We start from the raw sequence: 57897 nt of genomic DNA, 5'->3' as shown, positions 1-57897 counted from the left end.
CTACTAGATTTAAGAATAACTTGAATCTCTCACTTGGATTGCAAGCCACTTGAACGTTCAAAATGTTGCAGGTAGATGGTATGGCAAAATTTATTTGTATTAATAGTAATTGCCAAATATTAAGATAAATTGCCGAAGCAGTGAAATAAAGTAAATTGATGAGCATCGTGTTACAGATGGTCAGAGGAGCGGAGTGACAACTTGCGCCGGTGTCCCATTAATTTACTTGGCAAATTTAACTCTCCTGGCTTGGTGCTGCCACGGGCTCGGCATGTTCCTCTTCTTATGAAAACTCCTTCACTGCGGAAGAGGAATAAAGGATAAATTTAGCCAGGAAATCAACTCTTTCAAGGACTGCATATTTCAAGGACTGCATATATGTAATTAAAATGAGGAAGCGTGTTATATACATCTTTTCGACGTATTTTTATCGCATTTTAGAACTTGTGAGTTGTTTGGATTGACCTGAAATCAATTTTTATGTCACCAGTTCCAATTTAGTTGCAAACGAGTTACCCAGAGAGATAAGTTCGCCTATGTATACAGTCGTATTTTTTACCCCTAATTTTTTAATATAGAAATGTACTTTCAAAATCTTTCGAATGACCAATTTTGTACAATGTGGAGATAATTCTTTTACATGAAGTATAGGTATAAAATTTTTTATATCGGGATAGTAAATCCCAGAAATTTGAAGATGAATTCAAATCATGCGCCATTAATGAACTCGCGCGTTCAAATCCTGGGTCCAAATTTTTCATAAACAGTTATCCAATTTAAATATTTCAGAAGAACAGATTTATTTTAGTTTATGCACAGAAAAGTCAAGCGAGAATTTGAAACTGATCGTACATATAAGTTCTTCGATTTGGCCATAATGGGAGCCTGTCGTGAGTATCGAAATAAGTTTCAAGGCTCAAAAACGTAGTTTAATCATTCAGACTCTCTTATGCTTTCGCTTTCTTCGCTAATTAGAACTTCACGTTTATCTAGTGACCGTCATTATATCACGTCTTGCTTATCACTTGTCCCGCCAGCGGGCCAGAAGAAATCTACTAATGAGCTTTGTTTATGTGTTATAGACAGCAAAATTTACAACTCTCATAGCTTCATTTACAGAATTTAAAAAAAATTCTTTTTGTAATACGAAATAATAATGATCTTTTGAAGTTTTAATGCGATGAAAAGAGTTAAAAGAATATAAATTTTGAAATTCGATAAGGAAAATATGTGCCTATGAATCTACTCAGTGATCACGATTTATATGAACCATGTGATTTTACAACTTTGGTAAGAGGACCGAGTGCTACCAGCGACTGAAACTTTTCCATGGGATTTGTGAACCCTTTCTCCCACATCCCGAAACCCCAATATATCTTCGATAATTTTCAAACAAAAGCAGTGCTAATTGCAGAGAGAGCTAATCCAGCTAACATTTGAATACAATTTACACCTACGGGTGGAAAAATCACATTTATAATTTTCACACATCTTTTTCTTCACATTTATCAAATGTTCAAGAATTCACGGTCAACAATGTAATTCACTCCAAAGAAATATTTTTATCTGACATGTCTTTGAGATACTCGAACGGCGTCTATACATTTACAGCATTACACAATCATATAATACGATATATAATAGATTTTATAAATACATTTATTCTGATTTTAGTAGTGATATAATTCTCATGAAATAATAATGACGGAAAATAGAAAATTCTCTAGAGATTTTGACAAGGATCAATTAAAATGGATTTGAAACAACGATTGTAAAGCATTGGCTTTCAGAAAATATTCCAAACAATATATTCTCACGAATGCATTCAAAAAGGCAATAATGATAAGAAGTTTTTTCTTAATAATTAATATGATATAATATGTGGGATTTTATCCAAGATTGAATGAAGTTATATGGCCCAAACTTAGTTAATCCCTCAGCACATGCAGAGCTGCAAAAATGTTTCGTTTTCTCAGTCACGCTTAATGAATGGTTCTAAGAACGAACTTCACGCACACCTTTGCTTCACTTCTGCCTTAAGCTAAATCAGTCCTGTTTATTCATTAAATTGGATATATTGTTTCCAGGGAACGAAATTTTATTGCTCTCTCAATACCATAGGAACAAGTGAATAATATTGTTGACGATGCTGTATATTCGTCCAGGCATTGAAGACGACTTAAATTTTCAGCTGCCTGTATTCAGTTTAGCTCCTGACAAAACTGCAGATTGATATTAGAGTGGCCTAATGAAGGTTAAGATGGTGTGAGCACATCGGGCTTTTCATTAGAGAAAACTCTGGGGTAACTCAGCCAATTATAACCGGCAGCAAATATCAGTTTAGGAAGCTGCGTCTGCTGCACATGAAATGTCAGGCAGGACAAAAGCCAAGAGCGATCATTTGCATTTCGGTCTTCTTCACTGCAGCCAAGGTAGAAAACTGACAGAAATAAAAATTCATTAAATCATTTTATTTAATTTTCGAATATTAATAACGATATTTATCATTAAAATTGAGCTCCAAGAACAGAGAACGAGAGGTTTAGATTGAACCCAGAGAGTTTGAAGAATATCGTAGAAAGTTTCAAACGAATATTTTGATTTTCCAATTTAAATTTTATCGAAAATTCAGGCTCTACCATAATTTGTGTTGTAATATTCATTTAATAATGAATAATAATAATAAATTTATTATTCATACCGCTTTTCGATGCAAATGATATAAAATAAAATCCAGGTTAAAGTGAAACAATCTTAGTAAGTTCGAAAATGAATCATAAGCATTTTTTATCTTGTGATTCTTGCTATTTGTACTTTAAAGTTAAAGCTGAAATTATTCTGAGAAAAGTAAGAATTATACGTCATGTGGAGGTCCGATGCACTTGGAATAAATATAAGTAATTTCCTAGCTACCGGAGTGAGAAACGTTAGAGTTTAAAGTAAAATAGAGCAAAAGAGTTCTATAATAAATTAAGGGAATGCAGTGCATTCAGTCATTTTTTTCCTAACGTCGTGTAGCGCTTTAGTGATTTTATTAAGCGCTAGTGTTTTAGTTTAGTGATTTTTTAGTAAGGTTTAGTGTAAATTCATTTGTTTACCAAGTTATACCGGTATAACTGTTTTCTTGGACCTGTTTTGGGGGGCTTTAATAAGTCTATCAAATTAGAAAATATGTTTTCCTAACCGGAGAAAATTAAAAAAATATGTTAAGTTGAGAAATGCGAAAAATTCACTTTCCTTTGTTGGGACAGACCAGTTGAATCGAACAAGTTCATGAGGACCATCGTAGAATCACCGGCACAGCGATGAATGTAAGTCTTCAACGTTTGCGGATTTTCTGACATCAGCTGTAATTGCTGTATTTTATGTTCGATAATTTTTGCCATGCAGCACATTTTTGGTTGATAATTGTGAGAGAAATGATTTTTGAAATTTGAAAGAAATTAAATTTTTGAGTAATTTAATCTTCTTGTCGTTTACCTGCACCACCAGTGTAAAATATAACTAAGTGATTCAGTCCACTAGCATGGTCTCGATTGTTCCTTTTAACTAACTTTGTGGATCATCTATAATCACTGGAAAATCGTTCCCCGTACATATTCGCGGCTTAAAAATTAAGACACTTCCTAATAACAATTTTTAATTTTCGTTAAATATTATTCATATTTGTCTAAAAAAAATCCGTGGTTTATTTTTTTCCATTTCAGCTAAAGTTTTGTCGTTTCGACGGGTGGCCGCAGCTTCTGATGGCGGTTCTGCTCTGCACGGTCGCAAGTGCAAATCCTACCGATAGCACCGGTGAGATTTTTATGTAATTGCACTTATTTAGCACGAAATCTATCTCAGATCTCACAAAATTCGTCGAATTTAGGCAAACGGAGCTCGTGTTTTCCTTCATTTACTTACTAGGTACACGGGATGCCACACGAAACCGTGTACACGAAGAAGGTTTTACTGCGATTTTTATTGCCGGTAGTCGGTCCGTTTCCTCGAATGTTCTTACATACATATACGAGAAGTTTTTTAAGCTCTCCATTATAATCTCAGCACTGGAAGACAATTTTAGCAGAGTTTTTTATTAAATGATTCAAATGAATCAAATGATAGCTTCGGCATTTTCGGTCGAAGTCGTTTAAGTATCAAATAATTCCAGTATCAATATATTGTCAAAATCCCTGCCAGTATATTTTCAAGGAGTCTATGGCGTTGTATTTTCTCATTTTTATACAGAAAATGCCGAATCGCACCTGATGATAGGGATGAAAATTTAATGATTTTAATTAAATGGATTCTTTACATATATTCTAATTTGTATAAGAAGGACGGTCAGTGAAATGAAGAGCCTAATTTATCACCGAGTTTCCATGCGCAGAGCCGTGCGACGAAAGCCAGTTCGTGTGCGCTAACGGCCATTGCATTAATGGTCACTTCAGGTGTGACAACGACGACGACTGTCAAGATGGCAGCGATGAACTCGAGTGTATTCTACGTAAGTTTACAACAAAGATTTATTGCCTCTCTGTCTTTATTCATTATGAATTTATTCTACAACGTATCGAAAAACACAAAAAGTACTTATTAACGTTGAACTTTACATAACTTAGCCAGCGATCAAATTAAATGTGAAGAAATGGCGGAATTGCTTCTTCACTTAAATTCATCATTCTGTTCCGAAACGATTTTATCAAACACGCGAGAATAATTATTTTCAATCCGTTTCAGCGTTATAATATCATCAAATTTTAGTACTAGACTCAGTCTTATAATACTTTATTATACATTTTCCTCGAGTTCTGACGGAGAACTCAACATTTTCAGCGAGGAACTATCGACATTGATTAATTTCAAGAGGATGATTTTGAAACGAACTTATCCGAGGTAGCTTAGTTAGCTTATGCACACTTCTGATATACTGCTGATTAGCAAACGTGCACACGATGTTTTTATACCGCGAATCAGCAAGCGTGTACACGATGTTTTTATACCACTGAGTAACAAGCATATACGTGATACTTTTATCCTGCTGAGCAACTAGCGTATACACGATGCTTTTATACTGCTGATCAACAAGCGTATACACGATGCTTTTATACTGCTAATCAACAAGCGTATACACGATGCTTTTATATACTGCTGATCAGCAAGCGTATATACACGATGCTTTTACACTGCTGATCAACAAGAAATACCAAGCACGGTTGTAGAAGAAGTGTGTTAACAGTTTGAAGGTTGTGCAGGTAACATGTTGAAGCTGTTTGAGAAGCAGGTTGATCCGTCGATTATCGGAATAGTTATTTCAAGTCCCAGAAACCTGATAATCCCGTGTATTCAAACAGTCTTGTCAGTTATCTATTTAATTATACTATTTATAATAATATATATTTATATATTTATACGGTTTATACAATTTTTAACTTTGAACGAAGTTAAAATTTTCTAACTTTTATTGTAACTAAGTTTAAAAAACGTTTGAACTTTAAATGTTAATTCAATATTCAATCCAACCGTTCTCTCCTTCTTACCATATTACTAACTCTTCGACCAAGTTAGGGAATTTTAAAATAAAACAAATGATTATTAGGAATATTGAAGCTTGTAAATCATTGAAAAACTCATTATCCGATAGCTGGCCAGACCTGCACAATAAGTGAGTTTGAGTGCGAAAACAGAAAGTGCATCAGGAAATGGTACGTCTGTGACTTTGACAATGACTGTGGAGACGGCAGTGATGAGAGCAACTGCAACTACCCCGATGGTTAGTGGCATTTTATCAATAGGTTTTGATAGGGAATTTGTCTTGAGATAGAGTGCGGTGGCTTAACTGCTACTCTTCGCAGTCACGACACTATATATTTATAGGTACGCTAGTGCGAAAGCGGACAGTTATGTTGCACGGAAGTGCAAAGACCTTCACTCCCTCTTCCTGAAAAATAGGTTTTGTGCAAAATAAAATGGTTACATTTCCAATTTGTTCAGTTGTGTTAAATATCAATGAACTCTGCAAGACAAAATTTAATCCAAATAACCCTTAAGAACAATTTAAAAACCATTTCTATGTTAAATTTTCGTGATGATTGTCAGTCAATTTAAATATCAGTCCCGTGCGGGGAGGACGAGTTCCGATGCTCCAACAGACGTTGTATCCCGACGCTCTTCCGGTGCGACTACGTCGACGACTGCCGTGATCGCAGCGATGAACTTGACTGCATTCGTGGCAAGTCTCACTTTACTGGTTTTATCTTGTGCAGTAATTATTGCTGTATATTGATTCGAAACTAGAGGAAGAAAAAAAAAGATTTAAAGGAAGTGTATATAATCTATCCGATGCGTATAATCACCAAGATAACGGTTGTAAACGAATATTTCGATTTTACCAAAGTTATTCCCTTGGTGTGGCAGTTAAAGTTAGCGTTTATAATTTATAACCGACAATTTTAAATGTTTCCTAACGCCATTAAATTGAAAAAATCTGAGAGTTAAATTAGATTCAACGATTTAAACGCTTTAACGATTTAAACTCTCTTACGAGTTGCGAAAATTCAAGTTCACAATGATCACTTCTTCTAAAGGTTAAGATGTTTTTATGCTTTCAATTTATAATAAACTATGACTAATCTACATGCACCCTTGCAGGTTGAGGTGTCTAGTCCAGGTTCTCCAGCTCTCATCCGGTGATACTGTTTTGCTGACGTGCATTTGACAACGACCAACATGCAATGCAAATAAAATGTAACTCCTACATACCTGATACCACTACACATGCTTCTATACAGTGATATCATAAAACTTTCATCACTGTAAAATTATCTTCAATTTACTTATTTATACTTTCACTTAAATTGTACAACTATAATCAAGAAGTTGAAGGTTTTTGAGTTCCAAATAAGCTCATTTAGCTGCCGATGCAGCTAATGGCGGTCATTGATTCTTATTGCTCCCAGCATCTTGAAAGGATCTCAGAGTAAAACCGATTGAATTCAGATCTATGTTTCATCGGCAGTTACTGTAATGGAATAAATCATTCCAAGCATTCAGCATTGTCCGTTAAATTATCAACTGAATTCTTCAATTTTTTCAATGAAATTTCAGGAGCCAAATTAATTAGGTACTCGCATAATAAATATCCGCTAACTATCATAATCTGCAGAAGACGGCATCAAAACATTTTTTTATGCAGAGTATTATTCATTTCATTGAATTTCTTTTTGGCATATATCAATACATCTTTATTTTTAGCAAGTAAGCATACACGTTCAATAAGTTACTTCTATACAGACAAATTTGCTTGAATTGCGTACTTTTTAACCTATCTTCAATAATGCATATAAATATCATTGTGTATAAAAAGACGCATGGTGTGTAAAGAGCCTCAGATTCATCGAAAGAAAATGAAACAGCCAAAAGAAAAAACACAATTGAGCGATCATAAGAGAGGAGATCACAAAAATTAAAACAAATACAGCGTCTTTTATAAAACTCTATACAAATTATTTCGTGGGGCAAAATGTTTTATGAAACCAGGAAAATGGACCAGATGCGCGGGAATATGACTCGGAAGTCAGAGTCAGAAATGAGCTCAATAAACAAGTTTGTCAAATAAGCTTTTTAAATGCAAGATAAATGCAAGAAGAATCCGTGCATTTGTTTGTATCGTAATGAATGCGTAGCTAAGTAGAAGTTTATTTGATCTAAAAGCTTTAAAGGACTTTGAGATAATTAAAGCAAATAACTCTAAGAAAAATAAGTTCCTTTGGAAAGAACATAAAGTTACTTAAAACTAATGTAGGAGTTTGTGATGGTAGGAAATCTTTCTGACATATAGTTTGGGAATAAGGTAGAAATTTGAAGGATATCATCAACAAGGCGAGTCCTCTTCCTCTCTTCTCAGTTAAAATCACACAATTTAATAAAGTTGAAGAGCTTCTTTGTTCAGCAAAAAATAGATTTGTTCATCACGCGAAATCTAAAGTTTACCGCTCTAGACCAAATTTTCACTGTAAGTAAATTCATGGCTAGTGAACGTAAGATTTTGAAGTATGACAACTTAGCTAGCAGTCATTGTATCATTGATGAATTAGGAAAGTCGACATTTTTTGTCAAAAATTTATGATGCAATAATATTGAAATATTGTCTCTGGAATAGTGAAGGATTAACCGCAACAATGGTGAAAACTAGTAGATTTATCTGTAAATTTTGTGGATATGTTCAAAAACTTCAAATTTTCCGACTTTTATTATTTATTGTTTAAATGTTTATTATAACTGAATTATCTTCATCACATTCATCACTTCAGTTGTGCATAGAACAGTAGATATAAAAACGAATACTTACATACTTTACGAGACCAGATTAGCTGAACGTCCACATTTTAGCCCAAAAATCATATTAGTTTGTCACCTGAATTATTATTATCTAATTATATCAAAAATATATTCAAAGAAACGGGAAAAAACGAGAATTTGAATAAACGCATTGTTGTCATGATAAAACTATAGGAAAGAAAGCTTTGTAACATACACGGGACATCAGTTATTTTTTCAATAATGTTCCAAATATAAACATTTGTACTCAGTTTGAGTTGGTCACTATCATTGCTTGTCACTCGTCTCCAACGGGTCAAGTTAAAGCTGCTAATGAGCATTGCTGGTATGATATAGAACTGTAAACACTGACTTATATTTGGTTTAATTGTAACTAAGGACATTTTGGCTAACTTATATTTACAATACTTGACAGGCTGCATAGCATATTCGATTGATCTCGAAAAATTAGTCGACGGAATATTTGAGTATCAAAATGAAAATGGTTCTGAATAGGCGATTCCGAAATAATAAAGGCCAATATTGAGTTCTGTACGAAAATGAATATGAATCTGGCCCTTTAGAAGTTAATTTTTTGGGGGCAACCGCGCATGAGCATCCATGCAGCAGTTATCAGTTTGTGCAGCAGCGAATGCAGCAGCTGCCATATCAGGCAGGCGCGAACATTTGCGCTCTAAGCTTTCTTAACAGCAGCCAAAGTAAATTCTTAACTTAGTAAATAATAAAAATATTTACGCTATTATATATAAAAATATTTACACACAATATATTTTTTGATGTTGTAAAGGCATTTCTAACATATATTCACAATTTTTATTATTACAAGACTTCTCTTTAACTTCACTTCTTGTTTGTTTATTTGTTTATTTGTCTGCTACAAATCTTATAATCGATATTTAACACAACTCTACTTCTCCAATCGATCTGAAATTTTATGCACTTGCGTAAAGTTGGAGACAATGCATGAATCAATTGACAGAATAAATAATCTTAAAAATGTAAAAAATTTATATTAAAAATTGAAAAAATAATTTTTTCTGCTGCAAATCTTATAACCGATCTTTTACACACTTCTACCTGTCGAATCAATTCTAAATTTTGCGCACTCACGTAAAGACGGAGACAATGCATACATAATTTAATAAATGCAACAACATAACCGTCCCGGTTATGTTGTACTGTAACTCACTGTATTGAAATATAGGCTGTTTATCTATTCCTGATTCTACATTTTACTGAACCAAACTAGAACGAGCGATCCGACTACAACACGTTATTTAAATATCCCTATAAATGTAGGTATAGAATTAATAGAATTCAGAATTGGAAATAATTATATGTTATCATTCGAATTGTTATTCTAATTATTTATTATTAGAGAAATTATTTTTATCAATCATTAATTAATGATAATAAGAAGTTTCTTCTTTAATTAACGATGTTCACATGTGATAACTTCAATATCTTATATCTTTCACCATTCTAATTGGTTAATACATTAGTATTTGAGTAGTTCTTGGAATTTGCATTTGTTATTTTCGTGTTTTAAGCAGAATAAAATTTCGGATGTTGTTTGCGGTCATGTGGAAAGGTTTTAATACATATGCAAAGTTACTTTCAAGATTGTGGTATGCAGTTTCATGTTTAAATTTTTAATTAAATGATCCCCATTTCCTCTGCTATTCATCAAAAACTACAGAAAACTTTAAATGCATAAAATAGTTTTAAGATTTTAAAATTTAGTTTCATGCATTCAAATATTAGATAGTTTTCACTCCTGCGCAGAGCTTAATTATGTTCACTCTTTGTTGTTTATTATCACTGTCAGCTAATCACTTGCCGCTCCACATCTCGACTTGCGGGGGGCGCCTGAAGCTCCTAATGAGCTTCGCTGGGTTGACTAAGAAGGGCAAAGGTTAGATTTATAATGCAATTATATAAGGTTCATTTATGGATTTAAACACATTTATTCTAACTTTCAATTCTCTGTAAGTGCATGAAAAAGACTTAGTTAACTTCACAACGTAAATCAACTTCACAACACGGAAAAGTTAGCATCGTAATTGAAATTTTGATCGCCGCGAGAAATTAATATTTTCTCGCGGTCATTAACTTGAACCTCCCGTGTCATTAATTAGCTTGAACCTCCATGTGCCTTTAAATGACTATTAACAGTTAAATAATAACATTAACGGTGGATTAAATAAAGTAAGATCAAGGCTTGCTTTAGTTGTGTCCGCAAACAGTACGAATTTCAAAATATCAAAAACTCTGCAACCAAGCTGCTGTTGTAATATTCATGTCATTTTTCAATACTCCATTTTATTTTGTTGTTTGTTTTATTGCCATTTTCATGACATGCCATTATTTTTTTCTTTGTTAAGTTTATACAGCTGTACAGGAAGTTGAGCCTAATTCTAGACAAAATTTCTTCCCGACTATCTCAATTGTCATAATTCGAATTACAAAAATTGAAATCCTGCCAAACCCAGGAATTGCAACTCATCGAATACGTATTATTCGCCAATAAAATATCGCGTTTTTTCCTATAAAAGACAGAATCCATAATAAATTAGCAAGGACAATTCATTATATAATTATGTCTTTCTTTCTCTGCTATTTCAGGTCTCTTACACTGTAAAAGGGGAATTGACGTATTTCTAAAACAAAGACAAATACTTTTGAACTGCTGTTAAATGTCAATAAAACAATAGCTATTATATTTTTCATAATTTCTCCCTGTTATTTCCTACCCACAAACTAACTGGCTCTTTCGAATCGTGTTGCATCCACAGGGGATGTCAAAATCTCCGCCTTGCCATATATAGGCCGTTACGTGCACCAATTAAGGCCGCTACGCATACTAAGGTCGCCAAGTGTGCTTAGGCCGTTACGTTCACCTAAGCCGCTACGTATACTAATTGTACCCACTCGGAAATATCAAAGAATATGTACCATTTTTGAAGATTTCACTCATATGGATAGTCTGTTATTAATGTCACCAATTTATAATATTAATTTACTTTGTCTTCCCGCGACATCTGGTTAACTTGAACCTCCCGTGTCATGGCTGCGTACCCCAACTTAAAAAATTATTTTGGTCGACCGAACATATCAAACCTGCTCACGGGGATGAACCATAGAAAACCTGAATATTTTTGAGCAGTAGCTGAAAAAAATTATAGAAAATCCGAATTGTCTTCAAGCCATTTTACGTTTTATGTAAATAAAATTGTATAATGTCAATAGTTACAATTTTCGATTAGAAAGGATTTAGCATTTAATGTTACAATTGCACTCCTGTGATGTAAATATTTTACAATTCTACCCTTTATGCTAATGACATGGGTTGACATTTAGTTAAGCGCCTCGCCAGATAACTGGAGCCTAATGAAGCTTGAGATGGTTATTGCCAGCGCAAGTCCTTATCATAGAAAAAATTTCGGGGTAACTCAGGCAATTATCGCCAGCAGCAATTATCAGTCACGGCAGCAGCGGTTGCAGCAGTTGCAATATCAGGCAGGTGGCTCACAGAGAGCCATCATTGCATTTCGGTCTCCCTAACTGTGGCCAAGGTATTGTAAACATTTTGTTGGTAATGTTTTTTTTAATTGGCAAAGTTACCTCATGTATATTCGGTTAATTAAGGATGTCTTAACACCTTAACTTAGAGCGTTAACTGAATTGCATCAGGAATTGTAGGCATGTTGCAAATTTGAAAATATTTCGATTCACATTCAGGATTTTTTTGCTAGTTTCTAGTACATTGTTAGTTTGTTAACCTAGTCTGGTTTAGTTTCGAGTTGCAAAACTAGCCATATAAACTATATTTTCGAGTATATGGTTTTAGCTAGTTTCCAGTTTCCGGAATGTAATAAAAACAAATTAAAATATTTATGTATAATGTATTTATGTAAAATTAAACGTGCAATCTCTTCATAGTAGATTTTGTTGAATATTTACCTCGCTTTTTATAAATTCTGATACAAATCTGCCATTGTCTTTAAAACTATTCTTAACGAGGTGAAAATTTATGTTATTAATTTCTCTGTTTGCTTTATTTTCGATTTTAGAATGCAAATATTGCAACTAAGAAGCCAGGTTCTACGTAACAAAAATTATCAATTTCCCACAGTGTGCATAAAATTTTATTTCGTCTTAGATTATTATCTTTCACTTTAAGTTATATTTTTCGAATGTCTTTAATAGAATCTGAATTGCATACATTATACTCAAGATTTTTTAATAGAATTAAACATACACTTTTTGCGACTGATTGACTGTCACTGTGGAATTCGTTCATTTAGCAAATTTTGAAGACATAATCGATATTTTCTGAAGTCAATTAATCAGACTGTGTTGGAATGTTTTGTAGAGAATAAATCAACGATCAGAGCTTTGAGGAAGGTAATAGCGAAGAATACTGGCGAGGTTCGATTGACGAATGTTGAAAAATGGCATTCGCAGCAATCTTTATAAAGCTAAGTTCGATACTTTCGTCTATAGAGCGCGCGCACCGCATCATATACCTGTGGAGTGCGCATCGTATATCTATAGCGTATATAACCAATGCCAATTTATAGATATATTGAAAATATTAAATATATTCATGACCACGCAAATTATATGCCAAAAAAAATATTAAAATCTACTTCGAGCATTTAGGTAAGACCGCTGGAGAAAGAGGGTTCAGTTGATTTCGCCTCTTCGTATGAATATTTTAATGATTAAATTGTAAAAATCTAATTGCTGAACAAAATTTTCTTACCATAAATGTTCGAATTGGATTACTTTTAATGCCCGCTGTGCAGCAAAATCAACTCTTTTCTAACATCTGAAATCTGTTCTCCATCTCAGTCAAAACACAATATTTTTCTTCAAGGATTTCCATCCCATCTCAGAGGCACTTAACTGGCAGAAGATGGGCACGAAAATAAGCAATGTGTTATTTTTTCGTCGAGATAACTATTTGATTATGTTTATATTGCACTTCATCACTTTTTTCGATATATAATAATCTTTCTAGTCACCCAACAGTTTCCATAAACAAATGTGACATTTTTCATCTAAAATTTCAAGCCACCATTGATTTTGCTCATTTTCTGGTTCCAGGTTTCGGAAAAGAATATTTTTTTCTCAACTAAAAAATACGTGTCGAAGCCGGGGGACATCTTCTCCAGCTGAGGACCAGCTGCACAACTATGACGGTCAGTGCACAGTGGGCCAAATTTTTTTTCAACACCAAATTTTTTTTACTGTACTGATTTTGTTGCAATATCGATTTTTGCAGAGCACTGATCAAAAATCATTTTTGTCGTAAACATTGGAAGACGTTTGGCTTACTATAAACTTTAATTTCAATCTAAATGTACCTTGCACCGGGACAATAGGTTGTACTGACTAGGATTAGTATAAAATTCTAATTAAATTTTAGCTTATGGCCCTATGCGCATGAATGACGCTGGTTGACGCAAATCAACTGAAATTCTTCGTTGCATGACTAAATTCCTTTTGATGCGTAGCAGATCACGAGATTTTAATGCGTTGCACACCATTTTCGGAATAAAGTATATTGGGGGCGCACATTTTCGTTGAATCCGAAATTTTGTATTAGTGTTCTCTTATAAATATGTGATGCTTCAAACATTAGGATTTCTTAGGTTATATTCTTGTCTTTTTCTAATCAAATTTGAAAAAATTGTGATCGATTGCAACAAATCAGTCCAGCTACCTCACTGTTCTCAAAATAATTGTCAAATAAAAATGTAATACTTATTAGATTATTCGTTTTGTAAAGTAGATTTTATAGCCTCCCTTGAATGCAGCAGAAGCGCATTCGTTTGAACTGGTGGCCGCAGCTGCTGTTGCTGGCTTGGCTCTGCGCAGCCGTCGCAAGCTCTGAGCCTTCCGCAACTTCCGGTGAGAGTTGGGGAGTAATGAAATTTTCATTCATAGTACAAATATATGAAATTTTCCTCTTAAATTCGAAAATCAGTCAAATTCGGGACCCCCATGCTGATCATTACATATCCCTCCTGTTCCCCTGATCATAATGATAGAGCTAACGAGAGTCGACTTTGCCTCTTAACACGAGACAAACGATAAGCGTATAAACGTTAACAAATTAAATAGACAATAAATTTTAACAAACTCTTAACTTATTAATATCTGTTTTTCATTTGTATAACAATTAATATACTATAATAATAACTTCTTAAAAATTCCTCCGTAACTTCGAACACCCACAACAACACTAATTTTTTTGCAACAGTAAAACGAAAATTAGTCATTTATTTTTAGAGATCCTGATTCCACAGATTAATTCAAATTTCTTGTAAGTGAATTGAAACTGCCGCTTATTTTAAACAATTTGTATTACCTTAGTTTTATACGTAAAAATTGTTTGTTAGGTTCGTGCGGCGCAGATTTCACGTGCGGGAGCGGCCTCTGCGTGCCACAGGAGCAGCGGTGCGACGGCGACAACGACTGTGGCGACGGCAGCGACGAGCGCGACTGTCCTGAGGTCAAACTATGTAAATGTTTCACTGATTGTCTGGTACCAAAAAATGAACTGAAACTCCTAAATTTTTAACATTTTTTCATTTGTATAACAAATAATTTTATTTGTATTGTATAACACTTATTTCTTCTTAAAAACTCCTTCGTACTTCGAAAACCTACATCAAAACTAAATTTTCTTCGACAGTAAAACGAAAATCAAGACATTTCAATTTTAGAGATCCTGATTACATGGATTAATTCAAATTTCTTATAAGTGAATAGAAACTGCCGCTCATTTAAAACAATTCTTAATACCTTTAGTATTAGTAAGTATGCCTTTAGTATTCAAAACAATAATTTTTAAAAATTCTTTGTTTAGGTTCGTGCGGCGTAGATTTCACGTGCGGGAGCGGCCTCTGCGTGCCACAGGAGCAGCGGTGCGACGGCGACAACGATTGTGGCGACGACAGCGACGAGCGCGACTGTCCTGAGGGTGAGATGCAGCTGTTGCGTGGTACTACACCTGCTGTGCAGCTGCTGAGTGGTACTGCACCTGCTGTGCAGCTGCTGAGTGGAACTGCACCTGCTGTGCAGCTGCTGAGTGTTACTGCACCTGTTGTGCAGCTGCTGAGTGATACTGCACCTGCTGTGCAGCTGCTGAGTTAGGGAGTGCCTGCACCTGCTGTGTGCAGGCGCTGAGTTATTCAGGGAGGGACTTCAATAGATGTGTCACGTTAAAAATTCCAGAAGTCAGTTTTTTATTCGATAGAGCAAGATTAGTTCCAGGTAGGATATGGATAATTGACACTTTGAAACACATTTTTTTATATGTAACATTAAAATTGGTACATTGGTATTAGTTTTCTCCGTTGTTCTCATTCAATGGTCTAACCAAACGAATTCAATTAATGCTTAAATTTTGAATAAAATAGGTTTTGCATTTGTATATTTCCCACGACAGCGTGCTGATACCGAATTGTAATGACCCGGATCCAAGTTTTAATCAAATATGAAGATTAGTTCTAATTTCATTCTCGGAACCCTGCAGGCACTTGCACCGCTGGTTTCCTGTGCGGCGGCCGCCGCTGCGTGCCCGTGAACTTCCGCTGCGACGGCGACAGCGACTGCGACGACGGAGAAGACGAGCTCGAGTGCGAGAACTACAGTGAGGAAACCAGCATTTATATTGACCATCAAANAACCGACATGAATCTCACTAGTCTTAATAATACCAATACATGCAGAGTCTATTGGTGTCTGCTATAAACAGACATGAATCTCACTAGTCTTAATAATACCAATACATGCAGAGTTTATTGGTGTCTGCTATAAACCGACATGAATCTCACTAGTCTTAATAATACCAATACATGCAGAGTCTATTGGTGTCTGCTATAAACAGACATGAATCTCACTAGTCTTAATAAAAGTAATTCTTAGTGCAAGAAAAAAACTGGAAATATCATTGCATGTTTTCTGAGACGTGAAACTTCCAAGTGTTTTAAATACCACGTCTTTTTCTAGCAAATATTATGCATAGTCTTTATGTTTTAGCCTTTAAATGATTGCCATTTTTACTTTAAACTTATGTTTTGCATGGCATTGCTTCCTTTTTAGCGCATTTTCTCATTTATGGAAAAAATGCACTATTGTGCTCGCCATGTCCGTCTGTCTGTCCGTCCGTCCGTCTGTCCGTCTGTCCGTCCGTCCGTGACCTCAAGTTTTCGTCGACGAGCAAATACGCTCTCTGTCACTCATGCTGCTGTGAGTACTGAGTTATATTTTTTCTATATTATGAATGACATTTCTTTTTGTTTGGCTCATGCAATGCTTGCTCGTTCTCTTTGTTGCATATAGTATGCTTGGTATTTCATATTTTCGTATATATTCTGCCACTTTATTTCTCTTTACTGCTTATATCATCAAATCATTTCAACTTTAGGCTTAGGTTTCCCATGATATTCCACATTTTTGGTGTCCAATTCTTTTTTTTTTCACTGGGAATTCTTCAATCACAAACGGAAGTAATTAAACAATACGGGAATCGCCATTCAACTTTCAATAATATCTCGGATCATAGTAAATGAATGCGTCCCAAATGAATAATGTAATTGATAAATTATTTTAAATGAAGAGTCTTTTGAGTTGTTCGTCGATGCTGATGTCATTGTTTTTAAATTAATTAGAAACTAAATATATGCAATTTCTTGCACAATTTAAAATCGAGTTCGTCTGATGGATAAATTTTCGTGTTATCCCAACTGGAAACCTTTACTAAGGACTTGACGCTGCACGTCAGCGCAAGTTATCATTTGCACTTTTATCATTTAATTTGAATTGAAAATTTCTCCTCATGTGAAAGGGAATATCCTTGTGTAAAAATAATTATTGAGCTTCAATTTATTCTTATTAAGAGTAAATCTATATATGAAGAAATTCAGGAAACATAAAAAGTGAAGCAAATACGTACTCAGTATTTGATTCAGTTCATTTATGAAGTAAATTTTTAATGTGACGAAATTTCACCTTTGAGAAATACCTAATGATAAACTTGTCTAGTAGATATTACCTAATGATAAACCTGTCTTAGATGTATTTTATAGAATAACTTAAGATAGCATTTTAAATTGGAAACAATATGAATATAAATTCCTCCAAACTGCTAGAGTGAAATCGCTCTTTACAAGTCAGCTGACCAGGTTGTCATAATCTGCAGGCGAGTGTGCCGAGGATGAGTTCGACTGTGGCGGCGTTGGCTGCGTTCCTCTGGACCATCGCTGTGACGGCCTGGCTGAGTGCCGAAATAAAGCTGATGAAACCANATCATGCCACTTGAAACATGTCACTATAGGAAGATCATGCCACTTGAAACATGTCACTATAGGAAGATCATGCCACTTGAAACATGTCACTATAGGTAGATCATGCCACTTGAAACATGTCACTAAGATGTCACTGGAACTGCAGGACAGTGCCCCGACTCTCAGTTCGCGTGCCTCAACGGCAGGGAATGTCTGCCTGCCATCCTCCGGTGTGATGGAGGCCCTGACTGCTATGACGCCAGTGATGAGCGAGATTGTACCCAAGGTATTTATTGTTAAGAATTATCATGATCATAGTGATGACGTACGTACACTGTGGTGAAGAAAGCTGGTACTCGAGATTTCGGTAACAACTGTAATCAACGCTCAAACAAGGCCTGTATTTATTGTGACCGAAAATATTGAATTAAGATTTTGAGCAATTAAGCAATTTAATTGAATTAAGCAATTTAAAATAAATCTTCTTCAAAACATCGAGTCATATCTAATTGTGAAAATGTTGTCTATTTTTGTGTTTCATCAGAGCTTTGCCAGGGCTTCTTGTGCCGGAACGATTCCACCTGCATCACCACACTGCAAGTCTGTGATGAGACTGTTGACTGTCGTGATGGATCTGATGAAAGTGAATGTAAGTTTTGGCATTAGAACCATTGAATAATTAAGACCTTCTCCTGTAAATAGGACTTTTCAAGATAACTAAGGCTTTTACTCACTGAATAATTTGCAATAAATTGCACAATTGCCTCAATTAAATCGATCTAATTTTATAACTTTCTCTGTTCTAGCGATGCACAATTCCACATATCATTATTCACTTCCAATCCTGCTGGTAGATCCTACATTTTTGTACTCTTTGTTCGTGTATGACACAGTTTATACAATCGCATTTCATAATTATAGAAAAATAATTGATAAATATGAAAAGATTGTCGGATAACTCTGAATTTTGAATATCTTGCGTCATCTGATCAAATACACTAACGTTTCAAAATTCACTCTGTAACTGAATAATCAGTATCTTTTGTGGTAATAAAATTGCAAGAAGACGGAAGACAATTTCACAGAGGGAGTGAAGCACAGAAACGAAATAAATAACCCTAAATTATCAAGGCCTAACCCGTTACGTTTCTATGTCCTCACGTATGTTGTGTCGTGAATTATATCCTCTGTTGAATTATATCATCTGAGACATTTATCAAACTTTATATGAACCTAACGAAACTTTATCAAATGTACCATTTTTGGAGCGTATTGGACCCCTGTTCATCGAAATTTTGCAGGTCTGAATGAATGAATTGCTAACGAAGGAGAATATTATGCACACAGGTTCATGCAAAGATAACTACATGAAATGCGACAACGCGAGATGTGTGCCTGAACGTTTCCGATGCGATGGCGACAACGACTGCGGTGACATGAGTGATGAGCGCAACTGCAGTGGATCTCCTGAAGGAAGTGAGACCAACTTTCCTGGTCAGCAGTCGTTGGGCTGCATTCGATATGATGGGAGAATCACATATATAGGCTTTAACAAATTAGAAAGAGTTAAGATGCAAATGATGACCTAATGATTAACTCAGCTTCTGCAGGTGATTCTTAGGTATTGGTCTAACTAAGCAGCATTACTTGGTTTAAATGCGATTTTTATTCGCAAAAACGAGAGCCACGAATAGGAGAATAATGGTAAATTTTGCTTCTTGAAATGTTCCTAACACGGATCGGAAAGAAAGAAGATATCAGTGCTGGCTGATATCTCTCCTTCATGTTAAACTGAATTTGATATGTTCCTATTTGGGTCTGGTATGGCTTACCTGTCGCAAATTGGTTCATGTTAGAGGAGTAACTAGAACCGTTATAAGACATTTTAACAGTTTGATTTAGACTTGCACTCTGGTTGCGGGTCTTCTCTTCCAACATATATTCAGTTTTCAAAAAATATAACCGATAATTGAAAACGTATTGAACATTTTTTAGATGCTTTCATAACGTATCAATCACACTTTAACAACTTCTACGGCTTGCTGCCTGTCCTCTTCTAACGATTGTTATATCATTCACTCGGTCGCAACCGTCCGTGAGAGCTCCTCACTTACTGACTGTCCCCTTTCTCTTTTCGATGATCAAGTTTTTAAATCAAATTAAAACCATAATATCAGCTACCATACTATTTTTATTCACTGTTTTTTAGAAATTTTCATCGTTTTATAAATCTATTTTTTTAAATGACATGTTGATATTTTTTTTATCAAATTTCAAGATAACTAATATAAAGATAATTCAATGAATTGTTAACTCCTCCGTTTAATAATTCAGACTGCAGCAACGACCAATATTCCTGTGCAAACGGGAGATGCATCAGAGGAAGCTACGAATGCGACGGCGACAACGATTGTAATGACTGGAGCGATGAACGGCACTGTGAGTGTTGGGAATGTGCAATATTTACACCACATATTATGGTAATATTTTATTCTAAACAATAAATAGCGTTGCACGAATAAATAGTTTTTCAATAGCGTGGTCTTGAAGAAGGTATGAAACAGTTCCGATGTCAGCAAATGCAGAAGTTGGAAAATGTCCGTAACATTTTTTTTGTAACCTTAATTCAATAATAAAACAAAATCCTTCAAGTGTAATATGCTAAACATTGTTCTGTTTTTTAATTAGTAACTCTTTTAGACTCGTTATTTTAATGATAAGTTGTGTGTTAGGCGCGTGTTCCTCGGAACAGTTCAAGTGCGAGAACACCGGCCGTTGCATCAGAGGGGCGTGGCGATGTGACGGCGATAACGACTGCGGCGACAGCAGCGACGAGCGCGACTGTTCTGTCTCATCGTCATCCAACTCGAGTACGTTCTATGAACATCAAATGAAACAGCGAACGAGAAAATGAAATTCGATCTGAAATACTTGAAAGGGAAATATGTCCTTTTGAATTCCATGTCTACGGCTTTTATTCAGTGTATATCGATCAATGATTTCTGAATTAACTGAATGAATTCTTTGCCCTATCTAGGTGCATCGATCCATGCTTTCTGTTTGCAATCATAAGGAAGTCTCTTCAATTTTTTACCTTCGAAGCACTTTACCGCTTATATCTTGCGCTATAAATTTCATGTTGCGTTTTTCACGTTGTAATTGGCTTCTCTTTTTTACTCTTAAGGATTATTATATGAGTGCGAATCTTAGACCAACAGTGCCAATTCAACCAGTCTTGAATTTTTATCATTTCGTTAAATGTGATGTAGGCTGCAGCAGCGGCCAATATTCCTGCGCAAATGGCAACTGCATCACAGGACGCTACGAATGCGACGGCGACAACGATTGCTCCGACTGGAGCGACGAGCGTCATTGTGAGTGCCATGAAAGTATAAGATTAAAACCTCAGAGTAGAGCAGCATTACATCGGAAATTAATGAATAACGGCACACTTAATTGACCAAATGGTACGATGCATGGCCAGCATGGGTCATGAAACATAAAAAAAATTTGGGAAGTAAGAATATGCTGGAGGAAGGCTGAAAAAGGTTGATGACACTTGTTTTGTGTTCCCAAATCAGCATCCAGTCACGACACCCTATTCATTTGATAGAATTACTGCTACTGTTTCGAAATTAAGAACACTCTTGTTTCCGTCACGTTTTTAATATTTATCGTGACAGGCGAGTGTTCTTCGGAACAGTTCAAGTGCGAGAACACCGGCCGTTGCATCAGAGGGACTTGGCGATGCGACGGCGATAACGACTGCGGCGACAGCAGCGACGAGCGCGACTGTTCTGGCTCATCGTTATCCAACTCGAGTACGTTAGAGTTCTCATTGAAATTAGTAGGCTAGAGGCCTTCAGGGCTAGGTATGATAATTATGTCAAATTATGTGACAACGCTAAAACTGCGTGAGAATAATAGTAATCAAGTGCGAACAATATTATTGAATTAATACATTATAAAATGCAATTTATTCAGCTTTGGGTTAATCATCTTTTTACTGTGAGAGATTTTGGAGCATACTGTTCGCAGTTTATTTGGCATCGTTCCCCAACTCGTCAAAAATTTGCATTAGCATAAGTATTAATGTAACTGAACATGTTTCCTTAATCCCTCTTATTAGCGGTAGGGTGCAGCAGCGACCAATATTCCTGTGCAAACGGGAAATGTATCACAGGACGCTTCGAATGCGACGGCGACAACGACTGTAGCGACTGGAGCGATGAACGGCACTGTGAGTAACACGATTGTTCTAGATTACAAACCTATGTTATAGCACCATTAAATTCGGTAAAAATGAATAAATGTGCACTTAATTGACCTGACCGCATAATATAGTAAAAAACATTTCACTATGATAATATGCAGGAGTTGGTTTGGAAACTGCCTATAAAATTAGTTGCTATTTTATTTTGGAATCCTGTCACGAAATAAAATATTCAAGAGATATTCACGGCAGCTTTTGAAACTAAGAATCCCATTGACCTTATCAAGAATTCACATTTTTGTGGCAGGTTTGTGTTCCTCGGAACAGTTTAAGTGCGAGAGCACCGGTCGTTGCATCTCTAATGAGTCTCGGTGCAACAGCCTAAACGATTGCATCGACTGGAGCGATGAAAGTAACTGTAAGTGTTGTACACGATTACTTACACATGTTACGGTAGCATGAATTATCGGAATGGTTAGCGATAAACTAGGTAAAGATTTTGCAACACATTTCTCGCTTGCAAATGATTTCGAGTGGCTGCAACCTCAATCGACAACCGCAGGTTGTCGACAACTTGAGGTTGCTGTCGAATGACAGAAATCTCAGCAATCGATTTACAGCGCGTTGTAGATGATTGAAAAAATGCCAGGACTCCCGTCCCTTTCGTGCTATTTTATTCAAGCTTTACGGAAACATTTTCATATATACCCTATCGAAATTCGAAGACCTGTCAGCCGCTGGCACACGGACGCCCCAAGTTCTTATGACAGGGTAAATTATAGAAGCTCTATGTCCGCTTTAGGTTCCGGTTGCCGTAGCGAAATAAGCACCGAAATGGAATCTTGTGAAACTGCTCTTCGAGCTTGGGGCGATCGTGGGGCGCGCGTATTTGGTACCTGATACGTTCGGGACAGACACGGCCGAATATGAAATATGCTTTAAAAAAATGCCCCCTCCCTTCCCCCCCCTTATGGGGGGAAGGGATGGGGCATTTCAATCTCTGTAAGTTATATATATATGCAGTCTATATTGCACTACTCGCTCAGTTTTAAGATCAGAGCAGTCTACCAGAGGCTCAATTTCATGCAAAGACGTTTACAGCTAGTAACTATTATGACATGGCTTGGTTAGAAATGAGGGCAATAATCGCAAATAAAAAAATTCAATCGATACATCGAAAGGTATCCCTGATTCGAGGTAATGCAAGTCAAGCCAATTTCTCCTATTAAATCCATATATCCTACTGAATGAACAACGTTGTGTTTAAAATAATCGAATTATTTTCCGTTTCATTTCATGTAACTTTCGTCACATTAAATTTCTATAGAGCAAACAGTTCTGCAATGGCCTCGAATTTCTGCGTTTATTGACAAAAGATCACACAATAGAACAGAGTAGCACATGTTAATCTTAACAAAATCTAGATACGGCACTAACTTGATTGCAGCTTTCAGTTGTTCACAGTTCATAGCAAGCGAGGATCTTTCTGCATCCATCGTCGGCTGCTGCAATGACAGTTGGTATTGACTTTCACATGTAGTTCTTTACAAGCATCTATGTTATCAACTGCACTCTAAATTCCTGGAGAGACAATCAAATAAATAGCGGAATAAACGATAGTTATGGAAATCCTCAAATCAAATATGTTGCTCACAGAGAGGCTCCTTGTAAAGTAAATAGTAAATTTATGACTGTTTTTTGGAACTAAGAATCCCCTTGATCTTGTCACGAATTCACATTTTTGTGGCAGGTGTGTGTTCCTCGGAACAGTTTAAGTGCGAGAGCACCGGTCGTTGCATCTCTAATGAGTATCGGTGCAACAGCCTAAACGATTGCATCGACTGGAGCGATGAAAGGAACTGTAAGTGTTGTACACGATTACTTACGCAAGTTATGGTAACATGAATTCCCGGAATGGTAAGCGATAAACTAGGTAAAGATTTTGCAACACATTTTTCGCTTGCAAATTATTTCGAGTGGCAGCAACCTCAATCGACAACCTCAGGTTGTCGACAACTTGAGTTTGCTGACGAATGAACGCAACCTCAGCAATCGATATACAACGCGTTGTAGATGATTGAAAAAGTGACTGGACTCCCGTCTCTTTCATGCTATTTTATTCAAGATTTGCGGTAACGTTTTCATAGATGCATACTTTAGTTTCATTACTTCCGTTAATTTTTATTATATGTACTCGACCATTTTGCTTATTGGGTAAGCGTCCAACATCTTATAAAACATTTTTTCATATATATTGCGATGAGAACCTTATGTAGTAGACCGTGCAAATTGTTTTCAGAATAGACTGTTTGATATTTGAGAGTCGCTTTGCATTTGAGAACTTGAAGCAACCACTGAACCCGCGAGAAATATGCTGCACAAAACCTGTTGGTGTTGTAATTGCCCATCCTTGTAGTAGCGACTAGGTAAGGGAGGGGATGATAGGTCAGTTTTTCCGGGCACAAATGCCACTGGTAGTTCCACGACCATCACTGGCTCGCTGACCCTCCATAACTATTTTCTGCTCAAAACCTCGTGCTCCTTGCCAGAGTTTTGGTTTTTGTTGTGGTTCCCCGGTCTCACTTTTTAGAAGAGACCTCCCTCGCGCAAGTACGATACCAACGACAAGAGGCCGCTCCAGAGCTGTAGGGCCGAGTTTATGTGGTGGTGTTGTCTGAGATCCTGCCAGAGCGGACATTCCAGGAGAAAATGCGTAATTGAGTGGGGAGCTCTCTGGCAGGGTGGAAAGGTGTCTGAGTCTGTTTGACCAATTCTGTTTGCGTATGTTTGTAGTGAAGGGTGGTGGCCGCAGCGCAGCCTGGCCAGGTCTAGAGAGCTGGGCTTCTGTGCTGCTTATGTCAGGTGGTGGGTGTCTAAGGGCTTACTTGTTGCCGGCCAGCTCCAGCGTCATAATTGTGTGTGTTTTTTTTTTTGTGCTGGTGTTGTCTTGGGGTGGGGGTACTGTGTTTGGTATGCTGGTGTAGTATCTATTTGGGGTTTGCACTATTTGTCTGTGTGTAGGTGGGTTGTCGCGCAGGTAGTGGCATTTGTGATCTGTGTTATTTCTGGCTGCAGCTATGAACTGTGTTCCTCTCATGTCGAAGTGTGCTTTTATGGGAAATATTTTTGTTTCAGCGTAAAGGTGTTCGATTTGAGTGCTTTGTGTGCAACCTGTGATTATTTTGAGTGCTTTGTTTTGTAATGTTTTGAGTTTCTGTAAGTTGGTGCTGGAAAGTGCGGGCGCCCAGGTGGTTCTGGCATATGCTAGCATTGTTCTGATGAATTGCTTGTATGTGGGTGCCAGTGTTTTTTTGTCTTTAACAAATTTGGTACCACCTAGGGACCGAAGTGAGTCGAGTCTGATGTTTGCGTTGTTCACTATGTTGTTGATGTAGGGGCTAAAGTCGTGGAGGTGTTGTAAGTGACCTCTAATTTCTTTGTTTCGTGTGCGTGCGGGATCGGGGTGTTGTTTAATGTGATGTTTGGTCTGTATTGGTGCTCCTTTGTGTAGCTGGTCATTAATTTGCTTGAAGAGCAACCTTGGGTCTGTTCAGTGTAAGCCATTGTGATAAAGTGTTGAGATATGATTGTGCCTGTAGATACATATGTTTTCGGATGTGTGAGTGGATGTTATTGTAACGTCGTCTGCGTAGGAGGCAATGTGGATATTTTGAGGTGGTTCGGGTATGTCGTGCATGTATAGATTGAAGAGTGAGGGTGATAGGACGGAGCCCTGTGGGATTACGTTAGGTATGAGTGATGTGCATGATGACTTGCCAGAGTAGTGTAAGTATGCTTGTCTTCCTGATAGGTAATTGGCAAGCCAGCGTTTGTTGTTGTTGTGTAGTGGGGTGTTGTAAATTTTGTTGAGAAAGGGAGGCGAGGGATGACATCAAAGGCTTTACTGATGTCTATTGTATGGAGTAGTGTTCTGTGTGCGGGTTTGCGGGAGTTGATGCCATCGTTTTATGCTTTGTGTGAGGTTTGTGAGTAGTGTTGTGGTTGAGTGGTGAGGTCTGAATCCGTGTTGTGTTGGGATCAAGTGTAATGTGCGGAGTGGCTGAGTTCAGTATGAGGCGCTCTATGACTTTTGATGATGTACAGAGTAGTGTGATTGGTCTGTATGTGGCGGCCTCAGTTTGTTGGTCTGTATCAAGCGGCCTCAGACTATTTGTTGGGTTTGAGAAGTGTAATTATTTTGCCAACTTTCCAGATGTATGGTATTTTGGAATGCGAGTAGAAGTTGGCAATGTTTATAAGTGTCATGATTCTGTGTGGACCAATGTGTATGAGGTGTATGTCTGTAATGTTGTCGGGCCCAGCTTCGGAAGAGTTTTTAATTTGTTTTATGATCCTTTTAGTGTCGTCTGTAGTGGCTAGGATAGCTGTTGGATCTAGCGGAAATTGCTGTTTGCGTCTGATGATGCGTCTGTCTTTTTGTATTTGGGTAACCTACTTATGTTTGCGTAGTGTTGTATTAGTATGTTTGCTTGTGCTTGTCTGGTGGGAATGTTATCTGTGTTGGTAGTGATTGCAGCGGGGGTGAGTTTTTGTTTGCTGTTCTAAGTTGTGTATGCTGCGGATTGTTCTGTAAAGTTGTATGGTGTTGGATTTGTGGTCCAGTGTATTTTGCTCTGAATTTGTGCGTTTAGTTCTTGGATTTCTTGAGTAGTAATTGGGGAGTGAGGGGTGGATGTTTGTCTGAGACTGTTGCATTGATGGATGAGGCTGACCATCTCAGGTGAGAAGTTAGGGTTGTGTTATTTTCTGTTGCTCCTTGGTATGTGTTTCTTGTCTGCCTCTTATTGATTGTGTTAAATTGGGCAACAGTGCGGTAAATTTTTGTGATTGGGAAGAGGTTCAGGTGTTCTAATTGTGCTTCTGTTTCATTTTAATTTCTACCAGTTCGCGCGTTTAAAGTTGTTGTGTGTTTTGCGTGGTTGTTTTGTTGGTTTTGGATTGTGTTTTAACGATGGTGGTAAGTTGTCTGAACTTGTGTCTGACAAACAATGAAAATTATAGCAGCAGCCCAAGCAACTGCCATCTATCTGGAAATAATACCAGGGAAATCCTGAAATAACAGCCACCTCCTACAAGCAGGAAAATTTGACTGTGGCTGCAATTGGAAAATTTGGAAAGCCAGCAATTAATGCCATGTCCAGGTGTGACAGCCGGCCTGCGTGAGGTCATCTCTTCACCTTCAACAAAGCACACACACACACTTGTGTCTGTTCCTGTTCTCCATGTAGTTGTGTTGGCTAGGTTTGGAAACCAGAATGTTATGTCTGGAGAGGTGGCTTGTCTGTCTGCTTGATGTGGAATGTGATGTTGAGTGGCTAAGTCTATACCTCTGTCGTCTGCTTGTTGGTTGTTGTATCATCCTGGGTGCTTGGCGTACCAACCTGGGTACTTGACACTGCCAGAATTGGCTTGTGCATTGGGCTGGGGTAAGGACAGGCAATAAAAGCTCTAACTGCGTTTAAGGACAGTAAATGCAATACTTTAATATTGATTCTGCATTTAGACCAAAAATGCGCCGTCAGGAACTCTCGTTGCATCTTTTACGTGAGACAACTGCACGACTATTTTTTCCATCTTCCTGTAATTTAACAAGCGTTTCTCGCAACAGGCACATGTACTTCGGAACAGTTCAGGTGCGAGGAAACAAGTCGTTGCATCAGACGAACGTGGCGGTGCGACGGCGATAACGACTGCGGCGACGGCAGCGACGAGCGCGACTGCCCAGGTTCATCATCACCTAACTCGAGTGCGTTAGAGTTCTCATAAAAATGTATTGGCTAATAGGCTTTCGGGGTAAAATGTGATAATTATGTCAAATTCAGTGCCAAAGCTACTTGTGTCATGTTGCGAGAATAATCTTCTTCAATTCATACATTAAATAATGCAATTCATTCATTTTTGAGTTACTTATCAAAATGCAGTATTACTTTCCTGTGGTAAATCCACGTCAAAGAGGAACCCGAGGTTTCGTAGCATGTTGTTCGCAGCTCAGTTGGCATCGTTCCCCAACTCTTCAAACATTGTTACACAAGCAAAAGGATTAATGTAACTAAACATATTTCCTTAATCCCCTCTTCTTAGCGGTAGGGTGCAGCAGCGACCAATATTCCTGTGCAAACGGGAAATGTATCACAGGACGCTACGAATGCGACGGCGACAACGACTGTAGCGACTGGAGCGATGAAGGGCATTGTTAGTGACACGATTGTTCTAGATTACAAACCAATGTTATAGCACCATTATATCCGAAAAAAAAGTGAATAAATGTGCACTTAATTGACCAGAAGGTACGATACAGATCCCATGCTTCAGTAAAAAATAATTTCAATGTGAGCATATGCAGGAGGAGGTTTGGTAACTGCCTTTACTTTTTTCATATCTGAATCGTGTCACAAAACTCAAATATTCATGAGAAATTTATGATTATTTTTGGAACTAAGAATCCCATTGATCTTGTCTATAACAGCCACCTCCTACAAGCAGGAAAATTTGACTGTGGCTGCAATTGGAAAATTTGGAAAGCCAGCAATTAATGCCATGTCCAGGTGTGACAGCCGGCCTGCGTGAGGTCATCTCTTCACCTTCAACAAAGCACACACACACACTTGTGTCTGTTCCTGTTCTCCATGTAGTTGTGTTGGCTAGGTTTGGAAACCAGAATGTTATGTCTGGAGAGGTGGCTTGTCTGTCTGCTTGATGTGGAATGTGATGTTGAGTGGCTAAGTCTATACCTCTGTCGTCTGCTTGTTGGTTGTTGTATCATCCTGGGTGCTTGGCGTACCAACCTGGGTACTTGACACTGCCAGAATTGGCTTGTGCATTGGGCTGGGGTAAGGACAGGCAATAAAAGCTCTAACTGCGTTTAAGGACAGTAAATGCAATACTTTAATATTGATTCTGCATTTAGACCAAAAATGCGCCGTCAGGAACTCTCGTTGCATCTTTTACGTGAGACAACTGCACGACTATTTTTTCCATCTTCCTGTAATTTAACAAGCGTTTCTCGCAACAGGCACATGTACTTCGGAACAGTTCAGGTGCGAGGAAACAAGTCGTTGCATCAGACGAACGTGGCGGTGCGACGGCGATAACGACTGCGGCGACGGCAGCGACGAGCGCGACTGCCCAGGTTCATCATCACCTAACTCGAGTGCGTTAGAGTTCTCATAAAAATGTATTGGCTAATAGGCTTTCGGGGTAAAATGTGATAATTATGTCAAATTCAGTGCCAAAGCTACTTGTGTCATGTTGCGAGAATAATCTTCTTCAATTCATACATTAAATAATGCAATTCATTCATTTTTGAGTTACTTATCAAAATGCAGTATTACTTTCCTGTGGTAAATCCACGTCAAAGAGGAACCCGAGGTTTCGTAGCATGTTGTTCGCAGCTCAGTTGGCATCGTTCCCCAACTCTTCAAACATTGTTACACAAGCAAAAGGATTAATGTAACTAAACATATTTCCTTAATCCCCTCTTCTTAGCGGTAGGGTGCAGCAGCGACCAATATTCCTGTGCAAACGGGAAATGTATCACAGGACGCTACGAATGCGACGGCGACAACGACTGTAGCGACTGGAGCGATGAAGGGCATTGTTAGTGACACGATTGTTCTAGATTACAAACCAATGTTATAGCACCATTATATCCGAAAAAAAAGTGAATAAATGTGCACTTAATTGACCAGAAGGTACGATACAGATCCCATGCTTCAGTAAAAAATAATTTCAGTGTGAGCATATGCAGGAGGAGGTTTGGTAACTGCCTTTACTTTTTTCATATCTGAATCGTGTCACAAAACTCAAATATTCATGAGAAATTTATGATTATTTTTGGAACTAAGAATCCCATTGATCTTGTCACGAATTCACATTTTTGTGGCAGGTGTGTGTTCCTCGGAACAGTTTAAGTGCGAGAGCACCGGTCGTTGCATCTCTAATGAGTATCTGTGCAACAGCCTGAACGATTGCATCGACTGGAGCGATGAAAGGAACTGTAAGTGTTGTACACGATTACTTACACAAGTTACGGTGGCATGAATTCCCAGAATGGTTAGCGATAAACTAGGTAAAAATTTTGCAACACATTTCTCGCTTGCAAATGATTTCGAGTGGCTGAAACCTCAATCGACAACCTCAGGTTGTCGACAACTTGAGGTTGCTGACGAATGACAGCAACCTCAGCAATCGATTTACAACGCGTTGCAGATGAATGAAAAAGTGACTGGACTCCCTTCCCTTTCATGGTCTTTTATTCAAGATTTACGGTAACGTTTTCATAGATGTGTAACTTAGTTTCATTACTTCCGTTAATTTTTATTATATGTACTCGACCATTTTGCCTATTAGGTTAGTGTCCAACATCTGATACAACATTTTTTCATATGCATTGCGATAAGAACCTAACATATAGACCGGTCAAATTTTTTCAGAAAGGCTGTTTGATAATTGCATTTGAGAACTTGAGACAACTACTGAACCCGCAAGAACTATATTGCACCAAACTTCGTGCTCCCTGCCAGTGTAGGCTTGTGCATTGGGCTGGAGATAGGACAGTCAATAATAGATCTAACGGTGTTTAAGGACAGTAAATGCAATACGTTAATATTGATCCTGCATTTAGACCTAAAATGCGCTGTCAGTAACTCTCGTTGCATCTTTTAGATAAGACAACTTCACGACTATTTTTATTTCAGTTTTCTACTTGTTCTGTAACCAAAATAACGTTTCTCGCAACAGGCACATGTACTTCGGAACAGTTCAGGTGCGAGAACACAAGTCGCTGCATCAGACGAGCGTGGCGGTGCGACGGCGATAACGATTGCGGCGACGGCAGCGACGAGCGCGACTGTTCTGGTTCATCGTCACCCAACTCGAGTGCGTTTGAAATTACCCACAGTGCATTTAGCTGATAAGACAACAACATGCAGCACTCTTTCAGTATTCTAATTTTCCTGCTAAATTTTTTATCAAGTCATCGTTTTATATATGGTTTGTTACAGTGTTCTTGAATTCATTTCATTTTATAAATTTAGGAATAACTTTGTAAAATGGATTCTACATAGAGATACACGCCTTTCATATATTCCCTGTGAACCACTTTACTGGGGAATATTACTTGTAAGTAACTATTATAGATGAATTATCTAAAAATTTTCGGTTTTCGCATTTTTTTGGAATCGGCGTTGTAAATAGAAATAATTCAGTCTACTTGATTTTTATCAAATTGTACACATCTCTGACGTATTCAAACACATCTCTGAAGTGTTCATCTGAAACATACAAGCCTGTTTATGCAATACGGATATTCATTTCAGTTTGAACTGTAACTGCTGTATTGAATGTATGATAAGCCAACCTTTGCACTAAAATTGATTTTATTTTCTTCGCGTAGGCGAGTGTTCCTCGGAACAGTTCAAGTGCGAGAACACCGGCCGTTGCATCAGAGGAACGTTTCGATGTGACGGCGATAACGACTGCGGCGACAGCAGCGACGAGCGCGACTGTTCTGGGTCATCTTCGTCCAGTTCAAGTACGTGAAAGAAGTTTCTTATTAAGATCGTGTTATCCAGATAACAAATCTTATGGTGTAGAATATTAGAGTAGAATATGTTTTGTTGAACGTTGAGCTTAAGCTAATTAGATCACCTGGTATGATCAACGGATAGGCTTGGGTGCTGATTATTCGAATATTTTCAGAATTACTATATGAAATCAATACATTATGAAAAGCTGTTAGTTTAAGTTTGAGTTAACAATATTAAGTTAGTGTTATTTCTCTTTGGGTCGAATCACTTTAAACATAAGCCTAAGGCTTCGAATGGGAGTATACTAGCGGTATACTAGCGAAATCTTCGGTATACTAGCGAAAATTTTGATGTACCTGCACCATTATGTCCCAAATCATCTTATACATTAAATAATTGTCTATATGATGCAGGTTGCAGCAGCGCACAATATTCCTGTGCAAACGGTAGATGCATCATAGCAAGCCACGAATGCGACGGCGACAACGATTGTAACGACTGGAGCGATGAACGGCACTGTGAGTGACGTGAATGTCCCTAATCCCAAACAGGCATAATAGACACATTCAAATTTAACAAAAGACCACGTATGATTGAGATTATTGGTGTTATGAGAAATAGGCATCATTATTATTTGAGCCCCGAATTTTTTTCCTAAAGCGGATATTAGCACAGTTTACGTGGACTCAGGAGCCGCGTAGGTATTAGTGGAACTCTACCTTCATAACTATGCGTGGTTCTGCGTAGTTTAGGCCATAAAATAGGCAAAAGCTACACAGTAATACTTTAGAGACGTTGAACTATAAGAAATTTGGTATTTCCCTTGTTACTGGTGGAGTGTGAAAAATTCTACGACCGTCTGAGGGTCTCATTGCAACTAAAAAAACTAATTTTTTTGTGACTTTGGCACTTTAGCAGGGTAACAATTACCAAGAGTTCCACTCTCATTTTTTTGGATATATGAAAAGTTTGAGTTTTTTGCAATGTAAGAAGAGGCCGCATGAACGAATGAAACCTGAAAATCTTTTACATTTGTATCCTAATTCATTCCCCAGTTTCGCCGTCGAAGGAAATAACATTTTACTCTTCACCATTTAATCCTCACTACCGGCAACAAGTTTTTGCTTGCATCATCACGAAAGCTTTAATTTTAATTCGTTACAGGCGCGTGTTCCTCGGAATATTTCAAGTGCGAGAACACCGGCCGTTGCATCAGAGGGACGTGGCGATGTGACGGCGATAACGACTGCGGCGACAGCAGCGACGAGCGCGACTGTTCTGGGTCATCGTCATCCACCTCCAGTACGTTAGAGAACTTTCTGAATATGATTGGTCTATTAGAACAACAAGATCTGTTGGTGTAAGATCTTATTTAACTTTAATAGAATGATTTCATTGATTTGATACATTTTGAGATGCAATTCACTCAAATTTGAGTTTCTAATCTTGTGACAGAGTTGCTATCTTCTGGTCGAATCACTTCAAACAGAATCCCAAAATTTTTACACGACCCTTATGTTTTCTTTACCTTTTTCTCATGGGTTACCTACTCTTAACATTGTTACACTAGAGAAATTTTTAATGTACCAGCAGTCATCTTGTATCTTTAATTAATTTCTACGTGATGTAGGCTGTAGCAGCGACCAATACTCTTGCGCAAACGGCAACTGCATCACAAGACATATAAATGGCCGCTATATGGCGGTACTTTCAGTAGAAAAAAAAATGAAAAATTCAGCTCGTGGATGGAGCTGAAAAGTAAAATTTTCGAGACGTTAGATCATCATATACGTATATTTATTTTGGAAAATTCTGTAAACTTTTTAACCCTTAAAGGGTCTCGTTTTAATAAGAATAATATACTATTTAACAGCCAAGTTGATGCTGCCTGAACTTTTTTACCTGCGCAAATACCCAAACTCCAGCGTCTCGAGATTTTTCGTCCGATGAAAAAAAATATATTTCCCACCCTTACGTGCAAATCGCCGATATTTGCTTCTCAGTACCGCATACAAACGTTCACAAGCAGCAATGCAATTATTTTTGTTTTAATTCCTCCGATGCAGGCGCGTGTTTCTCGGGACAGTTCAAGTGCGAGAACACCGGCCGTTGCATCAGAGGGACGTGGCGATGTGACGGCGATAACGACTGCGGCGACGGCAGCGACGAGCGCGACTGTTCGGGGTCATCGGGGTCATCGCCGTCTAACTCAAGTACGTCAGAGAACTTTCTTGTTAAAATCGTGCTTTAAAATAACAACCGTAATTATGCAGGCTCTCTTATGGGTTAAATTTGTTTTGTTAAATGTTGTGCATATGTTGCTTATATCATCTGGTGCGTGCAACGGATATATGCCTACATGCATCTTATTAGACTTTTTTCAGAATGACTTGATCAAATACATACATTATGAGATGCAAATAATTAACGCATGAGTCACCAATTTTGAGGCAGCGTCATATCTCTTCAAGTAGAATTACTTCAAACATGAGGTAGTAAGATTTTAACATGGCAGTATGTCTTCATTAGCTCTATTAGCATGGTTCACCGACTCTTCAGGGGCCGGATTATCAAAACATCGTTGAATACACGTAGCGACTTACGTGTGGCGTAATTGTTGATATGAAGACATAACTCTAGCGGGGGTATTATCAAAACATTTGCAAGGGAACCTACGTAAAGAAAGCCGTAAGTAGCTCTGCGCCTGCTTGGAGGTGTCGTAGGTGGAGTTACGTACAAGTTTTGAGTGTGCCGAAGAAATATAAAACTATTGATTTACTTGCAACATGGTGAATTGTGATAGAATTTAGTCAATTACTCAACATAGGCATAATATGTGATCGTGCTGAACGGTGTTTTCGGGAAAAAAATTTCAATTGAGTTTATGCCAGCTAATTTCTTTTCCTTTTGTGCTATAACTTTCAAGCAAATGTTGACATTCATATCTAAGAGTTTTATGATCATGTACTAAAACAATATCTTCATGACTTTTTGATTCAAAATTACGTTGAAGTTGACAAGCCGACCATTTCTCTAGCTACGTACACAAATTCCTTTCTTTCTTCCCTGATAGTCGCAACTCCAACTAACAAAATGTTCTAAATTCTAGGTAGCTCTTTAAAAAGTCCTCTAATTTTGAATAGGAATAATGTAATTTTTCGCCTTGATTGCGAAAAATAGCAATCAAGGCGTTGTCATTGCCATTTGGACAACGTCTCACTCAGGCTGTGAACATGGCTTTATTGCCGGGAGATCCTGCACCACAAACCTCTTGTCTACTCTAAACGAATTGACCCGCCTGCTGGACGAAAGGGAGCCAGTAGATGCAGCGTACTTCGATTTTGCCATGGTATTGTACAGTGTACGACATGCGCGGCTGTTGCGTAAATTGAAGTCTTTGGGAATTGAGAGTAATGTACTCAAATGGATCAGAGATTTTCTAGTAGAGAGGCAACAACGTGTCAGTATTAATGGGTCCGTATCAGACTGGGCTTCAGTGCGCAGCGGCGTGCCACAATTAAGGAAGCGTTCTCGGGCCTATTTTATTCGTTGTGTTTATAAACGATCTGTCACAAACTGTGTCTAGCGTTCGCTCGATGTATGCTGACGACACAAAAATTTAAATACAGTGAAGAATACATCGCAAAAAGTACAGTTGCAAGGTGATCTTGACCGGCTGGTTGACTGGGCTGATAAGTGGCAGCTGCGTTTTAACGCTGACAAATGAAAAGTTATCCACCTTGGCATGAATAATGAACAGCAAGATTACAGTATGAGAAGACACGGTTGCAACGACTGAGTGATGATGTGGTAGTCGACAATGGAAAAAGATTTAGTAGTTAATATCGACAATGAGTTGAAATTTTCTAAGCATATTGAAGGTCAAGTTAATAAAGCCAATAAACGACTTGGACTGATCAGACGCTCTTTCGAGTTCCTAGATGCAGAAGCGATGAAGCAGTAGTTTGTTGCTGTCGTGCGCCCGATCCTAGAGTTTGGAAACGTCGTGTGGTCACAGAAATTTGAAAAGGACAAAATTTAATAGAGATTATTCAAAGACGCTCAACAAGAATAATTCCGGGCTTGAAAGGCAAGTCTTATGAGTAAAGATTAAAGATTATGAAGCTTCCAAGCCTCAGTTATCCACGTTTGCGTGGGGACCTCATTGAAGCATACAAGTATGGCTTATCCAAGGTCCCAGAATAATTACTAGAATTTTAAACAAGAACCAACACCAGGAGCCACGGCTATAAACTAAAAAAACTGCGTAGTAATACATCCATGCGACAACATTTCTTTTCTCTTCGAGTCACCGACATGTGGAACAGCCTCCCTGATAGCATCGTTGACACTCCGGGTATGAGCGCCTTCAAGAACAGACTAGACGAAGCTATGCACGAGCATATGTTCAGTCTTAAACTGCCTTGCAACTTACGGACCAGGGGCCGTATTATCAAAACTTCGGAAGTACGCAAAATCGACTTGCGAGTGGCGTAAGTGCTGACTTGACGACGTAACTCTAGAGGTGGTATTATCCAAACATTTGCGCGGGAAGATAAGTAACGTAACTGGGCGCCTGCTCGGAGATGTCGTAAGTGGAGTTCCGCACAAGTTTAGAGTGTCTGCTGAAGCGATACGAAACTATTGATTTACTAGCAAGTAGCAACACCTTGACTTGTGATAGAATTTTGTCAATAATCCGACAGCGCGGATTATACACGCATAGAATGATGGCTCTACTTGTGATGGCTCCACTACTTGATCGTGCAACATTAGCACGATCAAAATATGTGATCGTGCTAAACAGTGCTATTGGAAAAAAATTCAATTCATTTTTTCAAAAAATTTCACAAATTTTTTCATTCATTTTCAAAAATTCAATTAATTCATTCCTTCTAGTCGGTACTTTATATCTCTGCCAACCATAATTTTTAGCTCCGTACACAGATTTCTTCTTCAACTCACGCTGTTTAATAAAAAGACTTCACAACTATTTTAGAACGGCTTTTTCTGGGCCAACAAGGGCAATACCGATAGACAGCATTCGATAGTCATACCATCGAAGGCATCGATTCCCGCCATCGAAGTTCACAAAATGTAAACAAATCCAAAGCCTCTGATTGGTCAGTTGGCCAGATGGTTTTGATAGTACGCTATTAGCTAAGTCTTACGTACGAATGTTTTGATAATGCCAAAATTAGGGTGTACTTACGTAACACGTAACTTTTTTGTCGGAAGTACAAAAAGTTACGAAGTTTCGATAATACGGCCCCAGGGGCCGGATTATCAAAACATCTCTAAGTACACGTAGCGACTTGCTGATATGAAGAAGTAACTCTAGCGGTGGTATTATCAAAACATTTGCGCGGGAAGCTACGTACAATAAGCCGTACGTAGCTCTACGCCTGCTCGGAGGTGTCGTAAGTGGAGTTACGTAGACGTTTTGAGTGTGCCGAAGCAATATAAAACTATTAATTTACTCGCAACACGGTGAATTGTGATAGAATTTTGTCAATAATTCAACATAGGCATAATATATGATCGTGCTAAACGGTGCTTTTTGAGAAAAAATTTCAATTAAGTTATGCCAGCTAATTTCTTTTCCTTTTGTGCTATAATTTGCAAGCAAATCTTGATATTCGTATCTAAGAGTTTTATGATCATTCACTAAAATAATATCTTCATGACTTTTTGATTCAAATCTAAGTGGAGTTTGACAAGCCTACCATTTTTCTAACTACGTACACAAATTCCTTTCTTTCTCCGCTGATGGTTGAACTCCAACTCACAAAATGTTCTAAATTCTAGGTAGCTCTCTAAAAGTCCTCAAATTTTGAATGGGAAAAATTTAATTTTTTGCCTTGATTGCAAAAATTTGCAATCAAGGCGTTGTCATTGCTATTTAGACAACGTCTCACTCATTTCTCCATATGTTCCCTAGTCAGTCAACGCAGATGACGCTGACACAATACAACCTTCTTTCATCCACGCGCACTGCGCACTGAGTCTACAGGAGCTAGGAATGGCAAATTCGAAGCCTCTGATTGGTCAGTTAGTTGGATGGTTTCGATAGTACCTTTTCAGATGAGTCTTGCGTAAGACAGTTTTGTTAATGCCAAATTTTGACTGACTTAGGCAATACGTAACTTTTTGAACGTAAGCACAAAAAGTTACGTGTACTTAGCGAAGTTTCGTTAATCTCTGCCCAGGCAATAAGTCCAGCAGCTATCTCAATAATCGTCAGTTATGGAAAGATCGGGTTCCAAAGGCTGGATCCCTTGTGAATCAAGGCACGAAATGTTCAAGAATCGACAACAGACCATGGGCCTATTTCTTCAATGCCGACACTTCTATTCTATTCAATTTCTCCATATGCTCCCTAGTCAGTCAACGCAGATGCCGCTGACACGACACAGTCTCCTTTTATCCACGCGCACTGCGCAGCGAGTCGACAGGAGCTAGAATAGCAAATTCAAAGCCTCTGATTGGTCAGTTAGGGAGATAGTTTTGATAATAGCTTTACAGATGAGTCTTGGGTACGAGAGTTTTGATAATGCCAAAATTAGGGTGTACTTACGTAACACGTATCTTCCTGTACGCATGCATAAAAAGATAAGTTTTGATAATCCGGCACTAAAGTTATTATTCTTAAATTCTAATTTTCGTAATATGTAATAAATATTCGTAATCATCTGGTATCTTAAATCATTGTCTATTCTATGTAGGCTGCAGCAGCGACCAATATTCCTGCGCAAATGGCAACTGCATCGCAGGACGCTACGAATGCGACGGCGACAACGATTGCTCCGACTGGAGCGATGAACGGCACTGTGAGTGACGTGGATGTACATAATCCCAATAATTCACAAGGGACACATTCAAATTTAATAAAAGATTGCATGCAATTGAAATATTTTACTGCACGAGAATTTAGCATCATTACTATCGGAGCCCCAGAATTTTTCCCAAAGTATGGAATTAGGGAAGTTGGTGTAGATGCGGGAGCCACCTAGGAATCTGTGGAACTTTTAGATGCGTAGTCCTGCGTAAATTAGGCCATAGACTAGCCAAATGCTTCATAGTAGTATTTTAGAGATGCTAAACTATCACAAATTTGATATTTTCTTTGTTACTGGTGAAGAGTGGAAAATTCCACGACCATCGAAGGGTCTCGTTGCAACTAGAAAAGCTAATTTTTTTGTGACTTTGACACGTTAGCATCGCAACAATTATCAAAAATTCCCCTCTAATTTTTTAGTAATTTGGGGAGTTTGAGTTCATTGCAAGGTAAGAAGATGCCGCATGAATAATTGAAACCTGAAAAAATGTTATGTTTTCATTTTAATTAACTCGCAAGTGTCAACGTAGTCGGTAACATTTTCCTCATCACCATTAGTTCCTCACTGCTGGCAACTAGTGTTTGCTTGCATCATTACGAAAATTTTGGTTTTAATTCCTTGCAGGCGCGTGTTCCTCGGGACAGTTCAAGTGCGAGAACACCGGCCGTTGCATCAGAGGAACGTTTCGATGTGATGGCGATGACGACTGCGGCGACAGCAGCGACGAGCGCGACTGTTCTGGGTCATCGCCGTCCAGTTCAGGTAAGTAAGAAAACTTTCTTATTAATATCGTGCCATTGAGATAACAACCCTAATTATGCAGGCTCTCTTATAGGGTTAAATATTTTTTGTTGAATGTTGTTCTTATGTTGCTTATATCATCTGGTACGTTCGACTATGCCTGCATGCATCTTATTCGACTTTTTTCAGGATGACGTGATCAAATACTGTATATACATTATGAGATACGAATAATTAACGTTTGAGTCACCCATTTTTACGCTGTTTTTTTTCCTTTAAGTCAAATCACTTCAAACATGAGCTAGTAAGACATGACAGTATCTTTTCTTCTTTGGAATTATTTTACTAGCAAAAATTTTAGTGCCACTGCAACCGATATTCGTAATCGTCTGGTATCTTAAATCGTTGTCTATTTGATGTAGGCTGCAGCAGCGGCCAATATTCCTGCGCAAATGGCAGCTGCATCACGGGAAGCTACGAATGTGACGGCGCCAACGACTGCTCCGACTGGAGCGATGAACTGCACTGTGAGTGACGTGGATGTGCAGAATGCCCATAATTCTTAAGTGTCACATTCAAATTTAATAAAAGATGATATGCAATTGAAAAATATTACTGTCTGAGAATTTAGCACCATTACTATCGGAGCTTCGGATTTTTTTCCTAGTAGGAAATTATGGCAGTTCGTGTAGATGCGGGAGCCGTGTAGGCATAGGCAAACACTACCCTAATAACTATGTGAAGTTCCGCGTAGTTTTAGCCATAAACTATCCAAAAACTCCACATTAATATTTAAGAGACGTTGAACTATCACAAATTTGGTATTTCCATTGTTACTGGTAGAGTGTGGAAAATTCTACGACCAACGAAAGGTATCATTGCAACTAGAAAAACTAAATTTTTGTGATTTTGGTTGGCACTTTGGCAGGGTAACAATTATATAGTGTTCCATTCTCATTTTTCTAGTATTGTGAATAGTTTGAGTTTTTTACATGGTAAAAAGATGCCACATGAACAAGTGAACCCTGAAAAACTGTTAAATTTTTACTTTAATTACCTCGAAAGTTTTGGCGTGGACGGTTGTAATGTTTGACTCTTCGCCATTTTTTCCTCACTACCGGCAACAAGTGTTTGATAGCATCGATACAAAAATTTTGTTTTTAAATCCCCACAGGCGAGTGCTCCCCGGAAAAGTTCAAGTGCGAGAACACAGGCCGTTGCATTAAAAGGACGTGGCAATGTGACGGAGATAACGATTGCGGCGACAGCAGCGATGAGCGCGACTGTTCTGGCTCATCGTCATCCAACTCCAGTACGTCAAAGAACTTCGTGAATATGATTGGGCAATTAGGACAACAACTCTGATGTTGTAAGATCTTTTTAAACCTTTTTATAATGACTTGATTGATACATTATGAGAAGCAATTCATTGAAATTTGAGTTAGAGTTTTACGACAGTGTTGCTCGCTTCTGGTCGAAACACTTCACCAGAATCCTAAAATTTCGACTGGGCTTTTATGTCTTAATTAGCTTTATGGGCTTGGCTCATCAACTGTTAACATTGTCACACTATACGTTTCCATTTTCCATCTAAAATTTACTTGATAAGAAAAGACCTCTTCAGATTAATTCGTTGATTCTTTGAAACAAATTTTGTTTTTCGTTTGCTCTTCAGTGTGCTACATTGTTCCTATTATTATCATGAGTAATTAATGGTATTTGGGGAATGAAGAATAATATACAAAAATAAATGTTCATGATGAATCTCTTTAATGAGGATCTTGATTAAATAGGAAAAAATATATATAATAAAAGAGAGACGTTTCTTAGCGTCTCATATTATTTAAAGTTGGAGAATCGGAGTGATTACTCCACCAATTTTACGTTACGTTCAGGTTCAAGATACCGGTATTCATTACTTATCGTTTTGTCAGGTGGTTTGCCGAGTGGCACTTGATTGGCACGTGAATAAGGTTCTCTTTTTGGACAGGTTCGGCAAAATATAGTACAAAGAGAGGGTGTAATGAAACACTGATACATTTCATATTAAATTGAGAAATTCAAGTTCACATCCTACGTTAACAAAAATCTCTAGTACATGAAAAATGTAATCTGTTCACAATCAAAAGTCCAAAGCTAACATCATTAAATCATCTAATATTACCGGAAAAAGCGTGTGATCCGTTGCAGTTCCAATGCGTATGACAGTTGTCAACGACCGTAACTCGCGCACCCGGTCACGGTCGTGTGTTCAGCGACCGTACCGCGGTTGTCACCGCGCATTGCAGCCGTATTTCAAGTGGCCGTACTGCAGCTGTACCGCGCGTCTCTCTTCACAGTTGCCGTTTCTTCATAGCTGTCGTATCTCGTTGATATAGATGCCACACGGCCAGTCTGGCCGTAGGTTGTTTTACAACGACCGTACTTCAGAATAGTGGCGTAGTCTTCATCGTCGATGTTGTTACTTCGGCTCAATGCGGTGCTTCGGCGGTTGAAGATGAATGTAATCGTACCGCTTCTTCTTGATGGAAATCGTGACCGTATCGTACTGATGATTCTTGGTGTAGAGCTCGAAACTTAGATCTTCTGATGACGTGCGTTATTATCGTTGTACATCTCGTGGCTCTCGCGTTGTCTCACGACTGAGTCGCAGCCGTAGTGTTGATGTTGACCGTATAATATGTTAAAGTCGTAGCCGTCCATTGTATATGTTTGACGCGCTCACTGGAATCTTGGCTGCTTCGATAAGTCTGGGTTTCTTGCGACCGTCAACCGTCAATGTTCGAAAACGGTAACACCGCCGGCCTGCAGACCGTACGTGCGCGACGGTCAACTCCTTAGAACCAACAACCCTTGGCGCGAATTCTAAGGTCCTTATATACGCTAGTGTCGCGCACACTTAAGCCTAACCCTCGAACTGACGCTACATTCCTTCGAATGGAATTTCCCTCGCAACGCTCGTTCAATGTTTCCCACGGTCTCGAAACAACTGCGCCGCCGCATTCTTAGCATCCTTAACATCTATGCATAATACATGTTCAATATTCCCTATGTTCAATATTACCTACTTTATTCATTTCCATTTAACTTCCCTAAAAAAAGGCTCAAGACTTTTTTTTCTATCCTAGTGATATTTGTTAATGTTGAAACCGAACAAACTTACATTGCAATCAATTGATAAAATTAAATTATTCGTGACCACCATTCGTACAAATGAATTATTTCTTGACATTATCAGTAAACGATCATTATTCCAACATACAAATCGTTAGCCTAATATCTCACGGTCCCTAAATTCCTTCGTAAACACATGAAAAATGAAACATCCTACAAAATATCCACCTAAAACAATAATTATTCCTATCAACTCATGATACAACAACGTTACATTTCTATTAAGTAGTCTTCGCACAGACAAGAATCATCCATACAACTCAAACACATTAATATCATTCCCTATTCAATTCTTACATCTTTATCACCTTTTACTTTATTAAATCATATTACTCCGAACACCGGATTTTACACTCATTTGTCGCAGAACTAAAGCACTACGTGAGTTTCAAAATTTACGGGTTGCAGCGATAACAATGTCTCCTGCGTATCTCCTGTTTAAGAATTCAGACAGGCAGGTTGGCGAACTAAAAAAAAAAGAAAAAATAAAAACCTATCCCTACCTACAACATATCCTCAACTTGACCAGTGTGCATTTTCTAGAGCCTTCACTCGATCAAAAATCGTGGCGCCTATCAATCGCGCATTATCGCATCAAATCTCCGCCCTTTCAACGGCGTCTCATCATTTCAACAATATCTCTGCCACCCCGGCAACACGAGTTCCCTTCCTGGCATGCCTGAATCGTTTCCCTAAACATTTCCTTATCATTTAGTTCTCGCAGAACTATTCAACAAACTTCTCGTAATTCATCATCATATGCAGCAAAATTCATCATCACCTCGGTCTTTAATATCTCAATAGAATCTATCGTTTCCATTACCTCTCAAATCCCCGTAAGTTTTTATGACTCGCTCGTGATAACCTTGCCTTCAAAGCGGCAGCACCCCATTCGAAATCTTCGTACGTCACACTGTACTCACACATCCTATAATAGTTACATCTCCCTCTACAATTATCTGAACTCGTTCTCGCTCATTAAACTCATTACTATAGTTATATCAACCAAATTCGTACGCAATTAAATTCTTGTAAACAATGGACTCAATCACATTCGTATATCGTCATCAATCGCTCGGTAGTCTAACGTAATTCTAAGTTAAAATGAACGCGACAACTTCTACACCTACAAGTCAAAATACTGGGCATAAAAATTTCCTACTAAAATTTAATTTCTGAAAAGTTTCAATAAACATAAATCTTGCGGCATCGAGTTATGAAAACAAATTACAATTTTTTTTAAATCTGCGCAAATTTCTTCTCAGCAAAAAAATATCAGAAAATATCTATTTGATAAAAAAATGCCCGTTTGCGCTCATAAAAAAAATCACAGCGCAAACATAATTTCGACACCTAGCAAAAAAAATAAAATCACAGACAAACAATAATTTTCTGAACGTGAAACTATACCGTGCAGAAAAAAATGGTTTAGATGAATCACTAGAAATCACTACACAAGTAAAAAAAATTCTGCCCGCCTGACCACCTTAATCTCTAAATTCTTCTTTAATAAGCTATGCATTATCTCTACAAATTATTTCGAATTAATCTTACACTTCGACTTTTTATGAGAACACTCGCATGGAATCAGACTCACTGCACTCACTATACGGTCAATAATTTTTTTAAAGACATCGCACAAGTAATGATTTTGTTGCCATCACTATTGCATGAGAAAGAACAAGTTCTTCTCAAACAAATTCTGGCATAGTATCGAGGCAGGCTAAATTTCACACAGTGGCTAAAGTAAATTTTCGGCAGAACTAAAAATGTCAGCATTAAAAACGGAATTTCTTCTATGAATACAAACCTCTCAATGTACTTTGCCGTAAAACCTTCCAAACCCCACAATCCTGACACCATGATTAAATTTGGGTTTAAAAAAAAAGAGAAGAAATAGACGACGTTTCTTATCGTCTCATATATTTTAAAGTTGGAGAATCGGAGTGATTACTCCACCAATTTTACGTTACGTTCAGGTTCAGATTCAAGATACCAGTATTCATTACTAATCGTTTTGTCAGGTGGTTTGCCGAGTGGCACTTGATTGGCACGTGAATAAGGTTCTCTTTTTGGACAGGTTCGGCAAAATATAGTACAAAGAGAGGGTGTAATGAAACACTGATACATTTCATATTAAATTGAGAAATTCAAGTTCACATCCTACGTTAACAAAAATCTCTAGTACATGAAAAATGTAATCTGTTCACAATCAAAAGTCCAAAGCTAACATCATTAAATCATCTAATATTACCGGAAAAAGCGTGTTCAATGTTTCGTTCAATGTTTCCCACGGTCTCGAAACAACCGCGCCGCCGCATTCTTAACATCTATGCCTAATACATGTTCAATATTACCTATGTTCAATATTACCTACTTTATTCAATCTCATGTCAATGTATTGGCGTGTCTTGTTGCACGAATAATCCTAACATAACCCCAACGTTGATGAACCATACGAAATTATATATAAGATGGTCTGTTTTAAACAAAACAATGATTTCTTGAACATTTAATTACTCTAGTTAATTTTTTACCGTAAGGCACAGACAGTAGCAGCAGCCTATATTCCTGCTCAAACGGGAGATGCATCAGCATCACAGAAACTTCTGAATGCGACGGCGACGACTGCAACGACTCGAGCGGTGAACGGAGCTGTCTGTTGTGAACGTGCTTTGAAAAAAAAACAATTGTAGTGTATTCATGAATTTTATAAAAAAAAAGTCATGTTTGATTGAAATAAATAATTGTGGCATGAGTAGTAGATACTAAATTATATGTATAAAATCAAGCTGTGAGGCTAATTCACAGGCTTAATTTAGTTCCCCGCAGGGATGTACATGACGATCTTTTATTCTTCGCCAAGCTTCCAAAAAACATGTATAGTTGGAACTCATACTGTCTAATTTGTAGCAAATAATGGCCTGGTTCTTCATATGGTATTTAATATTTTCTCTTATGCAAGTTTGATTGAAGACCAGAGCATGCTTTTTATTTACAATCTTCTTGTTCGTCTTTTCAATGAGTCGAACCAAATTTCTAGCTGGAGCCGGGAGATCGAAAAGCAGGTTTCCGAATGACATTTTAATAGATTGCAACGTTTCGAATTCAATGCTTCCCACGGTCTCGAAACAACCGCGCCGCATTCTTAGCATTCTTAACATCTACCCATAATATATGTTCAATATTACCTACTTTATTCAGAAGAATGCAGACGCCGACCCACACCTACAGGAGTTGTAGGTCGGTAGAATAAACATGACATGAATACAATGGAGTAACAATATCAAAAGAACACAGTGAATACAATTAGTAATTCAGTTATGACAGTTAGACTGAAATTTTCTATTGCATTATAGGAATTGAATTCTATTGAAAAGCTTAGCAGCTAACCTCAGCAGAAGTTAACTCCGCGGCGGCAGACAGAAAATGACGCTAAGCTAAATGGCGATTGGCTAATGGATACCCATGGGGCATTCTAAACAAAATTCACACTATTTGATGGCGCGATTCAAACATAAAAGTATTTTCGCCATTTACTAAACTTTTTATTCTTTAGAAATGACACGAATGTTTTTCGTGCTTGAGAATTGATGATAAACTGACAGGATATTTGTATAATGATTTAATAATGAAATTTATAAAATCCGGAATAAACAATAGAGATAATGATAATTAAGTTACATATAGGTACAGAGGTTGATAATCACTAGCTTGAAAGTTTAATTGACTGTCTGTCATTTAATTATTAAATTATTTACGATACTCACAAGAAAATGCAGTGCGAGATATAAATTCGAGTCACTACATGCTCCATTGAACGGCCACATCACTTTTAAAGTTCGGTTTGACATCCATGCCACACCTGCATATGACTAGACGCTATTTGAAAAAAACGCTTAACTATTGGCAACAGCAAAGTTTTAGGAATGACTGGATTCCAAATCATAAGTAATAATTGTAATATATATAAATAAAGATTAAGCTATAGAAATTTTATAATCGTGAAGCCATAAATTTTTGTTGCATCTTTAAGACTATAATTGTGCCAAAGGGGTTTCTAATGAATAAGTATACAATCATAAAAATTTAAATGGTGAATTCCATGAATGTAAAGAATTGATTTGCCAATTATGTTCTAAGGTTAAGGCTTCTTCGTTACAATCTTTTCTATAGGCAAATGGATGGTATTCATTTATAACGTACTCCAAATAATAACGTAAAAAATGATGACAAGGAAAAGGAGAGACAAATATTTTTTTATTTGATGTTATATTTTAGACACAATTTATACAAACGGGACGATTCGTTAACCTACAAATCTTTGTTCCCTTCTTAAGTCTTGAGAAGCTACTGATAGTTAATATCATCAATTTTCAAGACCTTGGAATTCATGTTGTAACTTGTAAGGGTATTTTTCTTCACTTGACTGGTGCAAAGATGATTAGAAAAAGGTTATTGTATATAAGAATTCAGAGGTTATACCGAGGCTGCAGTAAGGAGGATAATAACAGAGCTGACTAAAGATATATCATATATGCTAGTTTATTCAGGTAGTTTGGCAAGAGGTCGACTCAGTTAGGAGCCATGAAAAGATGGCCAGAATTGAATAAGTAAAACATGCCTAAGAGTAAAGAGGTTATGGAATATGGCATGATCTGAGGAAACTGTAAAATATAATGCCCAATAGAGAGACCTGCGAATTAGGTCATAACTAGAACATGAATTTCACATGGAATTTAATATTCCAGAATTGCGCGCAACAAAATCTATATTGGGACATTTAATACTCGTAACTATTATTATTTAGGTTAAATATTAAGGTTCACAAAGCAACACAGATGATTCTCAAGGATTTGAGATTTAATGCGCTATAATTCTACCTAATGACTCAATTCCTCTCATAAGTGACAAAATAGTTTCACTGATAACATCACTCTAGCCAAAGAATATCAACTGAGATTAAATACTTCAACTTCATTTGGTTTCACTAAAACAAAATCAGCTTAATGAGGATCTCAGTCAACATAACGATTGGGGGTCAGCATAAGCTATGTGAGCCATGGCCTCCTATAAAGTCTGACTCTGAGTTCCTACAATTTCTTTCACTTGAATTTAAAGTACAAACAAATATACTTCTACATTACATACATGAGCCATCATTAACTTTTACACGCATACGATGGATTATATAATTTTAAAGAACCCGACCAGAGAAAATAATAGTCACTCATTTTTAGCGCGCCGGAAAATCGAATGGCGTCGCGTAGTTGTACGCTAGAGGGCTTATTTGAAATTAGCGCTGCATACCAGAATTTTCGTTAATATTTGTTATTACCAGATCTTGAAACTATTAAAAAATCATCAGATAATACAGATATTAAGACTGGCCGTGATTAACTGGCTTTCAATGCCGATTATATTTAATTTGTATTTACTCTATTTAAAATTGACAACAGACGGTTTCGCAGGTGAATTGTACATAATAAAGGTATTAGGATGTATAAAAATACTGTTTCATTCAGATAATACCCATGAATCATTACAGAGGTCTGATATCTGCAGAGGAAGTGCTGGACTTGCTAGAGGAAGTAATTTTCAAGGTTTTCTAAGTGATAATGGTGCCTGTGAGCTCTCCACAAGCTCAGATACTCTGAAGATGATATTCTAACCCTGATCAGAGATCTAATCAGTTAAATGATGCACAACCCAGGATTCATAGCACGGCACAAGAGTCGTTGTAATAGTACCTCAATTGTCTCCTGGTAGTTAAGTATCCACATTCTAGTCGTTGGTCGGTAAGTTTTCCAGCCATTTGGTGACTTAAATATTAAAATGCTAGTCGTTAAAACGTTAATGAGAACATGAACTGCAGTCTTTAGTAAAATGGATGGTTTATATGAATCAAATCTTATGTTGAATGCAAAATTATTTTTAATTTAAGCCAACCGTGCCTTCATTTGCCTCAGATTGGCTCTAAACATCCATAAATAACCATGGGCCTATAATCAAGCACAAACGTTGCCTAAAAATACGGAACACTCACCTGGCTAGTAACGTCTTAATAATTTTACATACAAAATTTATTTTGCATTTTATTTATCTCACATACATTGCGTAAAATAAGTGATATAACTTAGCAATACTAACTAATGTTGTACATTACATTATTAAACTATAATAATGGAATTAATATAAATAATGACTTTTAGCTCGAAGAAGCTTGCATTCAACGAATGCCAGTTCCGTAATCTCAATGCATTTCCTAGGAAAAGGAATTTTGCATTTTATACCTTTTTACTGATCATTTAAAAACATTTACTCATGCTTCCCATCAAGAAAAATGACCCTTCGCAGCCGGGCTTGCGGCACGGTTTTGACCAGATACAGTGGGCAGACAAAATAAGTAAACATCTGATAAATCCATAAAATATATGTATTTAAGTATGGTGTAGGTCCACCTTTTGCCGTAATTACAGCCTCTATTCTCCGAGGTGTGAATAAATGCAAATTGTGAATTGTTTCCAAAGGAATTTTAACCCATTCTTCAGTTAAAACTCTCTCCAGCTCTTTGTAAACGGCGGCGGGAATCGACTTCTGACTTGCATCTCTGAAATCGACAATAAATGCTCGCTATTATTCAGGTCTGGGGATTGCGATGGCCAAATGAGATGCTCAACTTCGTTAGAATGTTGCTCATGCCATTTTTCAACAACTCCAGCTGTGTGGATCGAGTCATTATCATCTTGAAAGATGGTGTTTACCTCCGGAAACAGTGTTTGAACCATCGGATGAACTTGGTCCTTCAAAATTCCTAAACAATCACGGCTGTTGATTCTTCCATGAAGAGAGATCATTGGTCTGCCTTATTTCCAAGAAATAGCAATCCAGATTATCACTGATCCCGTCATGTTTTACGGTAGGTGGGAGGCAGTCAGGATTAAATTTTGGCTGTCTCCAAACGTTAACTCGGCCAGAGGTTGGAGGCAAGGCAAACGAGGATTTGTCAGAGAAAATAACATTTTTCCACAGCTCAAGGGACCAATTCTGTAGGTTTTTACACCACTCTAAGCGCTTTGAAGCACTTGTATTTGAAACCAGAGGTTTTCTAATTGCAGCACTTCCATAAAATCCAGATCTGTGCAGCTCTGGGCGGACAGTCTTTGTTGAAATTGGGTTCTGTAGGTTTCCATTGAGGTCTGCCTAGCAGCCCTGTTTTTTCGATGGTCCCTCACAATTCGATTTAGGTAATGACGGTCTCTCTCAGACAAATTCGACTTTCGGTGCAGACTTGTGCTTTACTGAGGACGTTTCTCCTTTTATTTTAAAAGCAGTCGTTACTTTTGAGACTGTACCTTCTAGAAACGTAAAGCATTCGGGAAGTTTCTGTCACGCTAGCACCTGCCATACGGGTAATAACAATTAGGCCTCTGGGAAAGTCAGAGAGGTCTGCCGTTTCTATAAGGTTATAGGCACAAAAACTTTATGTAATAGCTGTAAAAGCAGAAAATATTAATTAACTGCATGAATACATTAATAATCAAACAATAAACATTAAAATTTGTCAAGTTTTTATTTAATAAAACGTGCTCAAAAATTATGATCTCAAATTGTTTTGTGTTTCACTTATTTAATCGAACTCCTGTATATTTCCTTTAGATTAAACATCAAAAAACCTATGCCACGATTCATCTCGGGAAGCGATAATTATTTTGCTATTTTTGTTTTCAATTCCTCTATTCTTTTGAATTTTTTCGTTATTCTATTAGTTTTAGCGGCATCTTCTCGTTGCTGGAGATGTCGTCTGCCGCCCTGAAGCCCGTGCTCACAGAAGCCGTTAAGAAAGCTCCATCATTCCCTGAATGATATTTTTATATTGTCTTGATCGCTCCATTATTTATTGAATGACATACACGTCCTGCATGCCATACACGCCCTGCCATTCATGTCCTGCCATACACGCTCTGCCATTCACGCCTTGCCATACACGCTCTGCCATTCACGCCTTGCCATAGCGTCACAAATTTCTGTCGAATTTCAGAAGAAATTTCTACTCCAGATTTGCAGCGCCGACTAAATAAAGTCAAGAATCACTCGAATGATCCTGGCAAGTCTTGATCCTGTGACTCATGTCAACTTTCAAGCTGCACTATGATAAGTGCAATGGCTTTACTACGCTATTTCTTATTAATAAGTGTATAATTACGTGGACCTAACCCCTAAATTTATTACGGGTATGCCCAGATTAATTTATGAACACTGGTTTGCCCGTTTAAAATAAAACCAACATGCAATGGAAATTTCTTTGAAACAATATTCACATTTTTTTACTTCTATTGCATTCAATTTGAAAGTCTTGTAAGAAATAAATAATATCGTACTATCGTTTAAATTTCAAAGTAGGTTTAATCATCATTCATCGTGACTGAAACAAGTCATCGTTCGATGTTCGTTCTAATGTGGAACGAACGAGTTTCGACGTGCTGTGCCTGCGGAAGCCAGTTTTGCCAGTGGGGCCTTATTCCGGCCAAATGCGACGAATTTTGCCTTTTTTCAAATTGCGTTGCCGGCAAAAAACTGTGAATGTCTTACAATAATTGCATTTTAATGAATAGAGATTATTTTTCTAATAATATGCGAAAAATTTAATTTCTAAACCGTGAGTTAAAATTTTCTATTAAATGTCGAGTTCGTTTGGAGGCCTTTGTGTGACCTGGTTTGGCCGTTTTCTTGTCACCAGCTGGCAACCCTGATTGCACGCCGCACGTGGTCCAGTCCAGTGCCAGGCTGCCAGTAGAGCGCGCGAGCTTCTTGTTGTTGCACGGTCGTGCAGGACGTCCTATTCAAGTGTGAACGAATAGCGACTGTGGTTATAATACGAATAATTTTACGTAAGGTAATGGCTCCGCAATGAAGCTGGTTTTATAGAACAACTTTTGAATGTGGTTCAACCGAAACTTTAAACATTTCACTTAATGGTGTGAGATTTAACACAATAGCATGTTAAGTGGACGCTTGACTTGATTACACTATCTGTTGCTTATCAGCAAACACTTGCCTTGTTGACGCATTATCGCTACTTTCCCGATGACGAAGCACGCAATGCATGACGCATACCTGACGTCAGAGAATAATGCAATACTTAAAACTCGATATTGTGATATTGTGAAAATTTGTGTTGTAAGACTGGTGCTGTATTAAACAGGGGCTACTGTGTGTTGTAAGTCTGGTGCTGTAATATATAGGATCCACCATGTCTATAACGTAGGATGAAGCCTTGTGGATTCACACTAACAGGCCTCCTGCCTTCCTGCTACCCCCAACAGCCTCATCTTTCTGGAGAGCACCTCATGCCATGATCAACTTTTCAAAAACTTTAGCAAAGTTTAGGTATACCATGTCCATGCCAGCTCCCTCTTCCAGTAAAGCCGGCCACGAGGCTGTAACGGTGCTCTAATAACAATAACAAACGGGAACGATTTCACCGGAAACCATGTTGTCCATTATTATACAGTTCATCTTCTCATTGTCATTATTATACAATTCATTATACAAGCCTCCTGGCCAGTGGCCACTACCTTCTCAAAAATCTAAAGCACCTGTCAGGTCAAGGTCAAGTTTGTAGTGGCAGGAGACAAGATTTGTGACTGACATAAGTTAGGAATTTAAATAATATAATTTTAGATCAAGACAATATTCACTTAAAATTCTTATATTAATGTAAAGTTACACTGAAGTATATAATAAAAAAATTAATTATTTTTTTTTAGATTTTATATTTAGAATGAAGTATAGCTTGACAAGAAGTACTGGAGCTGACGGTGAGAGTCGCCATTTTCTCCGAGTCGGCTTAGGAATAAAATACAACGTACACTAATTGCGATGAACAAAGTAAATTACAAAATAAAGAATTTAGCAGTATAATATCTTACTTACTACCGTAGGTTGCAGAATAACAAGAATTGAATAAAAGTGTCGGCACTGGAGAAATATGCCCATGGCCTGTTGCCGAAACTTGTACTTTTCGTGACTTGATTCCATAAGGGATCCGGCTTTTTGAACCCGATCTTTTCATAACTGACGATTGACTAAGATAAGATAGTTTCTGGCCTTATTGCAAGGTCCGTAAGGTGCTAGGCAATTCAAGACTGAACATATGCTGCTGCATAGCTTCGTCTAGTCTGTTCTTGAAGGCGTTCATTATCGGAGCGTCAACTATGTTTTCAGGGAGGCTGTTCCACATGTCGGTGATTCGAAGCGAGAAGAAATGTTGTCGCAAGGATGTGTTAGTATTTTAACAACGCAGTTTTTTAGTTTATAGCCGTGGCCACTGGTATTGGTTCTTGTTTCAAATTCTAGGAGTCATTCTGCGACCGTGTATAAACCGTGGGTATACTTGTATACTTCAATGAGACGCAGACGTCGATAATGGAGGTTTGGAAGCTTCATAATTCTTAATCCTTCTTCATAAGGCTTGCATTTAAATCCCGGAAATTTCCCACGTCTTTGAACACTCGATTAAATTTTTGTCCTGCGACAAATTTTTTTTTGCGACAAATAACAGCTTCATCGCTTCTGCATCTATTTACTCGTAAGAGCGTCTGATCAGTCCAAATCGTTTATTGGCTTTATTAACTTGAGCTTCAATATACTTAGAAAATTTCAACTCTCTGGCGTTGCAACCGTGTCTTCTCATACTGTAATCTTGCTGTTCATTATTCTTGACATGGTGGATTACTTCACATTTGTCAGCGTTAAACGCAGCTGCCACTATCAGCCCAGTCAACCAGCCTGTCAAGATCACCGTGCAACTTTACTTTTTGCGACGCATTCTTCACTGTATTATAAATTTGTATGTCGTCAGCATACACCACCGAGCACACGCCAGACACAGCTTCTGGCAGATCGTTTATAAACGCAACGAATAAAACAGACCCGAGAACGCTTCCTTGTGGCACGCCGCTGCACACTGAAGCCCAGTCTGATACGGACCCATTTATACTGACACGTTGTCGTCTCCCTAATAGAAAATCTCTGATTCATTTGAGTACATTACTCTCAATTCCCATAGACTTCAATTTACGCAACAGCCGCTCATGTGGGACACTGTCAAATGCTTTGGCAAAATCGAGGTACACTGCGTCTACTGGCTCCCTTTCGTACAGCAGGCGGGCCCATTCATCCAGAGTAGACAAGAGGTTATATAGTAGTAAAGGATTTACCGGCAATAAAGCCATGTTGACAGTCTGATAGGAGATTATTAACAGTCAAGTGATCGATCAATCGTTCCCTCACAACAGATCCCATTACCTTGCAAACGGGCTGCTTTTGCCCGGGCAGCTTTTGTCACCTTTTATGAATAATGGTGTCACTTGAACCTCTTCCCAGTCAGCCGGCAAGATCCATTCGTTCAAAGTTTTTCCAAAAAATGACGTGAAAGGCCCGACTAGGACGGTGATCTTTGAGTAATCTAGGATAGAAGCCGTCCTGTCCACATGACTTGTTGGAATTTAGAGCGATCGGGCACTTGAGAACCTCTTCTTCTTGTATTTCAAAACTTGTTAATTTAGAGCCGACTGGGCTCTAATATAGCTGGAATACTGTTCAAGTCCTCTTCAGTGAATACGCTACCGAAAAACTGATTAAGAACGTTAGCCTTGCCTTCATCAGAGGATATCTTTCGTTGATCTACTTTCAAATCAGAAATACCGTCTTTTGTCTTGCACTTCGAGCTAGCGTACAAAAAGAAGTCATGCGGGTTCTTTTTTATTTATGACAATATTTTTTCCAATATTTTTACTGCGGTGCGACAGCTTTCTTTAGCTTGATTTCGAACTCTTGCGTATAGGTTATAATCAGCATTGCTACGAGTCTGTAAATAACGCTGGTATGCTTTCTTCTTGGTTTTCAGCTTGGCTAGAAATTTACTGTTCATCGACTTAGTTTTTTGGCTCCACCGAGCCTAATTTTAGGTACACACGCATCAACTGCAGACATAACCATGTGCTTGAGAAGTGACCATGACTCAGCCACATTCATGTCCTAAGTACAGCTCGAAATATTCACTGCATTCACTGCTTCACGGAGATTATCATAGTCGCCTTTTGCAAAATTAAAACGTTTTTTCTGTACAGCACTTAAAACTGAAAAACAATTATTGGTGATGGCTTTTGCCCAATGGAGCCTCGTGACGAAGCTCATTTAACATTGATTCATCACTAGTAAACACCTAGTCCAGAATATTGGGAGTTTGTTTACTCCTATAATGGGTTGGCTTGGTAGGTGATGGACTAGAAAGGAGTCTCTCTCAGACTCCATAAACAAGGATGCTGGGTGATTCCCATCTCTTGGATTGGGTCCTTCTGTCCAGTCTAGTTCTGGATAATTAAAATTACCAACGATCAACGTGTGTGACTTACTGAAAGTCATGTTCGGTAAATGACTGTTTAGTACTTTATCGTTATCAGATGAACTATTTGGTGATCTATACACGACGCCTATATGAGGAGGCCATCTTTGCCATTGAGAGAAAGTTCGCACCACACTGATTCTCTAGCTGATTGCTGCTCTGCAGATAACTTAACTTGCTGTGCCCCATAACAGGCCGTAAGAGGTTCTTACCTACAGAGCTACACCTCTACTGCACTGCTCTTCATTCAAGTTATGAAAACGATCAAAACCTGGAAACTGAACTTCAACAGGTACAATTTTCCCCACGTTATTTTTAGGGAGTTTCTGTAATACAAATATTGTCTATGCACTCGTTTGCGATCACAGTTAACAGTTTACTTTTTTGTTCCGAGTTCGGGTAAAAACATTTATAAACTTTTTCTGCACTTTCACTCTGATGTATGCGGTTACTGCTTACATTATTTACAGTCCTGGAACTATGGACATGACTTCTTACTTGTCTTCTAGCTCCGCTAACTGACCGTGTACGGCCGGTGTTTTCTTGGCATCGTGAGAGGGGTTGACCTGAGTTTTCGTGCTTTGCCGCCTGATTATATCCTGCCACTTCTTGCGAAAATCCGCTCTCTCTAAAGGGATAGCATCCTTCTTTACAAAGGATTAAACTCTAGAAATTCATTTAGTCAACAGCAGCGGTCCACAGGTGGTAGCGTTTTTCGATTGCAGCCTCTTGCATGCCGTTATATTCACAACGACGTTAAGTGCCTGGGCATAACAATCATCAATAAACGCACCGTCCGAAGCATTACTTTCGGGAACGCCATACCAAACAAAGTTAAGTCTTCTCTCTCTGTCCAGCAGCTTATGAGTGCTCTCGCTGGCAAGATCAGAGATGACCTCTTTGTGCCAGTACCTTCTGTGTTATTACTTTTTTTTCTGTTTTGTGCTGATGACTTTTTATTTCCACCAGCTCTATTCGTAACGAGTGTAATTCGCTACGCAGCAAGCTCAAATCTTTCTTGTGGTTCTCCTCCATTTCAGCTCTCTTTCTCAACTCTTTCTTGTGAGTTTCTTCCATTTCAGTTAAAGACTTAGAACATAGAAGAGCATTTCTCTCCCGCCATATTTTCGCTATTTACAGTGCTAAGCGCAGGTTGTTGGCAGTCCTGGCAATACTAGTGTACTCTTTCGTTTCTGCGAATAACTTAGCAATTTGCCTTGCTCAACTTTGCACAACTGTTGCAGATGATATCTCCGCAACGATTACAGGCCGCTGTAGCGTCATCGATGTTAACCGAAACCAGCGTGCAAAATTTACAAATTTTTCTTCGCCCATTTTGTGAATTGAATAAGTAATACCTGTTATTGTTGAAAATCAACAAATGAACTTGTTGCGCAATAATTTAGTTCTATATTAATTTTCTCTTAAGGCTCAATAAATTAATTCTATATTAATTTTCTCTTAAAACTTTTTCACAGATACTCTTTACATACTAGTTATGGGGGGATTCGCGTGATACGAGTTTTCAAGTTTTCTTGAAAATTCTCATTTCAGGTGATGAACGGCACTTGTAACAAAGCATGGAAATATGGGGATACAACTTTTATGATAAATTAATTGCATAAACACATATATGTATAATACATTACACTAGCAATAAATGTCAAGCGACTTTCGTAAACCCTAATTTGATCGGACCTGGTGGACCGATCGGCTTTGAAAGTAATTTTTAGTAACGTATATAGGCAAATTGTAATTCATGTAACAAGTATATATGATAAGAGAGATACTTTGAAGTTTCTTAATGTTACCAGCACTGAAATCTATGCGGAAACATTAATTTTAAATATATATTAGACATATAATGACCTAAAACCTGACTTCAATACGTTGGTACTTTTATTTTGAAAAATTTACATATCCTATTGGTTGAACTATTGTTGATGGCCGACGCTGTCTTTTGTTTACTTAGTACACGGTTGTGTCCTCCGAGGACTGGTGCTGGTGTGCTGTAGAATGGTCCGTTGGTAGGTCCGAAATCTCAAAATACTATGTTCATTTATATTAACTATAGACTTGCTCCATGTCTGTCTAAGTTTAGTGAAACTACTAACCAGGCTTTCAACGATCTTCAATGCTTTCATAAACATTTTTAATTTTCTATCGTTTGCTCAACGGGCAGGTTGTTGATAATTTAGCTGCAATGGGTGTCCCCAAGTTTTACAGATGGATTAGCAAGAGGTATCCTACAATCGTTGAAAATGTCAGACCTGATCAGGTATGTGGTTGTTATGCTCAAAAGCTGAACTCTGAAGCAAACTATAATATACTAAATTATGGCATTAGAAAATGGTCAGTTTCTAATAATTTGATATAAAAACTCTGATTACTTTATTGTTTCTACTTTTTATTTGCAAAAGTTAAAAACACAAATATATACAATGTCCATGTATTGTATTTCTCTTTGTTGCGTTATTTTTATACCTAAATTAAATACGTTTTACATAAAATTTTTAATTTCTGAAATGTTGATATGAAGCATTCTACAAATGGATTCCTTACTTACAGGTTCCTGATTTTGATAATCTCTACTTGGACATGAATGGCATCATCCACTCGTGCTCTCATCCAGATGAGGCTGATCCTTGCTTCAGGATCACTGAAGAACAGATATTCGAAGATATATTCCATTACATTGAGGTATGAAGAAAGATAACGATGATTACACAATTAATGTTCCCATGAAAACCATCACCTAATGTTGCATTTTTTATACATGTTTATTATTTTTAACATTGTCATTGTTTACAGTCTCTGTTCTGCATGATACGCCCCAAGAAAGTGTTTTTCCTGGCTATTGACGGTGTTGCTCCTAGAGCCAAAATGGGCCAAATGAGAAGTGGAAGGTATGCCAACCCTGAACATTGGGTGATTTGGTGTGTTATTGCATGTAAACTATTGGAAGGAACAAATTATTATTGGTGCTTCTCGGTAGTCCTTTTATTTGTTTATTCACTTTAACACCGACAGACTTGTCTTTATGTTTGGAGAAAAATAGTCTCATCAAATATTCAATGGTCTGCCCAGACTTCGTTTCAGGTCATAAATTTTTCTTTCCCAATATTCTTAAATAAAAATTTAGGATTCTCTCTTCTCTCAAGTCTCAAAATAAACAAATTAATAATATGTACTCCAATTTTGTGTATGATTGCTGCAGGTTTTCCCGCTGCCAAGGTGATGAGAAATCAAAAACTGCAGCCACAGAAAAGGGCAAAATTTTGCCCCCAGGAGAGCCCTTTGATCCGAACTGCATCACTCCCGGCACAGAGTTCATGGATCGCCTGGACCA

General features: G+C 37.8%; 3 protein-coding genes and 1 long non-coding RNA gene across 4 annotated transcripts; all 4 read left to right on the top strand.

Annotated features, from left to right (window-relative positions):
• The first annotated feature begins 2381 nt into the window (after positions 1 to 2381).
• LOC108683387 (very low-density lipoprotein receptor-like) lies at positions 2382 to 7290 on the top strand. Its single transcript, XM_018172701.2, has 7 exons — positions 2382 to 2432; positions 3252 to 3311; positions 3708 to 3798; positions 4373 to 4489; positions 5627 to 5755; positions 6098 to 6214; positions 6634 to 7290. The coding sequence occupies exons 2-7, from the start codon at positions 3306 to 3308 to the stop codon at positions 6636 to 6638; spliced, it is 465 nt and encodes a 154-aa protein (XP_018028190.1). The 5' UTR covers positions 2382 to 2432; positions 3252 to 3305; the 3' UTR covers positions 6639 to 7290.
• A 4550-nt stretch (positions 7291 to 11840) lies between these two features.
• Positions 11841 to 14238, top strand: LOC108683388. Its single transcript, XR_001931606.2, has 3 exons — positions 11841 to 11897; positions 13435 to 13529; positions 14148 to 14238. It is a non-coding gene; the product is annotated as an uncharacterized LOC108683388 (long non-coding RNA).
• Positions 14239 to 14334: 96 nt separating this feature from the next.
• Positions 14335 to 44807, top strand: LOC108683385 (low-density lipoprotein receptor-related protein 2-like). Its single transcript, XM_018172699.1, has 26 exons — positions 14335 to 14392; positions 14733 to 14855; positions 15203 to 15484; positions 15872 to 15988; positions 17791 to 17910; positions 18169 to 18273; positions 18972 to 19100; positions 19959 to 20063; positions 20357 to 20494; positions 20894 to 20998; positions 21308 to 21445; positions 21754 to 21864; positions 23588 to 23698; positions 27467 to 27604; positions 27940 to 28050; positions 29744 to 29854; positions 30598 to 30735; positions 31253 to 31390; positions 31799 to 31903; positions 32550 to 32687; positions 33452 to 33598; positions 38111 to 38215; positions 38849 to 38986; positions 39388 to 39492; positions 40140 to 40277; positions 44683 to 44807. The coding sequence occupies exons 1-26, from the start codon at positions 14335 to 14337 to the stop codon at positions 44805 to 44807; spliced, it is 3279 nt and encodes a 1092-aa protein (XP_018028188.1).
• An 11944-nt stretch (positions 44808 to 56751) lies between these two features.
• On the top strand, positions 56752 to 57876 carry LOC108683384 (5'-3' exoribonuclease 1-like; the record flags this gene model as incomplete). The annotated part of the gene is made up of 4 exons (XM_018172698.1): positions 56752 to 56826; positions 57117 to 57248; positions 57360 to 57484; positions 57766 to 57876. Coding segments are annotated over exons 1-4 (443 nt in total), but the record flags the coding sequence as incomplete, so codon positions are not given.
• Positions 57877 to 57897: the final 21 nt, after the last annotated feature.

Source organism: Hyalella azteca, unplaced genomic scaffold (genome assembly GCF_000764305.2).
Source record: "Hyalella azteca isolate HAZT.00-mixed unplaced genomic scaffold, Hazt_2.0.2 contig16271, whole genome shotgun sequence".
Classification (NCBI taxonomy): domain Eukaryota; kingdom Metazoa; phylum Arthropoda; class Malacostraca; order Amphipoda; family Hyalellidae; genus Hyalella; species Hyalella azteca.
Note: the sequence above shows the minus strand (reverse complement) of the source record. Positions and strands in the feature narration are given on the sequence as shown.

Coding starts and splice junctions, on each gene's coding strand:
- LOC108683387 (XM_018172701.2), top strand. Junction 3,799..4,372: donor AAATCCTACCGATAGCACCG/GTGAGATTTTTA, acceptor TTCCATGCGCAG/AGCCGTGCGACGAAAGCCAG. Junction 5,756..6,097: donor CAACTGCAACTACCCCGATG/GTTAGTGGCATT, acceptor TTTAAATATCAG/TCCCGTGCGGGGAGGACGAG.
- LOC108683385 (XM_018172699.1), top strand. CDS start 14,335: ATGCTGATCATTACATATCCCTCCTGTTCCCCTGATCATAATGATAGA. Junction 19,101..19,958: donor CAGTGGATCTCCTGAAGGAA/GTGAGACCAACT, acceptor TTAATAATTCAG/ACTGCAGCAACGACCAATAT. Junction 20,999..21,307: donor CTGGAGCGACGAGCGTCATT/GTGAGTGCCATG, acceptor TTATCGTGACAG/GCGAGTGTTCTTCGGAACAG.